The 57,894-nt window shown below is 41.4% G+C and overlaps 1 protein-coding gene across 1 annotated transcript; it reads left to right on the plus strand.

Moving 5' to 3' along the window:
- The first annotated feature begins 827 nt into the window (after positions 1–827).
- Positions 828–42,592, plus strand: KIF25 (kinesin family member 25). The gene is made up of 15 exons (XM_041402073.1): positions 828–905; positions 1,630–1,695; positions 5,579–5,695; positions 7,514–7,652; positions 11,350–11,453; positions 12,642–12,724; positions 14,276–14,318; positions 19,454–19,521; positions 25,383–25,457; positions 29,203–29,352; positions 30,416–30,592; positions 35,626–35,777; positions 38,364–38,561; positions 40,914–41,069; positions 42,252–42,592. Exons 1-15 carry the CDS (start codon positions 828–830, stop codon positions 42,407–42,409), a joined length of 1,764 nt encoding a protein of 587 aa, XP_041258007.1. The 3' UTR covers positions 42,410–42,592.
- Positions 42,593–57,894: the final 15,302 nt, after the last annotated feature.

Below are 57,894 nucleotides of genomic sequence, written 5' to 3' on the forward strand. Positions count from 1 at the left end.
CACACTGCCCTTGTCCTGGCCTCTGGGCACCACAGAGCACAGTCTATGGTGTTCATACTCTCCCATCAGGTATTTGCACAGACTGTCTGGATCCGCCTCAGCTTTCCCTTCCTCCAGGCTGCCCTTCCCCCAGCACACTCCGTGTAACAGATGTTTCTATCCCTTAATCTTCTTTGTGGCCCTTACAGCCTTAGCCCAAAGTACACATCATCAACTGCTTAGGGGGGAAGTCGTGTAGCCAATATCAGAGCTCTCAACTCTGTCCTTCTCCTCATCCTTTGCGCTCATGTGAGGTTTGTGCCCCTGAGCCCAGGAACCGGGCAGCCTTACACCAGCCTTGAGAGGTCCAGGCTTTCCTTCTATTCCTGCACTCCCTGCCCTAATCCTTGGCCATGGTCTCTGAGATCGGGACACTGCAGGCCTCAGACACAGGAGGGACCCCCAGCCCTCATGGATAATGAGTGTGGACCTCTGAAGTCGCTTGTCCCCCGGGGCGCTGCAGGCGGAGGGAACGCCACCTCCATGGATAGCACGCCCACGCCCTGCTCAGCCTCCCCGCCGGGGGCGCTCTCTGTCATAGGCACCCCATGGCCCCGCCCCGTTCCCGCTTCCTGCTCGTGGATTGGTTGACTGCCCTGCCACTCAAGGACGGAGGGCGGCGGGCAGGTCGTGGCTCTCGCTCAGCCAATCGCAGCGCAGGGTGCTGGGCGGGGAAGGGGCGGGCCCGTCGCCATGGTAGCCGCGCTACCGCCCCAGACGCGTCCCGGGTTAAATCCCCGCCGGAGCCGGAGGAGTTCTTGCTCCGCCTCGGCGCGGGACCGGGCAGGATGATGCGGCCGTACCGCGGGTTCGATCTGAGCTCCGTGTGGGCGCAGCGCCTGCGGCAGCTGGAGCAGCGGTTGCGAGTGAGGGGACGAGGGGCGGGACCGTGGCGGGGCCTGCGGGCGGGCACGTGCTGCGGGGCGGTTCCTTCACCGTCGGGCTGGAGGGCTGGGAGGGCGCTGCCAAACCCTCCTCCTTCCTAGGCGGGCATCCCGATTGCGGCTGTGGCGAGCGGCTTGTTAGTCGCTCGTGTGTTGGAGGAGCCTGCTCCAGCTAGGGCTGGGATAGAAGTACAGTGGCAGAGCAGTGAGCAGCTCTCCTTCCCTCGGGCCCCACCGCCGGGTAGGGCGGGCGCTCGGCGCTCTCGGGAGGCCCCCCTGTGCTGAGGGAGCGTCTGGCGTTGAACACCTCTAACAATGCTGCTGCCTTGGAAATGGAAACTTACGTGCTTATGGATAAATAAATAAATAAAATAGTGCTTTTCTAAGGAGCAAGGTTCTGGAAAATGCCAGGAGGAGGTGGTTTCACAAAGCAAAAGCACTTGAAATTGTGTACCTATGCGTTCCCACACAAGCAAGAACCTAACAGAAAAGATAGAAATAAAGGAATAATAACAGCTTATCCTAATTTTTTGCATGTTCGTATACAAATACTGTTGTGATTAGGAGATTGGGGTAGGTAGTTATTCATCTCAGGAGTTTGAGAAACAGTGGAATATGGTAATGAAAGCTATGACAAACTATAGTAATCAGACTCATATTTTTTTAATTTTCATTTTTGTGTATTTGGGTGGGTTTTGTTCCTTAGACCAAAGAAGAAAGAATAGTTGTCCTGGAAACTGAAAATGCTGTTCTTCATCTAAAACTTGCAGAGGTGACTGTTTATTTTTTTCAGAAAGAATTCTTGTGAAAATAGAAAAAGAACCACTGAAATATCTGCCTTCCTCTTTTCAGGTTCTGCCCTCTTTACCAGTTGGGAAAAATCTCTGAAGGGCTAAGGCTCAGCATCTCTTTCTTTTCAAAATCATGAATGGTAGCAGTAATGATAGGCTGATTAAGTAACTAGAAGTCAGCTTGAATTTCAATATTTGCTATAGTTTTAAATCTAGAAACCTGAACTGAGGGAGTGATTCTGGAAGCATTAAATGTGGAATATTTCTTTCTCCTTACAGGGAATATGTTTGTCTAAAAGACAATGGCAGATTTTTCAGGAATGCTTTTTAGGCACAATTGGGATGATGCTTTGAAAGGAACTGTTCACAGAGTACAGGAGAGACATTTCTTTAGGAATAGACCTACCAGGGATGCCCTGCTGTGTGTGTTTTTAGTACTGGTACTGTTGCACATGAGCCTTATCACACAGCATACAGCAATAACTGGATGCCCTCATTGCCTTATATCCTTCTACAGAAGCATAAATTATTCCTAGATACTCACTGAAATAAGGAGAAGCCTGTGATAATGTTTGGGGCCTTCAAGGGGTGGGGATTTCAGAGATTTAAAGAATTTTGAATATAGATGTAGGCTGCTAGAGCAGAGCCAGCTGTCAGTATTAGTCAGTATTAGGTGGTGGAAACTGTTGGCCAAGAGTTTCTAATTTGGGCTGAAACATTAACTGCTTGGGTGACCTCAGGGAAGCCATTTGCCCTCCCTGTGGGTTTGCTAATTCCTGTGGATAAAAGTGGGTTTAACATTTTTCAATGTCTAACTGGAAACAGGTGGTATATCTGAAATGAGTTTTGCTAGGTATACGGAAGAACTCTAATTTATTCTGAGGAAATATTTTTATTGCCTTTGTTCCTCTTTACCATATTCATTGAAAGCCTTAAGTATGTCAGCTGATTATTTTTTTATCCTCACAAGCACAAGAAATAAATTTTTCTAGTCAGTAAGGTATATCAGATATAGGAGGGAGTTGTCTGTGTATCAGAGAATGAAGTCTTGTTTTTGAAATAGAGCATTGCTTCATTTTATTGAAAAATCTGCTGGAAGAAATGGGCACCTATAGACACACAAAGAGTGTGGGCAGTGTTACCACCATCAGTCAGAAACAATGTCAAATTAAATCCTTTGCCATTAACCTTGCACTAATGGTTCTTGCACTAATTCAGGAAGTTATTTAAATACACTTTAAAAATTTGCCTGTTCTTGGTTAATGTGCCCCAGCAATCTGAAAATGTGAGCTGAAGACTCTCTATTAAAAAAATACTAATTGAAATTAGTATTATTTAAGGTTGTGCAATATTCCACCATATGTCCCCATATTCTACCAGCTATGCTGGTGAGAAAAGCTACTGTCCTTGACTGTCTATCCCTGATCCTTCAGATCTGCCAGTGGAGCTGCCTGAGTGATTGAGCTGTAACAAGTTCAGTCACAGGGACCAGGGTTAACAGAGGCCTCATTCTTAACTTGCTAATTGGATTCATTTTGTTTGGAGTGAGTTGGGAAGCTTTAGAGACAAACTTATGAGGATTGCCATAAATTAGGATTTGTAGTGTATTTGTCTATAGGTTGCCTCAGTCTTATTAAAATGTTACCTCCTCCTACAGACCTTCCCTTACTTCCTTGAGACAGTGATGAATTTCAGCACTTCTCCTGTGTTCTGCAGCCTGGTGTATTGTTATCCCAGCAGCATACTGGAGGGGTTGTTACTGCACAGAGGCAGTCAGATTTCTAGGCAGTTCTCCTTTAGCCCTGCTTTTTCTGTTTGGAAGTCTGTTTATCTACCCACATAGCCCTTGCTTTTACTAGCAGTCTTTGAGGTCTTGACCCTGCAGCCTTCTTTAGGTAAAGCCAAGTCTGCCAGAATGGATCTGATTGCAAAACTGAGAATTCACTTTGGAGAACACTATTAAATAGTTCTGTTTCACTTCTGCTTATAATAAAGCTGACTATAAAAATGTTTTAGTTCATTTTGTGCTTCTGTGCTCAAGCACAGATTTGCAAGTGCTGGTCTATGAACAACTCTGGTGAATATTAAAACTATGTTAGTGGAGAGAACCCCAAAATCAAGGCAACGTTTGCAATAAAGATGAACTTGATAGATGAAGTGATGCAATGACAGTAGCATCGAACTTTCTGCTCTTATCTTAGTGTTGAGAAATGTGGAGGGTCAAGGGGAGTCTGTGCAGATGGTGCAGATTAGGTGCTAAAAGGAGGTTTTAACTACCCTAAGCTTACCTAACAAGGCTTGCGTACTGCAATTGCTTATATACATATGCTTCTTTTCAGGAGGCACTAATTCTGGTGCACTACTAGTGTGCATTTTTGTAAGCTGTTTGTGAATATTGCATCTGAGTTACCTGAGTCTTGAAAATCTTTACAGAGTGTCTAAACACTGTATAGAATCAATCTCAATAGCTGGGACCTTAAAGCCTGTAACAATTAAAAAAACCAAACCTCTTCCTGCTATTTCTTCTGAGGACTTTTTGTAATAGTGCTAAGGTTGTACATTGTTGTACAGAGCTTCCACTTGCATGTGTAAGTAAAAGATTCATGCTTTGTGAAGGTGAAAAAGCCACATGAAAATTTTGGTTTTGATAAGTGAAGTACTTTTTTTTTTTTTAATACAATTTGTGTATATCCTAACAGCTCCAGGATGTTGCATTGTTTTTGCCAATATCTCCTGTAGTTAAGCTGCAATTAAATGTTTGCTTTTTACCTATTATCAGATGATTGGAACTGAATCAAATCCATTGTGTGAGTAGATTTAGTTCTTTCATGTCTCTTATTGTACTCCTCTATGCTTTGCTAATTTAAATAACAGGGAATTACAATCACAGTGTGAATAAAATGTGGTGTGAATAAAGTAGGAAATAAGTCAGTGCAAGAAACAAGTGCATTTCAAAAATAAAGAGGCAGTTGATACTGGTTAATGAATGATAGATGTGAACAGGTGGCAGGGGAAAATAGCTGAATTTGCAGTTCATTTTAAGCACCAGGACTGCCAGAAAATTACAAAAATGCATTTTTTAGCGTTATACAGATTCTTCTATATTGCAGAATTTCACAAGTCTCTACCGAGATGACTCTTGCGTTCAAGCCTGTAAATATTTAAAGTTGCATTATTTCTATTTTCTTTTTGATTTCAACATCTCAAAAAATTCTCAAGTTGGCTGTAAAAATTGCTTTTGCATAATAGGTAATTTTAGACTGTTAGAAGGTATTCTTCTTCACAAACTTTAAAAATTGCTTTGGTTGCTGTGATCTCTGAAGGCCCAGAGTAGGGCTTTGTTGGCCCAGCTTGGCACCGTTGCAACCCCACTGATTGTAGTGGTGTTGGTATTGTCAGGGGCCACAAAGCTGGGGGCTGTGTGTTACCCATTACTTCAGGACTTCAGCAGTTAACACGTGTATGTTTGTTCTGTTTCACGTCCTTCCACGGTGCTTTCTGCATGAAATCTCGTTTCCAGAGACACTTAATGGGCTGTATAACCAGCCCTTTTCCCTAAGTGAAGGCACAGTTTTAACCCTTTAGATCCACATAAATAAGAGGGTTTAGGTACTACAGAAGCATTTTAGTAATCTGGTGCTCAGGTTTATGACCCAAGAAAGTAGAATTTTGTGATGCTGGCCTGTTACCATGAGGTGATTCTTCACATAACTCAGAAAAAAGGTAAAAGCAAAGAAATTAAGTATTGGCAACATCCTATGTAATCAGATAGATGAATTACAAATATTTACAGAGAAAAAGGAAATAGGATGCAATAGGAAACATGAGTGTTTTAAGTGATTTTTTTGTGATTTTTTTGAATAGTATCAAGAGTTGGCTGGAAGAAGCACTAATGAAGTATTGCAGCTCTATGCTGCTCATGGCCAACAGATGAAATTTCAGAGGAGTTCTGTTTTAACCCAGCTGCATGGAGCAATAAAGGTAAAGGCATTTAGTGATAACGTAGATATAATCAATGCCCTAAACATTTACATGCTTATCAGATACAGTAAACCCCTGAAAATGGTGTGATATGAACCTGATCTGTGGCTTTACTGTATTCCCAACAGGGCTTACAGTGGGGTGTAACAATGATTTCGTAGTGAATTTGCTGTAATAGTCACCTGACAGGCTGGTAAAAGTGGATGGTCCTGAGCTCCAGGATCTTACATACAGGGTGCTGTTAATACCCAAGACAGGTATTTTTGTAGACAAAACTTTACAATTCTCCATCTGACTGTCATACAGACATCCCTAGAAACAGTAATTGTGATATACTTTAGCCAGGTAGGCAAATCCTTTGAAAAAGGCATTTGAGAGCTCCACTGATTACTAAGAGTTCTCTGGCAGATCTCACAAGAACAGTAGTTTGCTTATGCTCACTCAGGTTTTAATTTTGCATCAGAGAGACCGAAACTGTTCTCCTAGTGCCAGCACCATAATATTTGCCTTTGTCAAAGTACTTTGTGAAGTTACAAATAACAGCTTTTCTCAGGGCAGCAACGAATGCCTGCATAAAATGACCAAAAAGTATCTCAGGAAGAAAATCTGATTTTTAACAGACAGAAGGATGCAGCTTAACTGGAGCATTGTTGGACTAGATGATTGTTGTAAGTCTCTTCCAATGGAACTATACTGTTTTATTCCAATTATAGCAGTTGCTTTGTAAATTTTGTGGTAGTATTTTACATTTTTGATTAGCTAGAATGGCAGAACTGCTTGTGATGCAATACCAGTGGACTGAGGTAGTAAACTATGAGATGTCAATGAATATTACTAGGGAGCAAAGCTCTCTAAATGAAAGTCTAGATGAACAGTCATCCTATACCCATAATAACAAAAAGATACTCCTTCCCATTTACATTGTATGGCTTTTGAGAGTGAGAAATGCAATGATTTTGTCCTGTTAGTTTAGATTGCCTTTTTATCATTGAAATGAATTAATTAATTCAAGGTCAGTACCACAGTTAGAAAAATAAAATGTCACAGAACATGTAACACTTTGTAACATAGACTGACAATGAAATATCACAAGGTATTTGTTTCTGTGACACAAGGTATTGTTAAATTCACCTTAGAGATGATTTTACATGTCCATTTCAGGACTTGGATGTCAAGAACCTTACTAATCCTAAAATCAGGTCAATTTGTTTTTATTTAAGTGGACTTGTAAGTGAATGTAGGCTGATCTTGCAAACATTTAAAAGACTCATCATGTATATTACACTGAATTACATAGGTAATACAAGTACTTTTCTGAACAACATCAGTTTCTGTTTTTTTTTTTTTTTCAAAATACATCTGTTCTCATAGAAAATGCCTCAGCTGAATCCTAGCAAATACCTTCTGTTCAAAGTGTGGAAAATGAAAGTGAGGGTATATGGATCACAATTTTTCATTGCTAATTCTGGGTATGACTTAAAAGTCGACAGAACTCACACATGCTCACACACACTTTTGTCTGATGAAATAACAAGAGACTTGGTTATACTTGAAGCTGTGTTACAGTCAAAATAGGTATGATAAAATGATAAGGATCCATAAAATCTTGCTGAAAATTTTAGGAAATTACATTGCTAAATGTTTTGCAGGATCCTTCTCTAAACATACTGAAAGATATTCTCTTGAAGGCTTCCTTCTATCAAGTAGAGGGTTCTTCTTGTCTGTGATGTCTCACCATAATAATTTTGGTTGTTATATTGATTCTTCTTAACTGCTGGTTCTGTGTCTTTATAACATATTTTTCTTCTTGCTGAGAAGAGACTTAAGCAAGACCTGAAGAGCCTTCATTCATTTGCTCTTGAGCTTTCAAAAGACTTTCAACTTGAAAGCAAGACTTGTCTTTACCAAGTTCTGGCAGCAGTCCAGGGGATACAGCTGCAGAATGAAGCAATGCAAAGTAAGACTCATTGAACTTGGATTTCAAACATGTAACATCAACAATGTAATTGTCCAATGTTACTAATGTTAAAAGGTTGAGTTTGATTTTTGAGAAATGTGTCACTAAAATTGTAGCATTTGTTTCTTGTTTGACATTAAATCATGAAGGATTTCTGAAGCATTAGAAGTACAAATAAGTCTGTAGAGGTTATGACTGATAATTTGAATTTGTGTTTTGTGTGGATTACAGCTGCTATTAGATCGCTGCTGAGTTGGCTCAGCTGTAACATTTTTAAACTGAAGTTCTCAGGCTTGTTATCATGGCTATTTTAGAAGAGCCAAATAAAGAATGCATTGCTTTATAAAATTTGTGAAATTTCTCTGCTTTTGACTGTACCAAGAAAGGACTTGGCTTATTTCAGAGGTTTCTGAAAATGCTGCCTGAAATTAGGATAGACTTGATTTTTAATATTTCTGTGTATTTATTAAGAAAAAAAAAATTACTTCAAAATCAAAATCCAGTTGCATCTGGTGGACTGTAGATACTAACAGCACATGGATTGCTGTTTGGGAATTCAGGCACTTCCTTGTTCATGTATACATAGGAAAGAGAACCAGTGCACTGGTACACTCTGCCCTCATCCCTGAGGATTAAGTGCATTGGTCCTACACCTGGATCCCATGGTGTGGAACTCTGCAGTTGCTTTCAATATCCTTGATTCTGGTGAAGCTCCTGCCAGGCCTGAGAATCACATGACACATGCAATGCTTAAATTGTTTGATGTGTAGCAGCCTGGTGAACTACAAGAGATACACAAATTTACAATCAGAGGCCCTTTGTGATGCTCTGAAATCCATGTGGCACCATTTAAAATATACGGTTTTTGTCCTTGAATTATTTCATTTTGGGACTGATTTGGTTCTGATGGGACTCCTCATGTCAATAGCAACAAACAGCTCTCTTGGTGATGGGTGTTTACAGAACTGATTCCTGTATGTTAAGTACTAAGTTATAAATAAAATTTATTTGATTACTGTATTATTCTTGTAGAGAAAATGCTCCTTCAAGGAAAAAATCCCAAAGTTGAAAATTAACTTTATCTGAAAAGTGAAGTTTTCTCTTATTGGAGCAGGGGTCTAAATGCACAGGTATGAGATTGAGTTTGGCACTTGAGCTGCTGTGGTGTAAATAAATAATAAGTATTCCTGCAGCGACCTGGCAGAATTGCATTGATGTTCTCAATTTGCATTTCCTGGTGCATTGTTCTTTGAAATCATAAGCAGAAGAAGCTTCCCTAACTATAACAAAAATACCATCCACTTTGGTGGATGACTTTTGTTTTGAATTTGGCTGGTTTTCAGTTCTCTGTCAAGTGTTTTCAATGGAGATTCTATTGTTAAAGTTAAATATGACCATTGGAATTGCCATCCTTAAATTACATGCAATCTTTTGTAGACAGAAAGCCCTAAGTATATATTACCAGTTTAATCTTAAAATAGAGATTGAAAACAAGGGAGAAAATTACAGAAGAAGCATTTGAGTAGGTACATTTCAACGTTGTAGTTGACTGGCAAGAAGCATTAAGAACCCCCTGGAACTATGGGGACTGCTACACATCCATATCTCAGATGCGCTGTGGCTGTGCTAGGTTATGCTGCTCCTATTTTTCATGTTCCTGTTATGGAACTTTGAGTTATGTTTGTGTAACTCTTTGTGAAACCACACACAGAACAGATCAGGGAGCTGAGCCAGGACAGAATTTGCTCAGAACGAAGGATTACGTTTAGACCTTTGTTTGACTGAGGAAGCAGTTGTGTGAGCACAGCAGAATGTTTGGTGCAGCACTGAAGAGGAGGGAATAAAAGGTCTGGGACTGTCGATTGAAGGAAGGAGACTGTAAAGGTTACAGTCCTGAATATGCTTGCAAGACATCACAACTGTTAGGCTGATGTTACTGTGATCAGTAACATTTAAACAGAAAAATTGCTGGCATTCCCAGCTCCCAGGAAATTTCCATATCAATCAATGAAATGGGGAAGAATGGGGAAAAGGGATGTCTGTAATGGCTGCATTCATGTGGTGACTACTTCTCTTGCCTAATGAAGAGTGTGTCAGTAGTATTTGAAAACAGATGTACCCAATGTCTACCCCTAGGTTAAGGATGAAAATGTAACGCCTGTATAGCTTGCATCTGATGCCAAGCAGAAAAGTAGGAAAATGTTAAATGAGTGTTTATATTTGTAACTGCATAACTCTGCTTTCAGAAAAAAAAATACAAGTTTAGAAAAAATTTATGCATCAGGAAACTTTTTTTCTTTCAGGACTGGAATGATGGAAGTGTACCCTCAGCTTTACCTTACTGCTTGTTTCAGAGACTTAGGGAACTCAAAGTGTGTGTACACAAATACGTAAATGAAGATACTTATTGTGGAAGTTACTTAAATAATAAATGGAATATTACTTATATAATCAATGGACTCTAACCTTGTGTTTTAAAAATTACAGTATAATTAGGGGTCAGTGACGGTAAGTGGCCCTTCTGAAAATTTATGGTAACGTATTGCATGGGATTCTCCAAACCAAAGCATGCTTGTGTTACTCCACTGGATACTCTTGCTGGATACAGAACAAGGATTTTTCATAGTGAAACTCCTAGACATTGATTCCCCAGCTATTAACATTATGCTTCCCCTGCATGCATGCACTTGTTGAAGAACACTGTGAGCTGGAGGTGAGCAGCATGGGTATTAGAAAAAAGAATCTTAGAAATATCTAGTGTACACACATGCCCCTTGAAATGATCTGATTTTTAGTCTATACCAGAGAGGTTAAATTGTATGTGTGACCATACTGAGATACTAAGTCTGTTCCTTGCTCTGCAAGGTAGCACATACTGAGGCTGGTGGCCATCTGGCAAATTCAGCTCTCAGACCCTGGTTTTGACTTCTTGATACTCTAGATTTCTAAACTGCTCACTAATTGCTGGGGATATTGATTTCCCACTGGGGTTCCTAAAAGCTTGCTTTTTACACAAGCTTACAGTTGCATAATGTGTCTTCTGGGCTGTATGTTTGTTTTAGGCCTGCTCAGTGTTAATATAATTGGGCTGAAATAAAACCATTTGTGAAATTAGGAGGTATTTATAATGATCCATACAAGTCTTTTCAGTTTGGTGAAAGAGACTCCCTAGGGTTCAAATGATCCATCTTTTCTATGAATTCCTCATGGAATGATGGACCTATCTTAAAGGGGAACCTTACAACTGTTGTAAAGGATTAGTAGCACTGTAAGGCTGAGGGTAAATGACAGGTTAACTTCTTGTCAAGTTAGCCCACATGAGTCTAATAAATGCAGATGTGGTATGAGCTTTGCAAGTGACAGCCCCATCTAGCAGCCGGCTGCTTCAAATGTAGGTTTCAGGCTTTGCTGGCAGATAACATCACTGATTAAATGACACATTTGAGCTGCCTTTAAATATCTTACATTACTGATTGCTTTTCAAGACTTCACATGTATAGTTGTGGTAATAATTTGTAGCTTCACATAGCAAGAACTATGATGGGATTTTTCATAGATGTCTAGTAAATCAGAAACCAAGCCTCCTAACTGAAATTTGGTGGAAGTTGAGAAGGTTAGTGCTTGTATTTCATGAGGTGCTACTGGACAACTTTTGTAAAGTCATGGAGTTTATATCTCTGAAACTGCTTTCTTCTAGTGTTTCAGATAAAAGCTTTTGATCTTGAGCAGTCTCTACAAGAGGTGACAGAGAGATACGAGAAAGAAAAGCAGAAGAGGAAGGCTCTACATAACAGCTTAATTGTAAGTATGTTTAATAATAGAACATGGACTTATTTTGTTGGAATTATTCCCATCATTTCCTCACCAATATAAATAAAGAATATACTTCACATGGATATTTCACTTGCCCCAGCTGTCTATATATGATGTGTTTATTTGCTGAGGCACATTTGTCTTATAGTAAAGCAACTCCTTTCTTTTTACACACGATCTTCCAAATGCTCTCATGTGACCTGTTGCCGTAAGGAATATCATCCATTTTGAATAGTGGACAAAAGTTGAGTTTCTTTATCCTCTTCTCTAAATTTTCAACTTCTGAAATTGTTTTGAAATTCTTAAAATTAAATAACTTGATACTGCAAAGTAGTCTTTTTTTTTCCAAATATCTCAAGTTGTATCCTGCTCAGCCATTAGTGGTGGTTCATTTGGGATTAAATTTTTCCTGTTTGTGCTTTAAATTCACTCTTTCTCCCCCTCTGAATCAGGACCTGATTTTTAGAAACACAAGCCTCCTTCAAACAATTTTTAAAAAGTTTTTTTATCTGGGACAATGAACCTCTTTGTTAAAAAGTACTTACCTTCTAAATTTTGCCTTGTGTTGCAGTTTACTGAAAGGATATTCCCCAGAGCAATGGGGCATTAATACCAGTGGTCAATAGTCCTCACAGGCCAGCTGTGTTCAGTCATACAAAATGAGAAGAACTGATCACCAACAAAATGGAGGTGATAAACAGGTCTAAAATGTCCTACAGTAAAAAATCAGCTACTGGCTTTTTAATCATGTAGGAACACAGTGGAGAGGAAAATATACAACATATTTTATATTCCACATCTTCCTCAGGACTGGTGGAAGAGAAATGGAGTGTGTAATGTCTGTTAAGTTAATACAAGTATCTGAAAAAGCTCACATAAGGAGGAAGGAGAAAAAGGAAGGGAAGGGAAAAATGGCTCAGAGGTTTTTATTTTTGTCCATGTGACCTAGAGAAGGCTATACAATTCCAATGCTCTAAAGAGCTCATACTTCCTCAAGTTCTTTGTCCTACCTTACTAAGACAAATTATATTGATTCTATTTTCTTCCCCACAGAGTCTAGGGCTATGATGTGGTAAGCACTGGCTTTCTTACACATGCTCATATCTGTGACAAATTTCAGTGTATTTATCCTCTCCAGTAACTTATGTTAAATGCAGCTCAATATTCTTATCCCAGGAACTTAGAGGAAATATCAGAGTCCACTGCAGGATTCGACCATTGCTTCCTTTTGATGGTGGTGCTGGACATTCACAAGACAGGTAAACTGTTTTGATTCTGTCAGAGCCTATCTGACTCATAATTCAAATACAGAGAAAACAATAGGTATGTTTATATCAGAACAACTGTATCCTTGATTTTTCTGGTTTTATGTGTGTGGGGAGACAATGATGGTATCATAAAAACTAATTGCTGGTTTCTTTTTCCTGCTAAATTGGCTCTAGCCAATCTTATCCCCCTGCCTAAAAATAAGTCCATCTCAATAGAAAGCCATAGTTGTTCTGCCAAGCCAGGATTATCCTTGGCTTCGCAGAAGTAACACAGCTGCAATCAGTTTAGAGTGTATTCACTATCCTATACAAATTCTGGGATGCAGTAATGTGAGAGCTGCCAAAAGTCGTGGGTAGAGACACACACTCAGCATTACAATTGTTTTGTAATGCTATAGAATACATTGGCTGTCACCACAAACACTGGTAATTCTACTTCAGTCTAATTTGGCTCTACATCCCTAATTTGTAAAACGTTTACTGTAACTGATGTGTCAAAACATTCTAACATCCTAAAGGAAAAGACGGACTAGATGCAAGTATCTGCTTAACAGGCTGAATTTTCCATAGATGACTAACACGAAAGAAAATAGGGATTGAAATGTATTCAAAGAAAGAAAGAAAGAAGGGGAAAACTAGGTGGGTGGCTAGAAACCAGTAACATTATAATTTGCTTTATCAGTAAATAGCTGATTTTGGGCTTTCTTTTCCTTTCACTGCCTGGTATTTCTAAAAGAGTACATTCAGTGTTTTAAAGTTTATTAATTTTTGGCAAATCTTGAAAAAATACATACATTGTTTTAATTAAAGCAATGTCAAAAATAACAGGCAAGATATTTCAAGAAACCTGAAGTTGAAACTTGCATTAACTTGTGCTTGGTACACCTGGGAAGGAACCCACTCAGTTTTTTTTGGTGCAGTATGAAATAGTGCAATCAGGTGCTGACTTGCAGTGTAAAACAGGATGAACTGGGCCAAACAAATAACTGTCATGGGTAAATTTCTAAATGTATCAAAAAGTAATTTAAATACAACTTATCTGTAAAACTATGGACTGATTCTCCAAAAACTTGCACGCATAAATAGATTTATACACCTTAGTAATCCCAGTCAGTGTTTGGATTAATCATGGATTCAAGATCAAGGACAAATTCCTGAAAAGAGGGTGCTTTTCACTTTCATTTTCTAAAGTGAAAGCCTCTTATTACAAGCTCATGAAACAACCACAAAATAACAGAATTTCTTGCCATGTGCATTCATCTTAATTTGGTTTGTTCTAAATGTCTTTTCTAAAGCAGATAATTTTGCTTGATTGCACTTAAATTTTGCTTGACTGCATTTTAATATGATCTTTACTCAAAATTAGCTGTGGTGTTAGTATGTACATAGGGTACAATAATACTGGCAATTCTGAAAGGTACTCTTCAGACAGTGTGTAGTTCACAGACACTTTAAACATCGTTTTTTCTCAGCTAAGTGGAACACTTATGGTTTGAAAGGTACCTCTTCTTCCCCTACTGATGCTTTCTTCTTCCTTTACAGGCAAATAAACTTTTCAGAAAAAGTGGCATATGCAGCTGATGATGTGAGTATTTGATGGTGGAATTCAACAGCACATTCATAGATACTAGAAGAAACAAAAGGGGCATGAGAATCATGAGTTTAAAAAAACCAAAACAACAAGGCCAGGTGGTGCTCAGATTTGATTACTCATGGGTGCAATAGCAGGTGGTGTGTGCTATTTTCATCCTGACTCTTTGTAGTGGTAATAGCTTGGAGCTTCTGCTGGGGCAGCCATCCTTTAACCGGAGGTTGAATGTCTGCAACAGTCAAACTGCTGCTAACTTCCTGCTGTCCGTCCCTTTGAGCCACTTGTATGTGCTGTAGCTATTTCTAAAATTATGTCGGGTTTTTTCATATTTTACTATAGCAACACAGCTAATGCATTGGGACAGAAATCTGATGAACCACTGCAGCCTATGTGGTGCTGCAGTCAAGCATGTTAAAGTATCCTGGCTTAGATCCATTAGAGGAAGAATGGTCATTGAGGTTGCAAATCCGAATGGTATTCCAGCATTAACTGAGGCCATTACCAAGATATAAAATTTAAAAAGGCACAGTAGTGTGAGCTAAGGTCAATATATTAACTTGGGTTTTAATTTTCATAGCTGCCATAGTTCTTCGTTGGCTGCTCTCTGTTACTTACATAGTGATGAGCCAAATTCTCTTTTATAGTGTAGTGCCTGAAATATTGCTGAAGTGACCTACAGTATGTTATGCATTTAAATCTCCCAAATTATTCTTTCATTAGGCAGATCTCACTTGTATAATATGGATAATTATATATATATCTATATATATATCTGTATCTATATGTCTGCAATTAGGTAACTAATGGAACTCATAAAGAGATGAAGAAAGTAAATATATCAGGACATAAAAACTAGGGACCTGTAATGGTAGACATAGTATTCTGGTTATCCTGACACATTTATTGTACTATAAAATACTGCAGCCATTTTTGACCTGTTAAATTTTATTGTGTAAGGATGAAATCAGGCATATTTAGGAATATTTAGGTTTTGGATTATTTAATATAGATACATGGTGTATTACAGTATTGATATGTTTACAGGCAAGGCAGTATTGGCTTACTTATGCCAATTTATGAGTTTTAGTTTGTATGAAAGAGTGACCTTCAATACGATAATCTTATCATATGAAATATATCGTAAGATATATCTTATCTTATGAAATATTTCAGGAATATAAATATAAGCATGGGATTGAGAAATGAAATTTGCAAAATGCTAACTTCCTGGTTTTGGAAAACACAACATAGACTCCAAGTTTTATTGGTTTGTCTGGACATTTACTGAGTTAAAATACTTGCCAGTTTTAATCACGCACCTGAAGTCTTTGTTAGTTTCTTCATATGAATTTATCTTTCTTTAAGAAAAAAAATGTTGCAAGAATCCTTCTTACAAAAAGCAGTCGATTTAGACTAATTTTACAAAAGTAAAGGAAAATAATGTTTGTTGCTTGTTTACTTTGCCGTTAGCAACTGAAGATGTTATGCTAGTGGCTAAGATAAATGTGCAATTTTCAGATTAAAATATGGAGCTTGACTTGTATTGAGCTTTTAGTTGCAACACAGTCAATGACTGTATTTCTGGAAACAAGTTAACCATTTCCCAGATAATGATTTAAAGGAAATTATAGATCAAGGTGAAGGAAGACTGTGTGTGGTAGAGACACTGAGTTTATTAGTTTTGCTTTTTAAATCATGACTGCCTCTCCAGAATTTTCTTCCTGAAAATACTTTGTGTGTAGCATAATCAGGCAGTTATTTGCCATGATTATGTTAGAAACCTGAGCCACATTTGAGAACCAGATGCACGGAGACTACATTACTTGCATTTAATCTCTGAGTGGGTTTTTTTTATTTGTTTGTTTTGAAATTCATATAATTCTTAAGACACATGGTCTTTTCTAACATATTGTTCATCTTGTGTAGAGAAACATGATTCTGATTTTAAGTCTAAAAAAGTTTAAGATTTTGCTAAATGTGCCAGAAGAGTATTGCATTTCAGTTTTTGAGTTACTTGAAGATCTTTGAAGTTGTCTTTTTTGCTGTCCTGTGTATGCTCAGCTTCTCAACATAACATTAACAACTGTCTGAGCCTTTCTTCTGAAGCTTATTGTGCAATGACTGTGGAGAGTAAGTACATACCACACATGAGGTTGAACTACTCCACACAGATTAGGACACTGAGCAGTGCTGGTATTGTCAATACCCGAGAAAATGAGCAGATGAGGAAGTACTGAATGCACAGACTCTTTCTGGTGGTGACAGCCCAAGGGGGAATAAGAAATATAGAAAATTCAGCCTAAACATGAGAAGAAGCTGTGAGGGTAGTCAAACACTGGCACAGGTTGCCCAGAGAGGGTCTGGATCTCCATCTTTAGAGACATTCAAAGTCTGACTTTGAATGGACATGGACATGGTCATTACAAATGCTCATATGAAACTTCTGCCTGTTAACAGTCAATTATTTTGTTTCTATGTTATGCAAATAGTGTTTTTTTCTCTTATTTCTCACCTTAGAGCAAGCTTGTCTGCAAGTATATTAGATATCTGAATCAGAAATTTATTCTGTCATTCTGTATATTTTTCATTTTTTTTTTTCCTTTTTCCTTCCCCCGGAGCCTGTTTGTTATTGATTCTGTTAGAATTTTTGTGTCAGGCCATTTAGTAGCAGTGTTGCACTGACATCTGTACTCAGCTAAATTTGCCAGTACTGGGGTGGGTAACATTTGCCAGTACTGGAGTGGGTTCTGTAGAGTAAGTGTTTTGTCATCATTAGTTTGATAATTATACATTTCTCTTCTCCAAAGAGGTAGTGTCCTGGATTAGGGCAAATATGGGAGAAAACCTCCAAAGGGGGTCCCCCCAGAAAGCAAACCCATAGGGCCCCTCCCCCCCTACTAGTTTGGGAAGGATTCCTCTGAGAGAAGTGGAAAGAACCTGTTTATTTAACAGGCAAAACACCCCCAGCACACAAAATGAACAATACTGGATGAGAACACTTTCACCAATCTGAAAAGGGTGACAATTCAGAAAGTCTCTCCTGGGAGTGGTTGCTCTGTTGTTAGTCCCTCCGGCACTGGGGATAGCTGCTGCAGCCACAAGATGCAAACTCTCAGTGTTTCCCAGGTCCCGAGCTGGAGCAGGTTTGAGTGGTTCCAAAAAAAAAGAAAGGAAAAACAGTCCAGGGAAAGATTTGGACTGCTTAGCTAAACTAACTAACAAGCAGAAGCAAAAAGCAAAAGCAAAGCAGGAGCACAGCAGAAACAAAAGCAAAGCAAAAAATCAAAAGCTACCCTATGTACTGCCCCATGTCTGTGTCCCACCAACCGTGGGGGAGCAGACTGATAACAAACCAAAACCAAACATTCGCTCTTCAGAGCCAGTCTTGAAGGCACAGAACATAATATCCAGCATAAACAGAATACATGACTGGGGATACAAGCATCATAACGTCACCCTAGGATGGGTAGAAATACTCATAAGCTCAAAGGAAGAAATTTGATGTTATTAGCCTTTTGCACACTGGAAAAGGCTAATAATAACATAAAAATAACAATATGTGATTGTTATTTGCTCAGCTCTTTATAATTTCAATCTGTGGCAATACTTATTTGAAGGCCACCAGCTCAGCACTCCAACCCACTTGTCTGAAGCACATTAGGCATTTCAGCGCTCCCATAAATGCAGTAATGTAACCACAGGTTAGTAAGCTAGAAAATCTCTTTTAATTGGATGAAGTATTTTGTGTGCTGGAGAGTTTCCACCCAATTTGTTGTAAACCCCCACATCTTTTTCTTTGCTTTTCTCAGCAATTAAGCAACATTTGCTATGAGTAGCAGAAGAGCACATAATTTGCTAGCTAAGCTACATCAGACTGCTGTAATTGTACTCTGGTGATAGTTTAAAGGGCTGCTTACATATTTGTCAGACTTACAAAGTTACTGTATAACTCATCTGGAAAGTGCATTCCACAAAAAATTCACTGAATTCTACAGATTGTTGTAGTGCAGCTCTTTTTCTTAGTTGTGGACTGCCGTATTATTTAATAAAATGTGTATCTTTTGCTTAGTTCTAGACAGAGCTATCTATGAAATCAGTCTGAAAAGGCACTGTCAGAATTTGCCCAACAGTAAAAAAAACCCCTCTTTTTTGCAATGATTTTTTGCCTGTATTGGCAGTTGGGGAGCTTGCGTTTACTTGCCTGTGACTTTCTAGGTCCAATAAACAGTTCAGGTAAGGGTTTGGATCTTTCTCTGGAACTTAAGTGCATGTTTTGTGTTGGTTGTTATTTAATAACCTGAATGGCTTTTGAGAGCCTTTCTTATGGTTTTGCAAGTTCACTGCATTATACATGCTCTAAAGCCTCATGAATTGGTGACTGCTGGAGAAGGGCCTTGGACTTCCTGGTCCTTAAAGCTGTCACCTTGTCACTGTGTCCACTTGGAGTCACCCAGCTCACTCCGGCACAGCGGACGGCGGGGGACACTCTCCCATTCCTCAGGAGGTCGGGAGGGCGGCTAAGGCTTTCGCCTTACACAGGCGAGACACTGAGCAACACAGGTAGAAACGAAGGAGGGAGTTCAGTCCAGGTTTATTGAGGGAATGTAGCAGAGGAAATCCACAACGCAGGGAGTCCAGCCAACGGAAGACACCAGATGGACTGTGCAACAGTTTGTAAACTGGGGAGGATACAGGGGCGGGGTGTGCCTGTATACCACTGAGAGTATATGGGGGTGTGGAGATTGGGAACACAAACAGTTGGGAGAACCAATAGGGGTAATTCAGGGGAGGGACCTGTCACTTGACGCCCCTGATAGAAGTTTCCAGAGAGAAGGGATGGGCTGCTGAGTGAGGGACAGGACACTGGGGAGGAGTTGAGGGAATGACACGGCACGTTTTCAGGGGGCAGGGGGTGTAGGCAGTGAGATTGACAAGGGGGAAGAGGGAGGAGGCAACAGGGGCAGAACCATTGTAATGGGGAAACTGGAACAAACTGAGGTATTACTTATCACAACTAAATCCTACAAAAACACAATACAACATCACCTGATATATTAAGATTGATGGATATTTGGGTTTGTGTGTGTGCCTGTGATATTAACTGTAGGTAATCTACTTTTTTCTCTTAGGAAACTGTCCTTGTCAAGTGTAGCCGTCCTGGCCATACCTCAGTAAACAAGACTTTTCAGTTTGAGAGGTGGGTAGTACTGTGTAGCAATCTGGACATCTGAATTGCTGGAAGATTTGTGTAATGAAGACAAATATTTTTAGTAGACATTAGCTAGAGGGTAATGCTCTTTTTGGTTGGAATTTTTGAGTAGGGCAGGTGGGAGGAAAATTCTTGGGGTTTTTTAATGTGATAATTATGTTCTTCTCAGGACAGAATAATGCATTTCAGGGAATAGATAACTCTCAGTAAAGACTGCTAAGACAGCTGAGTTTGAAACCTTTATAGAGATTTGACTCTTTTCATAAGATGAATAGCTGTCCTGATCCTTGCAACATGTTGCAATGTAGCAGAATGTTTTAAAGGTAAGGAAGCCTTGTTTGCCTTTCAGTACTTAGAGGGAGCTCATAAGAAAATGGGGCCAAACTTTGCATTGCAGGGCCTGTTGCAATAGGAACAGGAGTAATGGTTTTAAACTAAAAGAGGGTCAATTGAGACTTGATATAAGGAAGAATATTTTCACAATGAATGCGGTGAAACGCTGGAATAGGTTTCCCAAAGCGAGGCTAGATAACAGATTCCTGGAAACACCTGAGGTCAGGTGATATGGGACTCTGAGCAACCTGATCTAGTTGATGTCCCTGCTCATTGCAGGGGGATTGGACTAGGTGACCTTTAAAGGTTCCTTAAAACCCAGACACTTCAATGGTTCTATGAATTGAGGTGGGTTGCAAGGTTTCAGCATTAGACATAGAATTTGGTAGAAACTGGACTGTGCACTTGTACAAGTTGATGTTCGAACAGCCTGACCAGAGGCAGGAAGGCAGAGCAGTGGCATGGGAATAAGTGCTTCCCAAGGGAAAGGCTACATACAGTGGGACTACTTTCCATATTGAATGCTCAAAAATCCACACTGATCTTGGAATAACAGGGGAAGGAGATCATAAAGCAGAATTTTCAATTCAGTAAAATGTTGAGGTTTAGCCATGTGGCTGCAGTGTGGGGTTTAGAAGGACAGAGTGGATTCCCGGTGGTTTAAGGGGAGGGCGGGTTAGGGATGGAGTTAGGAAGAAGGAGCAGTGAGGGGAGAGAAAGACCGAGGAAGGAGGTCACAGAACTGAGGAAAACAGTTTTGGGGAAGTGCAGGGCTTGGCTAAAGCTGAAAGCTGCATCTTGGTGGGCTGGTAGCTCCCCCACAGAAACTGGTGGGTTCGGGTTCCTTCTTTCGCCGCTGCTGTGGTCCAGGGCATCGGCTGCTGGGGCTCCGCAATCCGCACGGGCCTCCCGCTCTGCGCCCCGCCCCCCCCCCGCCACCTCAGGGCAGGGGACGCTGGGGTCAGCCCTGCTGCGGCAGTGGCTCCCGGTGGCAGCGGCTCTGAGAGGCCATGTGGCGACATGTGGCGCGGTGCTGCGAGCGGTGGTGGGCTGGGTGCGTTCTGCGCGGCGGTGATGGGCTGGCAGCGCGGTGTCTTGTGGGGCCTCTGGGCGGTGGTGGAGGGGTCGCCCGGCGCCGCGGCTGCAGCCCTGCACAGCTGCCCCACGGTGCCAAAGGCAGCGGGGAAGAGGTGTTCTGCAGTGTTCTGCGCTGTGCCGCAGTTCCATTTTCGTCTCAGGGCTGTCAGTGCTCTCATTGCATGTTGGGCGCCAGTTGTTGTATTTTTTTTCAGGAGGGGCACCCTGGGGTGTCCCCGGAGGGCCCCCTAGGCTGTGAGTTCGCTGGCAGCAGCAGGCAGGCAAGGAGACTCCACATGGCTTTGAGGGTGCTGATTAGATGAGGGTTTATTGGGGGTCCCATCCCCGGGAACAGCATGGTTACTGAGGGAGAAGGGGGGAAGGGGAAGGGGGAAGGAGGGGGAGAGGGAGAGCCTAGGGGATGGAAGGGCCAAGAGGGGAGGAGAAGGGCTAAGGGAAGGGAAAGGCTAAGAGGGCGACTGGTCTCGCTCGCACAGTTTAAGAGGTGGATTGAAAGTGGGCGCAGAATGGGATTACAGATAAATGGTGGTTCAGGGCAGGACCACAGGCTTAGGATATACCATACATTTTGGAGGGGTGAGACAGAGCATACCATTTAAATAAAATGCAATACTACAGAAACAGAATACAGGAGGACAATTTCATGCTTCCTTGCTTGAAGGCAACACTTGATTTAAAGTCAGATGTACCCAGCATGAATTATCTGTCCTGGTTTAAACTTAATGTCTGAGCCTGTTCAGCTGAAATTCCTGTAGGTTTGCTAAACATTGTTAGTTTTTTACCCTTTCTTCAAGGCATTCTTGTAAAGTGCTGCAGTTTTCTACTCACAGGAGAATGGGAACTGCTGTCATGCAAGCCACCAAGCACCTGAAAAATCCTGAGATAATGCAGATCTTGGGGAAGCTTTACTGATTTCACAGGTTATAGGACATCGTTGATTCAAGGCATAAGAGATCTCTTAGGGTGTATGGCCCTCTCACATGTTGCTAAGCTACTCAAAGTAGTTCCTTTCACTCTTCAGCTGTACCTAACCCAGCCGTATCAGTTGAAGTAAACACAGAATAATGCTGGAATTCAGCTCTGTAGAGAAGCACAGTTAATGGTACTGGCACACTACTTCAGAGGTGCTGTGATTCTGGAAATGTGATGTAGATCCTGGTAATCAGGAAAAGGGTTAAAAAATGTAAATCCCCCAAATAATGCCATTCTCCAGGAATGTTTTTTTAGTGTCCCAGTACAGCTATTTTTTTTATAAACAGAAAAGCATATGTTTCTTGTGAACTCTAAAATGTTTATTTTTTTAGCAATGTTTTAGGGAACTAATAAATGTCAAAATATTTGATTTCAGCTCAGGAAGAAAATTCCAGCTTTCAACATGTTATGCTTTTATAATTTTATTGGCAAATCAGTTAGCAAAATAAAAAGGAAGCTCTGAATTTTCAATGTGAAATTCACATTAATCAGTGCACAGGGACAAATCTGTCATTTGGGTAAAAATACATGGGGTTTTAGAAATAGGTTCTTTGGATTTGAAGCATCTTGCATGGTTTCCGATTGCTAATGAAGTGGGTGTCCATGCTTCAGCCAAGACAGTGGTTACAGTGTAGCATAAACTAGTTCAAGACTTTAAACCACTTTATTTCAATATGGACAGCATTTGAAACTCAGCAGCTAATAGTAGCAGTAAAAACCCTTTAGGAAGTTGAGTAAATATTTGAGTAGTTACTGTAACGTGGAATCACATGCCTTTCCTCGGGTCAGCTACCGGAGCCTGACCCTGCCATAGCTGTACTGATCCCAGCTGTAGCTGTGCTTGGAAGAAATGGCCTCAAGCTGCACTAGGGCTTAGGTGTGTGTCCAGCCTGTGCTCAGGTTGAACATCAAGAAGATTTTCTGCACAGAAAGGGTGCTTCAGCTCTGGAACAGGCTGCCCAGGGAGGTGGTGGAATCACCATCCCTGGAAGTGTTCAGGAAACAACTGGATGTGATACCTACTGTTATAGGTTAGTTGGCAAGGTGGTGTTCAGTCAAAGGTTGGACTTGATGGCCTTTGGAGGTCTTTTCCAAGCTAATTGATTCTGTGATTCTACTTTGCTGTGCAAATGAACTGCTAAGACTGATTGATTCTAGCCTGGGTTGTGACCAGTAGCAATATGTTTGCTTTCTTAGGCAACAAAAGCCATCAACTGTGAATGTTTTTATCATTAAAATTGCTTTCTTAGCATTTTCTTTTTCTTTTTTTTTTTTTTTTTTTTTTTTTTTTTAATTTACATAGTAGCTCTGAGATGTTTTGATGTGCAAAGAAAAAATATTTCAACACATACTGAGTTCGAGACCTAGTTGGTTAAGATGGAGAATTGGGTGCTAATGAATATTTCATCAATTGCAGATGATAGATGAAGCAGAGAAAAGTGTTTGGAAGTGCTTATGCTGTTTTATATTGACCTTGCAGATTGGATGTGCAAAGTTTACTGAAGCATATGCTCATGTGCATGCAAAGCAGGGACAGAGTATTCAGTGCCTGTGTCCTTCTGGTCTGAATTGTGCCACATCCCTATGTATTTGTTGGTTTCTCAGTGCACTATGATGGCGCATCAGTGGAATGGAAATACAAGCAGTATTTGTCAAGCCAGACAAGTGCTCCTTTCCTGATTAAAGAGAGTATGTTTTCATGCAGGTTACAATTAGTCTGTGGAACACGTTGCCACAGGATGTTGCTGCGGGACAAGAATTCAGCAAGGCGCAGAAAGAAACTGAATGCTAATTCTTATAATATTTTTTTTAAACAGAGATTCAACTCATATTTCAGTTTTGAGGCCAGTATACAGCTTTTAAGGATTAGGATGAAGCACAGAGATGAATTACTGTGTCGCTGGCCACCATATTGTTTCTTGCTCCTTCTTCTCACTGTTGTCAGGAAAAATGCTGAGTTCAGTGCATTGGCTCCAATTCTGTATCTGTTTATCAGTGATCCTTCTGTATAATCTTATTTATGGAGATCATGAATACAAAAACTCTATTTGTACAGTCTATAGACTGTACCAGACAGATCATGGTTAGATATACAAAGAGGCTTAAGTAAATGCTGAAGAGCAATACTTTGTCTTTATTCAGTTAACCCTGTAGTGTCCTGTACAATCTGTGGGATACTGTTAAGTGAAGTGTACTGGTGTACGTTATACACAGAGAAGTGACTACACTTTGTAACATTTGCTGCTACCAAAATTCCTGTTTCTAATTTGCCATTTTGCTGTGAGCTATAAAGAGCATATATCACCTATTGGAAAACAGAGCTAGACAAAAAAATCACCACAAAAAGATAGCAGAAAAGGAAACTTTTTCAAAAGATAAACATTCATACCTCAAATATTTAACTGTGGATAAAGACATTAATGTTTTAGATTCTGTTCGTCTTGTATAAAAAATAGGTGCTGCAGGCTGTAATCTTGGTGAGGATACATTTTTTGGTGTGCTACAGAAGAAATGAATGAGTTAGGATATCCATGTTTTATGATCAGCATTTCCTCTCTGATGATTTCCCATTTTCAGGTCTTGATTTTATGTTGTACAAACCTGAAAGGGTTGGAGGAAAGATTTCTTTGAAGATAACTGTTGGTTTGTTTTTTGTTTTTTTTTTTTCTCCTTGCATTCAAAAACCTTACGGAGTTGTTTCAGACATCATTGTGTTGCCCCAAGTATTGAAATATCATCATTCCTTTCTAAGAAGTAGAATAGCTCATGCAATTTAATTGTCTTCCATTCTGTTTAAAAAGGTCTTCATTCCACATCATTATGGAAAAGAAAGTCATCCCTTGAGTGAGAAGTATTGATTTCAGAGTTGGTATTTCATCAGGGCTAGGGATGGAAATACCTGAGGCTGATATTGCCCACAAAGATAGTACATCCTTAAACATGACCTTCAGAAGCATTCTGATTACTGCCATGCCACTGAGTCTTCTGAGAGAAGTCCTCAGCAAGTTTGCAGTCTCTGTACCTCTTTCCCTACCCCCCCCAAACTTTACCCACATCTAAAGGTTATTACAACCTGACCACTGTCTTCCATAAAGTGATACATATGAGTCCCAGGCAGCAGGGATATTTCACACTCTAGTAGGTGTGAAAAAGTTACAGGGATCCAGTGCAGCCTAAAAAAAGACTCTGTGTGCCAGAAGGGCAGGCAGGAGGTTTAGGATGAGCTAAATCCACAAGGGTACACCTATGTGTTGTTCTCCCCAAAACACACATCAGCTGCTCCCAAAATGTGAGTGAGGACTTTGGAGTTCAAATTTTCAGTTTTGTGTCACAGAAATGTCAGCAGGTCCCAGATTATATGTCACTGGCCTACAGTTTGTATGGTCTGTGTTCTTGTGACAACATTTATATTTTTCTTCGGTTAATCACTGCACTTTGTTCCTCAGAGTTTACAATGAATTCGAGTCTCAAGATGCAGTATTTGCAGATGTGTCCCCTTTGCTAACATCTCTCCTGGATGGGTAAGTTAAAAGGCTGCAGTAAGAAAGCTAAAGCACAACAATCTACTAAAATCTGTCAATTAAAAAAAATACTTAATAATGGCAATCTGATCAAGTTTTTTGTCTTTGCAGTTCCATTTTCCTGTTTTCTTTCTACTCAGCACCAAGCGAATGCTTGTTTCTCTGTATAAACAGTGAAAATATGGTTTACAAAATTTAGCAGAGCAGTTTTGTAAAAATAATGAAAAAAAATCCCAGTTTTTTCTTCTGATCTGCTTCTGTCAAACTGATGCTTCTAATGGAAGATGTTGTCTTTTTTCTTTGTGTTCTTTAGGTTATGCTTTATAACTTTTCCAGTTGCAGACATTGTATGATATATCTTTTCCAGCAGTGTGTTCACTGTGAATGTTGTGTGCAATGTGAAAGGCCTGCCAGGGCCACTCTCTGTTCTGGTTTTGGGTCCAGCAGAGGTAGTGCAATTGATTCCTAGTTGAACCAGAACTGAGTATTCTCAGTCATTCTACTGCTCCTTCAGGCACTGGGGTAAAACCGAATTTTGGTTAGAATACAAAACTGATCACTAGCAAGCACTAACAAATACATGGAATTACTTCTAGCTACTGAAGCTCATGAAGTGTGATTTTTCATAACTACTGAGCCAACTTAAGCTACTCTTGCAAAGAGGCTTTGATGTTCATATTGTTATAATCCTTGAGGCTTAAGCTGAGTTTTATACATAACTTTCTTTCTGCTCCTTTTTCATCCCTGTTCCAATACCACTTAATTATATGGTAGAGCTGTCATGGATATTTTGCTCCCTGGAGAGGAAAAGACAGTCCCTTTCCATTCACAGTGGCATAGTTGAACAGTGGGAATCCTTGTGCCCAGCATCCTGAACACTGGAATTTTCAAGGTTCCTTTTGTTAAAAGCATCCTAGAAGAGATATCTAAAGATACTGTGAATATTGGGAATTCCATATGCCACAGAGAGGCCCCCAAGGGCTCCCTGGCTGAGGGAAGTCATAGATTCCATTATTCTTGTTTACCAGCAATGAGTAACCTCAGTTTCTTTAGCTGACCAACCTAGTGACTCCTGCACTATGTTGCAGGAGTTTAAAGAAGTCTTAACACAACTGCTTTCTCTCCCTACTTTTCCTTTTGCAATGATCGTAATTTTGCCTTGGTTGAGCAGGTCCCTTAAGTGACATATCTGATCTGTACCTTGATCTGCTGTACTTCCCACTTACTAATTTTTACATGGGGAGAGTCCTGTCCTAAAAGCTAAGATTTTTGTATTCAGTTAGGAAAAGTTCTGTTATTGAAAACAAAAGACCTGTCTTGTTCTCCCAGAAGTGCTGTTTAAACAGAAGCAGATTCTCAGGAAAGGCGAGCCTGTGCATATGAGCACAGCAGCCTTCCCACTCCAAATGGGAAACAGACATGCTTAGTCTGAACCTTGAACCTCTTTGCTGCTCCTGATTGTTTTAGTCTGGGTTCCAAAGTGGTCTGTAACAACTTTTAGCTTGAGTAGAAGGGAGTGTTCTCTCCTTTTCCTTATTTTTTCTGTTTTTCTTTCTTAATGAGTTGTTTCATTTTTCAGTACAAATATACAGGAAGAAAAGATTGTTCCATATGTAAACCAGACAAAGTATAGCAGGCTTCAAAGTTTACTGTGAGCCATACAGGGCCAACAGGCGAGTAAGATAACTTTTATTTTCTTTACAGCATTGAAGAATCCAACTTGTTTATTTTAAAGAATTAATTTCTCCTCCTTTCATTTCCTTTAACAGTTTTCTTTCCTAGGGTAACTTTGCTAGAGTGAACACCCACACTTTTTTCAGGAGAGAAGTGCTACAAAACTATTGGTATTTTAGCTTGACAATATTCTAGCTAAAAAGAATATAACAGTTATATATAATAATAAAGTGGAGAAGGAAAAATATCAGGGCACATAAGTGAATCATAGTGAAAAATCTTCAGGCTTCTCTATTTGAAAGCTTTGTGCTGGATCTAGAGCTAAAAAGTCTAGCTAAAAACAACAAAATTAGTGTAAGCTTTTCTACTGAGTTATGTCAGCAGTGAATACTTCAAGAAATCCCTCATTTCAGGTTTACAGCCCTAATTGCTATCACATTTAATTTTGCTGTAGTACTCTTTGTTTTCAATTACAGTTATAGCATCTCCTTTACTTCATCAAATCTATGACTAGACTCCTATTTTATGCTCTGCAGTGCATGCTAAAATCTGAAGGGACCTTACTGTAGATTCATTGACTGCAACTTTGATTTCACATTCTCAGAAAGGGTACCCAGGTATTTTCCATGTGGCTTATCAGCTCACATTTCTTTCTAACAAGTGAAAGCTTTCGAAATAATCCTCCTGAAATAATTGCTTCTAGGCATGTTTAATATGTATGTAAGTATTTCATGTCTTGAAACCATACATTTAAAACAATTAGATGAGGGGTGTTCATTGAAATATGCTTGCATGTGCTTGAAACTATATTTTTGATATGAGGAAAAGCATCAGATAATCAAAAGCAGCTGTTTCAGGTCTGCCCACAGAGGAGGTAGCTTAGGCAGTGAAATTTTATTCCCTGGCAGAAAAGGAGCAGGCCCATTCTTGCAACTCTAGTAGAGCAGAAGTTTCTGCAAACTGTGAAGCACTTCTTGTGTAGGTTCTGCTAATGTCGTATCTCTGAACAAATGAGATATTCCAGGGAGAGAGCAGTCCTGTCAGCATAAATGCACGTCTTCCAAAGCTTTGGCTGGCACAGTACTGTGGTCAACATCAAGTTGCTGGCAGGAGCAGCAGAGCAGGCACAGCCTAGGAGGGGCAAAGCTGCACAGCGCAGTGTTGGTCCTCCATATAAAGCAGTACTGTGGCTGGATGCATCTGTATCCACCCACTTATTTTGCTGAAGATGTTGACTTTGATCTGATTGTGTTAGTAACACACTTTCTAGATAGGATTCATACATTTCAGTTCAGATCCCTGTGGAACAGACATCCACAAAGTGCTCACAGCTGTGAACAATTCTTTTTCTATTATTTTCAGTGCAGCCAAGAGGCATTTTCAGAGTTCTAGTCATTAGACATATTTACTTGTCTGCTTCAAAAGATGATGTTTCATACGTGCCTCTTCCTCTGCACTGATATTGTACATTTTCATTTTCTACTTGTCCTTATCAGAGCAGTTCCTGCCACCTTTGTTCCAGAGTAGTCATTGTGTGCATGCTCATTCTGAACTGCTGCTCTTGGTTTAAAATTTGTGTCTCCTGTTCTTAAGGCTGTCTGATGAGCCTGCCTGAAAAAGGCTATGAGAGATGAAAAGTTCCCAGCTGTTAGGATGCAAGTGCAATGGTTTGCAGCACAGCACTGTAACACAAATCAAGCCCAGAAATGGTTTACTTTAAAATGCTGTACTGTAAACTGCAGTGGTTCAGAATCTGATTAAAAAGCAGCTCTGTAGTGCAAAAGCTGAAAGTTGGGCAGGCAAGGAGATCTAACAGCATCAGTCATTCCAAGCTAAAGATCCTTTTAACTTCTACTTAAAAACATCCCTTTAACTCTGCTTAAAAAATAAAATCTGTTTAGGTGATGTTATGAACAGTAATTAATGAACAGACTTTGAGATCTGTAGAAAGAAATCAGGAGCAGTGCTTTTATTTTCTTGTTTGTGTTCCCATATTGTTTGAAGTTTGACTTGCCACCTAATAGAGACATTTGGTAATGGCAAAATAAATTACAGCACTTGTATTTTTCAGGTACAATGTGTGTATCATGGCTTATGGGCAAACTGGAAGTGGGAAGACATACACAATGTTGGGACCACAGTTAGAGGGGAACTTAGCATTCACCATAGAAGAGGAATCAGAACTTGGAATTATTCCTCGAGCTACTCAAGAAGTGTTCAGGTAAAAACTAAGTAAAAGCTTGCTGTCAGTGGCAGTCACTTTAAACTGTATAGAAAGGATGAAATAATATTTGTAGTGTATTTATCATTACAGATTTCAGCTTCAAAATGGTTAATATTTATACTTCTCTGACCATCATTTGATATTTGAAGTTTCATATAGATTTCTAGTCTCTCTCCTGCTTTATCCAATTTTCTAAGACAATAAGATGATGCAGTTTTACTGTCTGTTATCTGTCCATCTGGCTTTCAGACTCTAATTAAACTTCTGAAAATGTTTCAACCATAGTTGTGGGAGACCAAAAGATAATTAAGTTCTGAAAAGTTCTGTGAAACTTGACAACTGGAATAGATGAAGAGAATTCAGATTAGAACCCAGTCCCAAGGAAGAAGGATAGTAGAATTTTTAACTACAATCTGTACTTGTTTTAAGGATTCTTAGATTTTTTTTCAGTTGAACCTAATACAGAATTGAACTGATATGCTGCTGTGTTATAGTAGAAGAGTCATTAGAAGTTTTTCCAGCTAAGCCTGTTTGTTTTGGAGAAGGGTATAAGCTAAATCAAAGAACCAGTTTTGTATGAGAATAACTGTCTAACTGTAAATACTCTCCTGAATAGAGAAGCCCTTAATTTATGGATTTTTTCAGGCTGTGAACAGATAGCTTCTTCCAGATACAGTTTCCCATCTCTGTTCATTGCTTGCACTCTGCCAGATTTTATACTCTGAACTCTGAGTGCAATAACTGCCAGCAGAGAAATGGTATTAAAAAATCCTGAGGTGGGAGGCTAGTGGAAAAAACAAGCTGGCACAGTTGTTTGGAAAATTAAATTCTATTTACTTCCTCAAGTATAAATAAACTGTATATTCTGAGTCTTCAAGTTAACATTAGCATATGGATGAGGCAATTCCACGGCTGCAGATACTTAGTAAATGCTTTTATCAGATTGTAATTATATTGCAATTAAAGAATAGATCTCTATTTACAGATTATTCATTTGGGGTTTGACTTCAACTTTTTGGACGTTTTTCTTCAATTTTTTTTCTCTTTTTTTATTTGCCAGGCTTATTTCAGAAAAGCCACCAGGAAGTTACTGGGTTGAGGTTTCTGTTGTAGAAGTGTATAATAATGAAATTTTTGATCTTCTGGCCAAAGACAGTTGTGGAAAAGTGTTTGGCGTCAAGCGTGATGTTGTCACAACCAGAGAAGGGAAGAGTGATGTGCCATTGCTGACGCATGAGTGAGTACATGGCTTGCTCCTACAATCTAAACACTGTCTGGTGTTAATGCTGTGTAGAGCTGTCACAATATTGCATTACAGGCACCAGATTGCTTCTAAACAATAAGTCCTTACCATATGCAAAAGAACAGTTCTGTTTCTGTTAGCTTAGTCTATTAGACTGCAGTTGGCTGCAAATGTCAAAATACTTCCAGAAATAAGTGTACAATTACTTTGAGTTATACTCCTGTGTTAAGTGCCTTCCATTCAGAATGCCTGGAGATTGCTGCATATGTTGTTGTTGCTGGATCTATGGCATCTTGTCAGCTGCAGAAGAAGAAGGGATAATCTAGTCACAAATCACTTTCTATCCAGTCTCATTGAATTATAAAATTTACAGATTATAATAGAAATTTACTTACCAATTGCAAATAGTTAAGCAGCTGTAGAGTGGTACCTTTCCCTTTATGCATTGGAGTTACAAAAAATTAGAATAAGATTTTAAGTGATATTTTAATACAAATACCCATCTTAATATTACTTAATGTTCTGTTTTTGTAACTGGAGGTGTTAAAGCTGGAATTGTTATGTTGGCATTTGAACTGGTAGGTCTTGAAAATCAAGATTCTTCAAACTAGAAGCTAAGCAGCAAAGCTTCTCACCATTCACTTTTAAGATGTCCCTCTCCAGCATTGGTGTATGCCAGGTTTGATCCTTATTTACACAACTTGACAGTGTAGGGAGAGCTACGGTATTTAAGGCTACAGTTATACTTAAAGGCCTTCTTTTGCTTACTGAGCATTATGAAGATTTGTTTTAGTACTCATGGGAATTATTCTTGACATTATGTAAGTGTGGCATACAAAGCAAACACACAGTGCTTTCTTGTTATATATAAAAAACTTACCTTGGGTAATTAGATGTTAAAAATCATATGTTCATAAAATTTCATCCATTCCCAAGAGGGAATCTGTTTCAGATGCTTCATTTTGGTAATGGCTGTATCGTTTATCATAGAATTTCCTGAGTGAGAAGGGGCCCACAAGATCATTGAGTCCAGCTCCTGGCCCTGCACAGGACAGCCCCAAGAATCCCATTCTAGTACCTAGCCACCCTCTGGGTGAAGAACCTTTTCCTAATATCCAATGTAAACCTCCCCTGACACAACTTCTGGCTGTTCCCTCAGGTCACCAGGGAGAAGAGGTTGATTCCTGCCTCTCTGCTTCCCCTCACAAGGAAGTTGTAACTGCAATGAGGTCTCAACATAGTCTCCTCTCCTCCAGGCTGAACAGACCAAGTCACCTCAGCTTCTGCTTATGTGGCTTCCTCTCTAGACCTTTCTCCATTTTTGGCCTTTCTTTGGGCCTTACACTAGTAGTATCAACATTAGCTAGGAAAAAAATAAAATTAGGATAAACAGTACTAGTGGCACCAGAGAGGTGATGGTATCCAGTGGAATTAAACTGGACATCTCTCTGTGAGCACCCAGCATGAAAACAGATTCCAGAAGGGAGCATGTGCATTATTGAGATGTGACATAAAGAAGTGTCTTGCTCCTTGAGTAAATAACATTTGGGAAAAGAAATATCTTGCTCTATTGAAATATTTAGAACAGCATTAGTGTTTACTATGTTTCTGAGGAAATGTGATGTTTTTCTTTGCTTCTCTATAATAATTCTTGTCATGGTCTAATCTCTACTTTTCCAAGGGGAATTAGAAGTCAGATATGAAATGCATCCCATGCCAATTAAATAAAATGCACCATCAGTGGAGATAATTTTGTCCTATGGGGCTTAGTCACATAAGCAGACCAGTAGTTTGTTTATGTGGATTTAATGCTATTCCCAGTAAGCTTTGATAAAAGTACAAGAATGTACTTGAGGATTCTGCAAATGTACTTTTACTCTACCTAGTGGTACACATTTGTTGAGAAAAGTAGGAGCCCAGAGAAATTGTCAAGTAATTTTCTTCACTGTAGGAGCTATAGGACTCTCCTTTCTTTCTATGAAGCAATAAGCACTGCAATATTTTCAGAAGTATTAACATTTGCATCTGGGGTTTGCCTGCTCTTTGGTCTTGAGGTTAAATACAATTTCCGTAGAAATTCTGCAAGCTTGATTGCACTCTGCATGCTCCCTAAGAACATGGAATGAATGAAAAGTGACTGGAGCTTAAAGTGATGAATCCTTTTGCCCATTCTGTCTGTATTATGCTGACTAGTGGGTTTCTCTATGTCTCTATTCTTGTATTTCCCAACTGTGACTACTCCAGATTTTAGTATCTAGTTAAGGCTCTGCTGTCAAGGGAATGAAAAACTCCAGAAGAGTCTGGGAGCAGAACTTAACCTGTGTGTGCTGAATCTTTCTTGGAGGAGCTAATCTTTTTCCTTTGACTAGACAGGAAAGGAGCCGTATGACTTAAAAAGTGAAGACGGGTGCATGTAGTGTGGACATGCTGGGAGTCGAACTTTTCCTGTTTCCATCAAAACCTCCAAGCAGTTTTTAATTATGGTATTTCAATAACTAAGATGCTGGCCTGGCATAATTTTATTCCTGAAAAATGCCTGTTCCACTTTCCCAGGGAGCTTTGCATAGTTAGTGGGTGACCCATCTCTTTTCATAGGTTTTGGGAAGGGGAGAGGCGAGAAGCAATGGGACTTGTGGCATAGAGACAAAAAAAGAGAAGATTCAATAAGGTTTCATTTGTCCCTCTAGTTAATAAAATGGCTGCTCTGTTTATTTCTGTAAATTTTAATTTATGGCAAAGGAACCTGGTGCCTTGAACTAAAACTCTAAAAAGCCACTTATCTCCATCAGTTAATATTAAATGCTAATGCAAACATAAATAAAAATATGGACTTGTATCTCAATTACAATGCAAGCAGTGAAAAAAGTCCAAATCATAAACAGGGTACATTAATAATTACATAGAAAGGTTAATAAGAAAAAACAAACCCAAACAAAGTAAAGGAACCATTGAATGAGGCCACCCAGCTGCCTGAAATCTAAAGTAAACAGCTGGTGCTTTGAATAAAAACATATCCTCATTTATGATAATATTTCATCTAGAATATATTGGCCTGCTGGGTCTCATTTGCTTCTCCATATATCCACTAAAGTACAGTAGTCTCTTTCCTGCTAACATGTTCATCTTACTGAATCATGAAAACCTCAGTCTCTTTCTTCTTTTATAGCTTGGTTGACTTTGGAGAACTTTCAGCATCAAATTTTTAACATAACTGCAACAGGGCTTCTCTTTGTAGAATCTGGTCATGGAACATGTGGCACATAAAGCATGATGAAGTTGTAGAGATTATACTAACATACTATTAAAAAATAAAATACTATTGCTGTCAGTCCTATGGAGGAGCTACTGTGCCACACTTGCCACACTGGGGTGGGGATGTTGCTTGTCTTCAAAGCCAGCTACAGCTTCCTTATCTTCCAGTAGGTGACCAGCATTGACAGCACATTCTGAACCCTGTTTTCCATGGCAAATGAAGGGGAGCAGCTTAGAGCACTGACCCTTTGCCAGCTCACAGCAGCAGCTTGCAGAAGCCAACAGCCTGGTGCTGCATCCTAGCCAAGGCTGCTTCCCCCTCAGGCCTTTCAGTCCTGGCTGACTAGCCACTGCAAGATGAAGTTGAAGGCTTGGGAAGGCAGGAGGTGTGCCTCCTTGGATGTGTGGGGTAATAGTTAGATCACCCCATTGTAGGAACTGGAGCCACTGGTTCTCTGCTGGTACCAGGTCAAACAAGCAGGAGACATCCCTGGTGGCTGCCCAGAGGTGGCTACCGTGGAGGCTGTCATGTGTGGCTCAGGATTGATAGGGGAAGTCTATAGTGATTGTTTATCTCATGCAGCCCTGGATACACAGGGAACTGCACTTAGATGGCTGCTTCTCCTAAGTATCTATAGATATGGTGTGGCCAAATGCTTTTCTGTGCTTCAGATGCCCTTGCTTTGTTTTTTGAGGAAATTATTTTAGTTTAGTTTGTTTTCTTGTGTTCTTCTGTCTCTAAACTCTTCAAGTGTGGCTCTTAGCATAAAATAAGTTTGTGCCTGGTCTGACTTCTACTGAAATCAGCCAAATCTAAGTCTTAGAGTCATTGCTTTTTATCACATGCTAGCTGCTGCTGACTGCAGCATTGTGGAACCAAGCCTTTGGCCTGTCATAAGAATTATTAATGGTTGTGCTGTTACAGAGCATTCAGTGACCAGGCTACGATATACAGTCATAATTTATACCCCCACCTAAAAACAGCTGTTTAGGTGTTCTACCTTCAATGATTATTGAAGAAGGCAACACGGTGAGGGTAGGCACTCTTATCTCATTTGTTTTCAACATTGCAAACATAAGGAAAATCATAGTGGGTTGTTTCTTTACCTAACTAGTTTATTTCATTTTCTGTATTTATTCCACTGTGTGTGCTAGGTCCTTGGCCTCGGATTGATCATATTTGCAGTACTTTCTTTAACAGGAAAAGAAAACAGACAACAGAAAACAGTATGAGATAAATGGTCTGTAGAAATTCACATCTATTTATTCTGATGTTGTGCTCACTGAACAGTGGAACTGGACTTTTTTCCAGGGATTCCGGATTTAATTCCAAATGTGAAATATGACTTCCAGAGGCCCAGAGAAATTTTGGGGGGTTTTACCTAATTCTAACCTAAGAAAATGAGCTACCTCAGCATAAATTGGAGAAATCTACTTCTGTAAGACCAGAGATTCCAGCAATGTCTAAACCTTTGTCTTTTCTTCCAAAGTGTGGAGGTATAGAAATGTCTGTTGCTTCAAGAGCTCAGCTATAGTACCTCTGCACCTGCAAGGCTGGCAGGGCACTTCTGCAGCACTTTCAGGACTACATCACAGCTTTTGGCTTGAATTTTCATCTTTATCCCACCTGAAAAAGTCTGTGCAGCTCAAAACTGAGAGTATAAGGAGAAGAGCAGGAAATGGAAATGCTGAGGTTCTCATTCAAGTTGTCAGCTTTCTTGTGTGATTTTTCCTGTAAGTCAGTTAAATATCCTTTCTGTTTCTTTACTTCTTAGGACGGTTGCAAATGCATCTGAATTTTTGCATTTAGTCAACAAAGGCCTACAGCTGAGAGTCACACACCCAACACTGGTGCATGCTCATTCCTCTCGTTCTCATCTGGTAGTGACATTGACCATAACCACAGTTGTCTTTGGAGATAACTTTGGTAAGTAGGATGTTACTAAAATACATCTGGAACCAGTTGTTTTTAAGAAAAACAGTCTGTGGACTGGGAGGTTTTCATATTGCTTTTTCTTCCTTGTTCCAATGTTTCATACATTCCCTCAGTTCTTTTCCATTTTTTTAACTTCTACGTTCCTTCTTAAATAACAGACCATTTTCATGTTTGAATGCTACTCGAACTTTCAGTTTCACAAAATATTAGCACTTTTCTTTACATGCCTTGACTTCCAGAGTTGTTGAAGTTATGTTGCATGAGGCAATTAATGAATAAGTGTTATCAGAAAGCCATAAGATAAGGTATAAGACAGTAAAGACCTTGATAAGGTACATACAAATAAAGTTGTCAAATAAAGTAGTTAAATCACTTAGAATGAATAATTACATGTCCTACAAAGTTTGTGGTTAAGCTAACCATAAATTTTAGGCACCGTCACATGCTTTTGGTTGAGAAAGAATTAAATTTATTTACTTTCTGCCCTGCAAAAACGTCCTTTAAATTCAGAATCTTTTGAACTGTTAATAATAGGCCACTGTATGAAAAGACGAAATACTTGTCCTGTTTACTATGGCAACATTGATAGTTCTGCTTTCCACTACCACACCAATACTTAGAGTTTATTAGTTAAGGAACAACTCTTTTTTGGGGCTCTTGGGGGCAACTTTGTTTACTTTTGCTCATGCTATAATTAGGCTCTCTGCTTTCAGTGCTGTGGTCCATCTCCTTCATACTCTGCAACAACAATATGAAAGTGGGAAATATTTTAGAAAATGGGAAATATTTAACATTTTTTCCCTTAGACTGCTATCAGAAATTAAACCAACAGACTAGCAGAACGAACAGTGCCCTCTCTTACCTATGGGCCTTGCCAAAATACACAATTGTTTTATAAGTTGCAGCTCCAGCATTCCCAATGTTAACTCTAGTCAGCTCCAGATTCTTGTCAGTTGAACTGATGGTACTTTTTAAAACTCAGTGCTTGCACCATTAGCACAGCAGCCATCTTGTCTGGTCCAGAATTCCATTTGCCACTTCTAATTGCAGCCACCCCACTGTGCCATGTTGCCTGGCACAGTGCGAAGCTCTGCAGAAATGTCTAATTGTTGTTGAATGCAGACTCTGGCTTTTGATTCACAGCAAGTAGAAGATGTGTACTGTAATGAAACGGAGAGAGCAGCGCTGCAGCTGGCACCTCACTCCAGCAGTGTGTGACAGCACAGCCTGACTTGTTTAAAAGGAAAGGATCCCGATTTAAAAGCCAGGTGCCATTGTCAAATATCTCAACGTCAGATACCTTAGTCACTAAAGAAAAAGTTGTAAAGTCTGAGATGAGTTCTGCACCTAAAGCCATGGTTGACAAGCCAGCACTTTTTCAGGTTTGATTAAGGCATTTGAGCATTTTGATCAGTATTATCTGTTGTTTGAGGCGAGCTGTTTCTTAATTTCATTGTCTAAAACTGAAGAGGAGTGGGAACACTTAGTTTGACACTGTATGGCCTGAAGCCATTTATTCTGTGTAAGCCAACACAGCTGCTCTGCCTACACTGTGAAGATCTGGCTCAGGATTTAGCAGCAGCCTACTTGGAGAAGTACAGAGCTCTGTAGTGCAAGTCAGTCTGCTCCTTAATCAAGTTTTGCAGTTGGAAACTTTCTACTATTCCAACTAGAACTCTGTAAGCACCCAAGGAGGTCTGTTGTCTCTATGACGTGTAGCAGAATATGTGCCTTTTATTCTTTTGTTCTTTCAGAGACAGAAAGAAAGAGATAGATGAAAACCAAAACACTAAGAGAAAAAAAAACCAAAACAACTGCTTTGGGAAATCCATTTTGCATATATTCCTGCTAAGCTAATGTGAAAGCAGCTTTCCCAGACAGTATATGTCTTCCTTCCCAGCAAAGAGAGAAAGCCAAATGCTTCTGCTGAGGAATGATACTAGTAGGTAACCAACCTGAACAAGTGGGAATAACAAATAACACTATTGAGGCTAATACCTCATCATGTGGAGATCTTGCAGTGGGATATGAGGGCTGGGGAGTAGCAGCAAAGGACAAAATAGAAGAGGCAGGATAAGGGTTTTTTTGGGTTTTTTGTGTGGTTTTTTTTGGGTTTTTTTTGTTGGTTTTTTTTTTTTTTTTCCAGAGCATCAGCAGGTGATGTTTCAAATACATAGAATCTGTTTTCAGAGCCTACGGCTCCCTAGCATCCAAAATTGCACTTTGGTTTCAATCAGTCTAAAACTTAAAAAAAAAAAAAGCCTCTTTAAAGTCCTTACTGGACTCCAATTTCTTGTTTTCCACACAGATGTGTCAACAATGGGGTTATTGGATGCAACACAATCTACACCAAAGCTTGTTACCAGCTGGTACAATCAATTTGATGAGTAAAACTTTAAATAAGATAGAAAAAGTCATTCATCCTGCCTGTGCCATGGGTTCTAGCTTGTACATTGCTTCTGTTAGAACAGCCTGAAGCAGCAGATACTGTACATTCCCCTATTGATAACCCATTTTTTCCCCATCTCAATTTTCCGTGTCAGTGAGAAGCTCTCTTTTGATTCTTCCATTAATCAGGTACTTTATGGGAAGATGAACAAACCAGTCAGAGACTAAATAAAGAGGCTTCCTTCACCTTTCCACAAAAAATGAGAGACAATAAATCCACCTCTTCTTCCAGAGCCTCTTCACCAGTGCAGCTTGAAGCAACTGAGAAAATGAAGCAAGTCAAAACGAGACTGCAGCTGGTGGACCTGGCTGGGAGCGAGTGTGTTGGTAAGAAATCATGTCTGTTCGTGGGCATGGATCTTCATGGATCTAGATTGCAATAAATGCCTTAGTTCTTTATGGAGGGATACATGCTGTTCACAGGGGGAGTTTGAACCCACAGCTCTTGGCATAAACAAAATTTTGAGGGCTGATTGATCTGGTTTTACACTGGTATAGTTTAACTCAAAGTATGACTGCATAAGCTTGAAATAAGCCCAGGACCATATAATAGATACACTATTTGTTCAGACTGCTTTTATTAGGCCTGTTTTTCTGTTCTGAAAATTAGCATGTCTTTGGTACAGAAATGTTTAAAGGGCATAAATTATTTAAATATTACAATTATCTATAACGATTGATATCACCATGTGTGGATTTTTCTGCTTTATTGTGGAAAAAGTCTTGGAGGAAATTAGTGTTGAAAAGATAATATTGTTTTCATTGTTTCTTCAAAGCATTTTCCTCCTGCCTCCTCTAAGCACACAATAATTTGAAAAACTTGATTATTTCCTAAAGGACAAACTTTCTTACCAAGAAGTTTCTTATTATGCAGCCAAATGTATCATTCCAGAAATAATGTTTTGAAAAGTGAACTAGTATTATGAAAGAGTCTTTTACTTTACTGCCAAGAATTCTTGCTGTTGCTCTCTGTTAAACTTTTGTTCTTCAGAGAAACCTAATATAATACATTATTTTTTCATTTGCTCTAAATGCTGAAAACATGTAATTGAGCAACAGGGCGTGTGTTTGTTCTCTCAGTTAAACCAGGACAAGCATTTCCTCAGTTTGGAGCTTGGCAGGCCAGATCCTCCAGTGAAGCCAGAAGAGTTGTGCTCACATCAGTGGTAGATGAGTTAGTTAGTGGCAGACTGACCTCTGCCATCAGATGTGCATCCATCAGATGTACTCTGCTGAAAGTGAGGGCAGTGTTAACTCGTAATTGTTTTAAATGTGGGCAAATCTAAGTGAGCAGCAGTACCCCAAGCTTCTCACACATGTCAGCACCCAGCCCTGTTGGCTTTACAGCTTTACAGCTGGCCTGGGTAATTTGCAGCATTTACAAGCCAACTTGTCCCTTTTTAGGAACTGTGTTTCACTTTGAAAACTCAGCTAAATGCTTTGTCAAAGTTCATCTAACCAAATGCAGATAATCAGCTGTTTAAACATGTACCCCCTCCCCTATTTGCAGTTTTCTCCTTTAGGGGAATAACTGTTATCCAAGGAGTCCGCTTTTCCTTGATATACAAGCATATAATGACCCCAGTAAAGTTACCTGGAGATTCATCCTATCTTGGATTGTTATCCACCCTTTGGCAGGGTCTTTCAAACTGTTTTGCTCTGTCTCTCTCTGACAACTGGAGATTCTACCACTCCAACCTCATCCTTTCCCACAGTTACAGCCCTCTCTGTCCAGACTCCTGAGGTTTTTGCTATTACTGTACTTTTCACATTTTCCTCTTGAGCTTCCCTTTGCTAGACAAAGCTGGCCTGAGGGGAAAACAAGATCTCTAGCCACGCCCTGAACCTGTCTAGAGATAGGAGAGTAGGCAGTAGAGGAAGATGTTGGCCCCATCTGATCCCACTGTCATCAGATCTGCACGTGGATCACGTGCTCTGGGTAAGAAGTGACTGAGGGTTTATCTGTACCTCATCCACTATCCTCAAGAAAGCTTGAATTTGAATAATATGATGCTAAATGCTAATAGCAAATTTCTCTTCCCCAAATGGCAAAGGTAAGGACAGCAGGAATTCATTACTCTTAACTGCACCCTCATCCAGACTGATCAAAGAGTTGAGCTTGCAGCACCTCTTTGAATTGGTGCAATGTGTTGCATAAACCAAACCTTTACTGTGTTGCTCAGGGGCAGCATAGCTATATACAAACATGCTGGGTGGGTGGCAGAAGGGCACCATTTTCTTTTATCCATTTCCTTACAGCAAATCATGCCATAAAACACCACTCCACAGGCTTTGGTGAACACAAACACTTCACACTGTGGCTGTTGTACAGTTTTCTCTCTGCAGCTTATGCCATCAGTGTCTTGTCTCTTTTTCCAAAGGGATACAAATGGGGCAGCTAACTATTATAAAAAAATGGTGGAAAAAACCAGGCTTCTCTTTGGGACCATTGTGGACTCATGTTTTCAAAAGTAGTGTTGTCTGATCTAAACTTTCTTGGTTCCTTGTTCTTAATACCTATGGAGCAAAAAATGCATTGTACATCTGCAGAGATCAACTTCAACATGAGATGCTTTGGACCATCTGTAGACATGGAATCTTCTTCAACTTTTCCTCCACATTACAGTTTTGATGCAGATGTGCTTAGTGTTAGCGGTGCCTTTTTCTACACTGTACCAGGTATGTCTGGAGTGACAGGAGCAGCACTGAGAGAGACCTCCTTCATTAACCGCAGCCTGTCTGCCCTGGCCGATGTTCTGGGAGCAATAGCAGAGCAGCGAGCTCACGTCCCATATCGGAACAGCAAACTTACACATCTGCTTCAGGACTCTGTAGGTGAGGGATTATTCTGACTCTTGTTCAACAATATAGATTTCTTCTCCTGATTTTTCCTCTCCTTTGCTGTGTAAAACTAGAAGATGATCTTATACTCTGCGTGAATGTGCCCTCTATTTCAAAGACCCTGGCTCAGGAGAGTGTGAGCACACAGTGACAGTTCTGAACTCCTGAATCAGGCTAAACCTTGCTGTTGCCAAAGCTCAGTTGAAGAACAACATCTCAATATGATCATATAAAGGGTAAAAATTGAATTTCACTAGTGTTTCATGTCAAGTACAGTTTAAAAGTAAAACTTCAATCTTTATTACTACAGGATATAATCACCTGCTTGCACATTCCTTAACATTGCGCCCTGCAGCAGCTATACAAAGGAGGAAGACAGGACATGGCACTGTGCTACAATTTCCTTTTGTGTTGGGGTCACTTTTAGCTCCTCATCAATTCAGAAGCAGTTTTAAAGCAAGTGTTATGCCTGCAGTAATGTCAGATTTGTGTCCATATGTGTAGTACATTAGTTCATTTGTCTTCATCCAGAAAAAATTAGCCCTTATGCTTTTAATCTCCAGTTCAAGGCATTGACAGTGAATGAGGTAACAGTTCTTCAGAGTTTCTGAAATACTATTAATTTTTTGCTTAAGCTTTGATTTTTGCTTGTACTGGAGTCCCTACTGTGAAAAGGGAAAGGCAAAAAGAGAAGTGAGAGCTGTGTTGTACGGGCACTCAGCCTGATTTTAACTAAGACTGTCATATGACTTTGGTCAAGTGTTGAAAATGGCCATTTCTTCCTTTGTTTAATCATTGTCTATAAACTTAAAGTCTGTTTTGTTTTATTGTCACACAAGCCATTTTGCCATTACTCAAAATTTACAAATATTTGACAGAACTTAAATAAGTGTCCAGAGCCATAACATACATGATGATTAACTAATGAAGCTAATAGGGGAAAAAAATCTTAACATTACAAATTGTGAAACACTTGGGGGCAAATACCATATTGTTAGATACAGACTCCCCATGAAGGAGCTGTCTGTTTCAACAGCCCTTTTCAGGAGCAGTCTTCTGCTTCATGAAAGCAATGGTAACCTGTGCTCATGTTGTGTAGATCAGTATGGTAACAATGTATAACTTACTGCAAATAATGAGGTAAATAAGTATGTTTTGTCTTTCCCTTGCTTTTAGGAGGTGATGCTAAACTGTTGGTGATGCTGTGCATCTCTCCTGGCCAAAAGTACTTAACAGAATCAGTGCAGTCTCTGGGATTTGGAACTCGTGCTCGGCAAGTTCAGAGAGGACAAGTCAAGAAAAAAAATTTCCCAGTGCCGAGTAAAGGAAAATAAAACCTAAAACTTCTGTGGATTAAAGTATCATTAATGAGTTCCTCAGACTGAAATGTATAGTTTTGTCCTTAAGCCATTCTTTTAGATATCAGCTGCCAGCTAAAATAAACAATCGTCAACATGGCATTAGTACGCAGTAAACCTGCTAATGATGTTCTTGCTCCAAAGATAACAGCAAGTATTGACAACAGCTACCCACCACGGTGGAATGGTAGACAAATAAACTGACTTTAAGATGTGGCTTTGGTGATGTGTTTCTTTAATTCTACTTGTCCTAAGGCAACAGGACCCTGATTTAGGGTGGTTTGCTTCTGACAGGCCAAGGGTGCATTCTGTCTTCTCAGTAGAAGTCAGGAGTCTAAATATCATTCCAGTGCTTCACAGCAGCAAGTGAAATATGTCCTCCCAGCTTGGATTAAAATGAGACACATCATTTTTGACTGTTCTTCTATCTGGCATGGATGGGGTCATTCCTAATGCACTAGCAACAGGTAGGAGTGTAAAGGAACCCATCAGTTGTACTGAATGGAGTTTTGTTCTCTGGTTTTAGGTAGGAAATAATGGCATTACTGAGATGGAGAAAAATAAATAAGGCTATACGTGTTATCCCTCTGGAATGTAGCTTAGAAAGCAAATGAGGAATTACACAACTTTTTGAAAAAAAAACAACTTATGTTAAATAGTTGGAATGAGTCCCACCTCTGCTGAGTTCATTAAACCCACAGCTTTGCCTGTTTGGGTGGTATTTTTGCTTCATGAATGCTGAGAGGCCCTGAACTACAGATCCTAATGGGACCCAACTTCTACAAATGTTGTAGCAATCTGGCCTATTGTTTCACTTGAATTTCTGAAGCAAGTTAAACACATCACAATCTTGATGCTGTGCCTTCAGATTAAAAAAGGATAACCACACAAATGAAACACCAAACACCAGCTTGTGATATGCTGCTTGTCACCTGCAAGAGGCTTTCACTCTTTTATGCCAATGGAGAGACAACATCATGCAGGGTTTGTGAATGAAGGGACACTGGGAGAAGTTTCAAGAAGTTTAAGCAGTGTTAGACATGAGAAGTAGGTCCAAGATGAACAACTGGGATCAAGCAACATTTGATGTGCTCTGTGCACTAAATTACTGCTCAGCAGAGGCCTCAAGAGCCACTCCTAATTTTTTTTCCAGCAGCAATTACTCTGCCCCTAGACTGGGAAAGAGGTCATAGTTAGGTCACTGCAAGAAGGCTTAAATTGCAGTGGCCTGCCCCAAACGCTGGAGTTTATAGTACTCCAAGTCACTTAACCTTCACAAGCACAAATATTTATCCAGAGATTATGTAGCATACTATTATTGGAATTTCATCCTTGAATATGTAACAGCTGCTGTGTTGCTTGCAGTGCCCTGGTGCTCAGAACATAAGTATTGAACCAGAGAGCTGTAATAACACTTGCTTTCCTAAATAATGTCATGAGGATAAAAAAAGCCTTAACTTTACCTGATTCAAGCAGTAACAGAGGGGTAGAAAACAAATCTGGCCATGGGAATTTAGAAAGCTGAGTGGTCAGTAAAAACAATCTCAGGTGAGAGTGTCAGAGCAAGGAATGTCAGCCTGCTAAACAAAATGCAGGAGCAGCTTCAAGCTCACCTTAGTCTCTGGACAGCTACATTACTAAAGCAGCCTGGATTACAGCTCGAAGAGAGGTTAAGTAACAAGGGCTGATTCCACCAGTAGGTAAAAGTAAGCTCAAGTATTTTAAGGATTTGACATTTTTAAGTGTTACACAGAAGCGCAACTTGCCATGAGCTGTTTTCTTTTCTTTTTCTGAAAAACTGCCCTTCAAAACTTTGGATTTATTTATAATCTTTGTTGTAGGAGAAAAGCAGCAGTAATTATTGAAGCACAAAAATAAGCCCCTCAAATATCATCAAAAAGGTTAAGTTTCTACATTAACATTAACTCTGCCAAAGAGAGTATACAACATTCCCTACTCCTATTTTCCTTGTCATATCACTCACTGTTTGACCTGCACAACAGAGTGTACAGGATATGCAGGGCAGTAGGGTTAACATTTTGTTCTAACAACTTTCAGGTTTGGAATTTCCTGGGTTATAGAGATGTGATTCCTCCATCCCAGTGTCAGAAGGAAAGAAGGGTAAAAGCTGTAAGGGTGAAATGGCTTTACTCATGTGTCTAAGCTGAATTGCCTTCTGTCCCAAGAGTCACTCAGGCCTGCCAAAGGAGGATATTCAGACATGTAACTTATGTCTTGGGGAGCGAGAAAACAGCATGTGCATCTTCTTTGCTGTCATTTTTCAGTGTTTAGGTCTTTTGTGCCTTGAAATTATATCTATTTTAGAAAAGCAGATGTGATATTCACAGAGCTGACCTTGAGATTTCTCTTGTTGACTAAAGCCTATCCTGATAAACCAGTCCTCACTATCTTGGCACTGTAAAGCTGAAACACACATACCAACACTGGGAGAAAGAAAGGTGAATTCTGAAATATTGAGATCGAAGGGCATAAGCACCAGGGGAAAAGTGGTTGTTCTCAAGAGTGCTCACGTAGTCTATATGCTAAAACAGCTTTTCCCTCTGAAGGACAGGGACACAACCAAATGAGAGTAGAACCAACATAAATCAGGAGAAGATCCTTTCAGTGAAGTCTGTGAATGCATAATGCAGCATTCAGCTGGTGTCTTGGGGCACTGAAGCTGGAGCACTCTCAACCCTGCTTCAGACAAGCCACTGGGTCACTGTCTCAGAGTGCTGCTCAGTATAGAGGGGTGCTGTTTCCTATCCATGATCCACTTGCTTTGGTGGCAGTCAACATGTTAACCTCCCACTGCTGGGCTCTCATTCTCCTCCTCTGGGCCCTGACTTTCTCTTGTGACATTTCAGTTGGTGCTCACCTATGTCACACCTTTCACTCTCCCCTGGCTGGCCCTAGGAAATAGGCACACATCCACAGGATGCCGCAAGGCACCATAAATCCCAGCTACCCATGGGACTGGCCTTCAGGAGCTCTTCTTGAATTTATGCAGCTCCCTGTGGAGGAGCTGAGCAAATAATTTCAGCAACAGTATCCAGAAACCTCCAGCTCTTCCTCAAAGAGCCTGCCCACTGCAGAACCCACAGCAAACACAAGAGAATTTGCTCTTGTGAATACTTTTGGTACTTAGCAGCCTGGTTTAGTGTCCAGGTGGCCAAGGAGCCAATGGTGTGAAGCCTGACCAGCACAGCACCTGCCTGGGAGGCCCAGGGTACCGCAGTCATGCAGATGTACCCCAGAGCACCTTATTTAAAAGTGGAAGCAGCTTCCACACTCCTAACCCATAGGCCAAGCATCCTCCCAGAAAGCAGAAACTTCGGATCCAGTTCAAAGACAAATCTTTGAGCTCCTGTCTCTCCCAGTACATGTGAATGCTCTGGCTTGAAGGTCATTTAGCAGGTCTGGAGATGGAGCAAGGAAAATGGGACTCTGCCAGACCAATCCCCAAGGCCTAATAGCAGCAAGTGCTTGTCTAAGGTCGGTAGCTTGTCTTTGAATAGGTTTACATGTACACATATGTGTACATGTAAACCTATACAAAGTTAGCAGAAATCTAGACTTATCTAGAATCACGCACTGACCTTTAAAGTACAAGCCCAAAATTTGGCCCAAAAGTACAGTTTGGTGCACACATTTCTCTGTGGATTTATCATTACAGACTGAATTTATCAGCTGAGGTTGGTGGTTGGCCTTGCAGCCAAAGGAAAGGGATTAACAGGATAGATCCACTTTCAGCAAAAACTCTGCCCCCCTAGTCTAGCAAGGGAGTCCAAGCAAAGGGTTTAGAGCACCAGTTCTCAGTTTGCTACAGCCAGGGAAACTGATTGCTCAAAGACTTAATCTTGAAGAACATACAACTGCTGTGGAGGATTTTCACTTATGTTTTTCAGCCTTGAAACCTACTGTGCCTGCCCAGCTCTGCAGTGCTGGTTCACATGCCTTTCAGCCTTTGCAAATCTCTTCCCAGCTCCCTTGCAAAAGTCAGCTTTCTGAACAGGGCAAGGTTGCATGAAATGAGGCAGAGCAGATCACGTGGCACAAGACCAGGTCTCCACCAGTTCTCTCTGAAGATGGCACCTGCAAGATACATCTTTGTGCAGAGCAGTTCCTCATATTTAGCTTTGAGTGCTAAACCCACACTGCAGTTCACAGCATTCTACACGCCCTCCAGACAAGCCCTTAATATTCCTTATCACCTAGGAAAACTCTTATCAGCAGAGCCCAAGAAAGCACTGTGATTCACCATTGCTTAAGAGAGCTGCATATCATCACAGGGTTAAAACAAACCAGTAATCAAACCAAACAGTGTCTTTAGCCCACTCTTAAACCAAACCTTGACCTATGTTGATGTTTAAAAATTATATATTTAATTTCCATGTGTGGCTTCATGATTTGGCAGCAGCCACACCACAAAGAAAGCCTGCTTTTAGCCAGGCTAGAAAAACCATAATCAGCATTGGAAGGTTCACAAAAATTTGTTATTAAATTGCTGATTCTATTTTATGAAGCACTTTTCCAAACCCTTGCAAAATGTGAGGAACAGGCAGAATGAAGTGGTTACTGGAAAAGGCTCTTGGCTCTTGCTAAGAAGAAACAGTCGCAAGCTGATGGGCTCGCAAGTCCCTTCCAGCCAGAAGAAGCAGCAGCATCTGATCATGGAGGAGCAAACAGACCCAGAGTGCAGGGATGCCAAAGGTTCCACAGCCTTTCACAAAACCAACTTGGCATTTAAACAAGGACATTAACCATAGACCCAGTCAGATAAAAATGCACATAAACATATCATAAAATGGAGGACACAGGGGGACCTAATTGAAGGACACGAGAGAAGAGGATACGCTGCCTATAACTATTTTTGCCCTCTTGTACACCCAATTTTATCAAACGAGGTTTTATCTTTATCTTTTTTTTTTTTTTTTATCTTTAATGCATCTTCCCCTTTTTATTTTTTAAAAATCTAAGGTTAAATTTGAGCCTTCTTGAATTCGTGCACATATCTCATGAGATTAGCACATCTTATCCACAGATTTTCAGGCGTAAAATTGCACCTCTTCTCATTTCCCTGCGGAACCTCAGTTAAGTCAAATTATCACTCCCTTCTTCTCCCAGGTTCCCTCACTTCATTTTTGCAAGTATCTCCTCCATCAAGTAACCCCTCTTACTCTTTCTGTTACATGAAATTGCTATCCTGCCTGGGATGAGTCAGTGCCCAGCAGTTCACTTAAAAGCAGCATCAGTAGAGCTTTTCCTTTTCATTTTCCTCTGGGCTTTACTAATTACTTGTGTCCCTCTTCTACATAAAACAAGACAAAACAAATAAACCACCAACAAAAAAGCCTCACCCCACTACCATAAAAAGTTTTGGGAGCTACATCAGAAGCTTTGAAGTTCCAACAGAAAGAAGATGATAGCTCCTCCCTCACTACAGATGTCTGGGTTTTTTGTAGCATGAGCCTCCTCCACCTCCTTCTGAGCATGCACACATACTCAGAGACTTTGCCCACTACTGACTCTGAGCTGTTGTTTTAAATTATACAAGCTTCAGGAAAAACACATAATTCAGAAATGGGAGCATTTTGCAGGGCAACTGATACACTAGTGAGTACTGCTTCTTTAGGCTTTAGTCCTGGGCCTCCAATAATTCCAGCCTTTTGGCCAAGCAGCACCAATGTTCCTGTCCCAATGTGCATTACACATGCTCTGGTAAGTTTTGTTTGAATTTGAGATCCAGGTGTCTGCAATTCTTTTCTCCTGACCCATGTCCCACACCCTCCCCAAGGCAGGCGGCTCGGTGTGGGTTGGATGCATGCACTCATCCATGTGCTACCTAGAAAGGAGATAGATGAGGAACCCATACTGCTCTCATGGGCTCTGCTGCCCGAGGCTGAATTAATGGAAAATGGTTAGCAGGTATTTACCATGTATATGCAACCAAGCTTAGGCAGTCAAATCTGACAAGTTATTTCACAGTGTCTTTCTCGTGGGAAGCACTTCCCAACAGAGACAGGACAAGTTCACAAGAGGCATTTCAGTATTGCAGTGTCTAAACAGGGACACCTCATGGACATGGAACAGGGCTCAGCCCAGAGGCTGACAAGTGTTGCCCAGGTGTTGGAAGGTGCCAGGCAATGCAACAACCTCTGCCTGGGCTGTCTCCAGTGAAGACAAGGGGCTATAAAGGGCATTGTACCTCTGGACAGCCCCCACTGATGCTGCCTTATGGAGACACGTGCCCAGTCTCCATCCAGAAGAAAGTCTGACTTCTGCTTCCTTACCAGTATCTGGTTTACCTGCATAAACACTTGCAACAGCGAGGGGCAGGATGTGACTGTGAAGCCTGAACACAAGAAGCTGTACCTACACATTCAGCAGCATCAGCTCTTTTGTTTGCCCACATGAACAAGGAGAAAGGACTTCTGATGGACACATTGATGTGAGCACCATGTGGCTGTAAGAAACTCACAAGAGCCACTTTAAGGACGTGGGATGCAAGCAATAGGCCTATAGTTTTCCAGCACAAGTAGGCCTATGTTGAACCCTTCTTAGGAGCTTTGTCCCATAAACCCAGACAAACGAAAATGTCACAACATTTGCAGTCCCAGCTGCATGTCATGAGCTCTGCTCCTGTGGCATACAGACAAAAGGCAGAAGAATTGGTGAATAACAAAAATGTTAAAATGTGCAGTTGCATGGGGACATGGAGCAGAGGACAATAAGCAAGCTACCTGCACAGTCCCAGGAAGGATCCTGGTAAAGAAATCTTCCCAAGTTACACAGCAGGGAAATGCAACACCTGGGGAAGCTGAGCACACAGGTACTGCTCCTGATCCTCACATCACCAGGACTGCATCCAGTATGGTTGCAGACCTTGTATGACCTTAGAAGTCGCTACAAGTATTACCTCCAGGCCATATTCAGGCCAACAGAGCAGCTGCTCTCTCTACTCATTTTTCTCCATCCACTTCCTCTTCTGGAGGTGAGTACTCATTCTCTCATGCTGTGTCTCTCCTGAAGTGAGCCCTGCACCTCCATAGCATGGTGAGGTGGTCCCTCTGCAGAACATCCCTGCCAAGCCAGGGAAGGGGCGGTGCCACTGAGGACACCTCTACCTCCTTGCAGACAAGTCTGGTGCTGCACAAGGCAGGAACAACGGCCTTCTCCCAGGACATCGTTTTGTAGATGATGACCAGCCAAGCACAGAGGATTCCAACATCTCTGGGAGAGCCAGAGAAGGTTACACACTACAAGGCTGGGCATGGAGAGCACACAGGAGTCCTGCAGCCCGGTGTGCTCTGGGCCACACACAGTGTCACAGTTACAGGGTGGTGTGGTAATGAGGAGCTTGAAGGTGAGGCAACCTCACCACAGACACAAGAAAGCAAAAGTACCCAGCCTCAAAAAAGGCCAGGGACTTTTGTGCACCATCACTTTTCCATTTTTCCCTTTCACTCCCAAAAGGAGTGAAAGGGAAAAATGGAAAATGCCAGAGTCCTGAGGGAGCTCTGATAAAGTAATGGCAGGCACAAGATGGTGGAGATGCCATGACACCGACTTACACAAATGTTGACTCACTGAAGTCCTGAAAACAACCCTGGCAGATCAGATTTCATTGGCACTTAGCACCATGCATCTGAGGTCCCAACCGCCATTGCTGAGATTTTGCCAGATCCTGGCTAAAGTCTCAGCTTAGGCACCTGCTTTTGATGGAGCAGGTCTGAGAGCCCCCTAAAGAAGGGCCCCAGTGTCTCCCACCCACTCTCACCAAGTGGCACTGCCACCAGGCCAGTCTCTGCAGGTGTCCCACTGTGACGTCCTGCTGTCCCCTTCACCCCGCTGCTCACGCTGCCTGGCATTTGTGGCCCACATCCACACAGGTCTGCTCCCAGTTTGGACTCAGCAATCACAGCACATGTGCCTTGGGAGAGGACACTGTTGGACAATTGACATGTTTGAGGCCAAGGTCCTCTGCAGCTCAAAAGACCAGGACTACGGAGCTGTTCTCACACAAGAATCCCAAGCTCCAGGCACCACAAGAGCCACATACGTGATAAAATAAGGGCAATCATGAGTAAAATAAGCCCTGGCTTAATGATGCAGTGAGCACAGAAGACCTATCAAGGTCCTGCCAAGTTACTGCTGCCCTCACCCATGCTGCCTGTAGTCCTTGCAAGTTATTCCTTACACCAGCACATCCCAGGGAAGAGTCAGCAGTTATTATTATTCATTATTATTATTCGTTATTATTATTCATTAGTAAACACCACATAGGAGGAAAGTAGAAACAGTTTGCAGGACACATAGCAGCAACTAATATGGCTCTTAGAGTGAACAACATTTGGAAAAGACCAGGAAGGAATCAAGCCCTACCCCAATACCCCAGCAAGGCCCTCCTTATTTCTGTCCTGGGCAGCTCATCCATAGGACCACAACACTGTAGCCTTCTGGTCACTTCTCACAGAGCTTCTGCTGAGCGCTTGTCTCTTACTTGGCTCTTTGTCTCAGAAAGACAGTTGATTTCCTGGGCCTTGATTGTCTTCCTCTGGAGCACCCTCCTCCTGGACCTGCTACCAGCTGCAGCAAGTTAAACACCTGAGCCACTAGGAACACTCTGTGATCTCTGCTTTCAGGTGTAGGAGAGTGGCTTAGAGACACCAGAAACCACTTCATGCTCCTCCACACCTGGGATGTCACCACTTCACCGTCCCTGCTGACACCATGCCTTGTGGGCATCTCTGTTTTAACCATTCATCCTGAAATGGGAAGAAATTATACTTGGAGCTTTGTGGGCACCTGCTTGGAGCTACACGAGCAGCTCTGAGCTAAGGACAGCCTGGATGAAGCAGGGCCAGAGTGGTGGCAATAGCACTCTGAGGTAGCAGCTTTGAGGATTCTTTAAAGTTTGTTAATCTTAAAGATACTGGGTTGTCCAAAAGCTCAGCTGTGTGCTTGGGAAAAAGAAGTCTGTAAGAGCTCCTATCTGCCTGTGTTTATCCTGAAAACAGGTTAAAGTTGACATTATGGCTGTGGAGCTCTCCCTAAGTTGGCCTAAGCTGCCCTATGTTTTTCAGTAGTAATGCTGAAAATTTCGGAGCTCAAATGGTTTTGTGCTGAAGCAGATTAGAAAGCAACGGTTTGTACCCTCTCTATTATTTGCAGAGCACATGTTAAGCAAAGTCATACCCAGCTGCTCCCACAGCAAACCCTGCTGCTCATCCCATTACAGGATGTGGCTATAGCTGAATGCCAATGCTGCCAGCCAGGCTGGCCTGGTTCAGGCCGGGGGCACCACTGCTCCAGAGGAGCTGTCCATACTCCCAGTGTCAAGGCATTGTGTAAGAGTGGGCTTGGATCTAGATGTTCCAAAACATACCTGTACTCAAGGCTCTCCAGTGCCCTTCTGGCATGGGCCTCTTAAGAACTCCTATTGCCAAATGTTCCCTTCAGCCAGGTATGCTGTGAAGCATTCCTTGTTTTCCTTCTTACAAGCTGTAAGCCTTATGCAGAAGCATGATTCAGGGATCTGGGTTTCCAAAGAAAACCTAGAGCACTGCACACATGTGGGGACAAAGTTGGCAATACTAACACCGTCCCTGCCCTCAGGTGCCTTGCTGGCCTTAATGCACCCACTCTGGTGACTGGCACATCCTTCCTGACCATCCCAAGAACAGGAGCTCCCAAAAATGCATCACATAATCCAATAGCACTTTAACATAGGAATTATGGGAGCCCTCTCTTCACATCTGACTAGAAAGACCATAGGCAGAAAGTTTGCATTAGCCACAGAAAGACCACATGGGCAGAAAACCCTCCCTGACAGCAGTAGTGGTGCACTATGCGCACCAGAGGAGAGGAGTGGGACACTGCTGGCGTCACTGGTCCTGCAAACACAGAGGGTTTAAGGATCCACTTCAGCAGACAATACAGGTAAAATCCAGCCTGACTTCCTGTACCTCTTCCATACACCCAGAGAGCCATTTCACCCTAGAGATAAGGAGTGCAGTTCACAAGCCAGAGAGGGAAGATTTCAATACCACTGTCAGGAACAACAAAAAACTGCATCTCAGTCCTTATTTCCAGCAGTGGGTATCTCAGAACAGGGCAAAAACCTTCTCCCTCTCATCCCCAGAAGTTACATATGGAGGGGAGAAAAGTACCTGGCTTCCTGCAGTGCAAGATTTTGCTCAGGAATCTTCATCCCAATAGCCTGAGCTCTTTTGAATGCACTTGAGTTTGAGGTGTAGAGGGGAGGGTAACCCTAAAGCCTGCACTGAGTAGAAAAGCAGGGAGGGGCTGCTTTGATGCAACTCTTCCAGTCTGAAAGCCCTTGATTTGACAGAGACCCATAGTCAAGGCTTCCTTTTTCACAAGGATGGAGAACATGGATGTGAGAATTTGTCTCCATTGCGACGATTGTCAGACAGCTCAGGCTGTTTGTCATCTGGTTGTAGCAAAGGGGCTGAATGCTTTCCGTGGTAACACAAAATGATTTTTCCTACACTGAGTGCAGTACTGTTACTAAAGTGGTATTTTCCACGTGGTGGCTTGAGACCTAAGGCTGCAGATTGGAAAGCAGCATATGCCATATCCAATTATCTCATTGCATATGAGAACGGCATTGACTGGAGAAAGAAAAACAAAGATTGGTATAAATGTATTTATGAGATTTAAAATAAAAATGTGATGTTTATATTTCCAGGAGTAAAAACAAAACAGAATTTTAGAATACCACAGCTACGCTCTTCAATAACTCATACTCAGCTGCCCCTGCAGTCTGCCAGAAAGGATAAATATGATTTTTCATCATTATATCTCTGCAGTAGAACAACAGACTTCCCATGCAAGACATGCTACCTGGATCTTAGTCTAACAACTACAATCTCCTGATTGCAGAGACAAACTCAGGGTTCAGAAGGCCAGATACAGCCAGTACCTGGCTGACTGGCAGCATGAAAATACAGCAAGGCCATAGGCTGGGGTGTGCCTCCAAAAAAATGAGCTTCAGTGCCAGCAAAGGAAGGACAGGACCTACTTTGAGCTGGGTTTACTTTATAAAATGCTGTTTGGATGAGAGAAGTGAAAAAAGACCCTTTCTGTACATTTCTCCATCATCTCCTTGCTCCCTCCAGCCCATCCCCGCTGTTCAAAGGCATTCTTGCTAACACCATACTCACCCTCTCCTGTGCTCCACTCCTTCTGAAGCCCTGCACCAGTCAGGGCTACCACAGAGTGTGCCATGCCAGGAGGGTGTTGTGCAAGTAGCACCTGTGCTCTGTCTTGCCAAGCTCTGGGCTCAGCCACCATGCCAGCTGCTCCAGCTCCAAATGGCCTGAAGGCAAGGGCAGAAGGGCCCAGCTGTGAAAAGACAGCAGCCCAACCCTGATATTCAGCTACCCAAGGGGGCCATGGATCTGGAGTTGGATGGTGGGCAAGTGCAATGGCACTCAAATGTCATTAGAAATTCAGTATTGAATAAAAAATTCAGTACATCTGATTTCCTGGGTGCACCTAAGGGAAATACCCAGTGGTGCTGCTCTGACACTACAGAGGTTCTGCAGAAAGGAAGCTCGCTCCAAGTCTGAGAGAAAAGCTACTTCACTGAGTGGTGTTTGGGGCTCCCTCATACCCATCCTGCCTCCAACCATGGCCCTATTAAACCTGTCTGCCTTTCTTAATACAACTTGTCAGAAGGAAGGAAGGTTCTGAACTTGTATCAGTGATTCACGGCTAAATTATCCCGGGTCGAGGGTGACCAGAGGCTGAAGAGCATCAACTATCTCCCCAGTGCAGTTTGGGTACACATCCCTTCCCACAGGAGCTGGACCCCCGAGACCTGGAACTACTCCATAGGGCTTTTGTGCAGCATTCAGGGAGGACTCAACGGCCACCGCTGGCTTTGGGCTCTGCTCACTCAAGTACCGATCACCCCGGGCTGCCCAGTCCCATGGGCGACAGTCAGCCTAGACCCCGCAGAACGCTGACAGAAGCTGCCCGAGGTGAATCGGCACACTTGCCCGGCCAGCTGCTGGCCCCGGCCCGCTCGGCGTCCCCGGCCCCGGCCCCGGCCCGCAGCCCGGCCGAGAGGCCGCCGCGCTCCTCGGGCGCCCCCGCGCGGCCCGGCCGGGCCCTGCCGCACACCCGGGCCCGGCGGCAGCCCCGCTGGCCCTTGGTGCCCCATGGCGTGCCGCTGTCGTCACGGGCTGGGCAGAATCGCCAGGAGACTCGATGGGTCCCTTCCTCCTCTCGACGCCACAACTGGTGGGCAGGAGAGACATGAAGGCAGGAGCCAGGCCTTGGGCACCACGAGCTAGGGAATACGCTCCAAGAAAGGGGAGGCGTCATAGCAGGGGCTCCATGAGGCAGAGCAGATGAGCGTAGGGGTGAGGGAATAGAGCTGCCACGAGAAGCCTGGGCAAAGTAACTAGGAGCCACCCGACCCAGACAAAAGAACCACCTTGCTAGGGGTCAAGGAGCTACAGCTTTCCAGTGAGAGGCTTTAGGACCAGTTCCTGCTCAAAAATGTTCACTCCTAAAATACAGTGTCAGCCTTCAGTGTCTCAGAATTTGCTGCCAAGAAATCCATTGAAGAACTGCTCTCACCTCACCCAAAACACCTGGGCTGTTTTACCCATCAGCTTTAGCACACACCTTCAGGCCCTACCTCCATGCAGCTCCCACAGCTGGCATGCCTCAAAACAGATCCAGTGCAGTAACCACATTGTCCCCATCCCACACTGCAGCACTTTACTGAACCCACACAGGATTTGCTTGTACCACGAGAAGCCCCCTATTCTGAGACAGACACATTCTATATGTGTTGGTCAGCAGCTGTCCACCCTAGAGGGCAAGAAAGTGCTACTACTTGCCAAACAACAAAACAAAGAGCAGTGACCAAGTCCTTCAAGTTTGGGTGACCTAATGTCAATCTGTTACTTAGTTTTATCTCCATACAAAGTTCCATGTAATCAAATTACCCACTCCCAGCATCCCCAAGCCAAAGTTGGACGAGTTTCTAAAGTCCTTGAAAATACTGGAAACAAAATATAAAGTACAAGAAAGGAAATCTTAAGAATAGGGGAAACAGTACAATATCAAAGTACATAAAAAGTAAATTTCTTATAGAGAAAAGGAAAAAAAAATTAAGAGGCTCCCAGTGAGCCAGCTTCTTCAAGAAGAGATCCAGATAGTCCTGCAGCACTCATTCATAGATTTATGACCCAAGAAAAGAAACCTTTCCTTTATCCATGCCAGTCTCCAGGCCAGCAGGTTAGATGACTTTGGTGGAGTGCTCTTCAGCAGCACTTTGCATCCTGTGGGCTGGCAGCTGTCCTTGGATGCAGCCCCCGGAGGATGTTGACAGAATCTCTCTACCTCCTTGGGAGTTCACATGCTTGGTTTTCTTGACTAACAACTCGGAGCAGCTTAACTTGTCTCTTCAGTCAGATTCAGACCCCTTGAGTGTCCTGCTGACTCCAGCCCGCTCAGCTCTGTTCTTAATATCTGACAAAGGCACTTTGGCATTGTGCTAGTGAGAAGAGCAAGGAGGAACAGGAATTATTCCAGTGACTGCAGTGCCTCTGGGTTTGTCATCACAAGATGAGCTCATATGGATTAGTCTGGCAGCAAATTAATTTCTACAACCCATCGTAAATGGAAGATACAGTCCTCCTTGGACACAAAAACAGCTACACAGTTACCTTTTTTCTAGCCATACTTTATTGCAGTTGTATATATAATTATTTATGTTTTATTTTAAACAAGAAAATCCTTTCATGGAAAGGAGAAACTTTTACCATTAAAATAGAGTGATCATAACACGAGTATTTTACAAATATGTACAAATATTGGCAGCTAGTTTCTAACATCAGCTGATAAATGCTTACATGCTAATGTCTACCAAACTATCAAACTCAAAAATAAGAGATCTTCTAAATCCAAACAAAAAAAATAAATGTATTACTAGCAGAAATAGGTGTTTGTTGTTTTTTTTTTTTTTTTTTTTAAATACGAATACAAAAGTTGCATAATAGATATTCACAGTGCTTGTAAGCTACTGATTCATTCTCAGTCTATACACAAAGTGTCTGGTCTCCCCTTCATATGCATATGTCACTTACAGTACTGGAGGGAGCTGCACAGATGACAGAGAGAAGATGGTAAGACCTGTAGAATTTGCCTTCCCTACCAGCTATGAATAAATACAAGAACTCCTCAGGAATGTACAAGGCAGTGGATTAAATGCAAGAGTCAGTTATGCTGTTTTCAGTCATTGGTGCATTTTGTAACCAGCAGCAGCAGCAGGATTACAGCACTGCCAAATCCTCTGGATGCCTGCTAACTGCAAAACCAGAACTGTGAGCTGCCTGGTGGCAATAAACACTTCTGTGATGTGGTTAGGCTGAAGCAGATAAGGATGTGATTGTCTTTGAGAGAAGTGTGCACATGGTGCACATGCATTTTATGACCCTTTTCCAAACAACTACACCCACTGAATTTTGACCTTTTTTTCCTGTTAACAACCATTCCCAGAACCACAAGTAACTGTGCATCTGCATGGGTAGGAGAGCAACAGGTTAGTGATGGCCTCACTCCAGACCTCCCCCTCACATTTTTTATGGACAGGCACTGTAGCAGTAAGAGCCATCCCTCCAGCTCCGTGGTGCCTGCAAGAGCAAGGCTCCTGCATTGCTGCAAGGCTGTTTCCTTTTGTATAGCCACTGGCCTTCCTGGATCCCGGCCATGTCCATCTCCCGTGGCTTATGGCCAACCAGGACCCAGGTATCAGGGAGTGACTGACAGAGGGAGGCTTGACTGGACTGTTTAAGAGCAGCCAACCAGATTTCCTTTACCCATTTATTTCCATTTAGAAGAATTTGTTTTGGATGCAGTAAACATACCTCGAATACTTTGCAAAGGCATTTTGGCTTTGTTTGGAACAAAGGATAAGAGGCTACAGTGAACACACACCTCCTATTTGGTCATTACAACAAGAAAGAACAGTGTGATCAAAGAGGGAACAGTCCATTAAGTCATGGCTACAATGCACGCAGCTTGGGTCTGTCTCTACATGGCATTCACACAGAAGTAGCAAGACAAGGGACTTCAAGGATTTGCTACTTTAATGACTTATGGGAATGCAATTTACCAGACAACTACTGAGCTTGTGTGCCCACCATCAAAGCAGAAGCTCAAACCTCCCTTGTCATAGTCTGGCTTCCTTCCTTTCCTGAATTAGGCTATCTTCAGCTTTTGATGATCAACACTGCACAACACACACTTCCCCAGCCATTATTTCTTTCCTTCTAGAGTTTGCTAGAACACACCTAGATGGCTGTCAAAAGCTGGGCACAAAGCTGGGCCTTCAAGTACAAGCTTCCCAATGCTGGGAATTGATGAGGGGAGGAAACCAAACACATTTATTTGCATGTAACAAGGTAGCAGGATGT

This window comes from Onychostruthus taczanowskii, unplaced genomic scaffold, assembly GCF_017590055.1.
Source record: "Onychostruthus taczanowskii isolate IOZ18803 unplaced genomic scaffold, ASM1759005v1 scaffold191, whole genome shotgun sequence".
NCBI lineage: Eukaryota > Metazoa > Chordata > Aves > Passeriformes > Passeridae > Onychostruthus > Onychostruthus taczanowskii.

Bases quoted from the DNA above. Each gene is read 5' to 3' on its own strand.
- KIF25 (XM_041402073.1), top strand. From the start codon at position 828: ATGATGCGGCCGTACCGCGGGTTCGATCTGAGCTCCGTGTGGGCGCAG. The intron at 1,696-5,578 runs GTGACTGTTTAT...TTTTTTGAATAG, and splicing joins TTCATCTAAAACTTGCAGAG to TATCAAGAGTTGGCTGGAAG. The intron at 41,070-42,251 runs GTGAGGGATTAT...CCTTGCTTTTAG, and splicing joins TCTGCTTCAGGACTCTGTAG to GAGGTGATGCTAAACTGTTG.